Consider the following 72,089-nt stretch of genomic DNA (forward strand, 5'->3'; position numbering starts at 1 on the left):
TAGCGGAATTAAGAAGATGTACATGTAAATGATCCTTTGAATTGGGATTAGGCCTTGGGTATTTTTCACTAGAAAGGGGCAGTTTTTGCTGAATAAGATCTCGAGCATTCCCGTGCTCCATCTCTTTCTGGTTGTTAGAGCATCCTCACTCGTTGAAGGGGCACAACCCAAGAATGCTGGAGGGAATGGTGTACACGTTACCGACCTCCAGCTTCTGCTATGAATCATTAGACCGGTCATCAAATCCTCCGTCGTAGAACCGTAGATCAAACCAATCTATATAAGCATCACAATACACATACAATTTGTGAACACCACATACTAACCTTTTCCTAGAGATTCTTTATCTATAGGTGCTGCCACCTTAAACTTAGTTAGGGATTCATATGCCAAGGTGACGCTACGAGCCAAGCAGGTTGAATGTATTGCCCTTTGCCTATTAACAGATATGGCTAGATAATACAATACCGTGTGCATTAATCATTAATGATTCAAGAAACAATCTCGGAAGATAAGGTACCTCTTTGCCCCAGCTCGTCTCGTCTTCATAAGTGCAATCGATCAAGTCGATGGCCCCCTCTATCAAGGCATCTCGTTTTAGCAGAGGGGAGCTATACTTACTCGTGTTTGATGTTATGCTTTGAGCACATAAAATAAGGCTTCGGCAACGGCCCAATAGCTTTGTTTTGTGTCCTAAATCAACAACCCACACAATATCAGTTGTCATATTATAACTTTTCAGCTTATATAATGTATCCTGTAGCTATATTTCAGCAAGGTTTTACTCAGATGATAATGGAAACACTCAAATAGTAGGCAAGTGACACAGCTCCGTCCATAACAACCCCAATCCCATGCGTTCAAGCAATGTGCCAATTCTATGTACAAGGATTACTCTTGAGATAATTGGGTTTACTAGCACATAATTGAAGGCTAAAATCGAGTACCCCTCTTGAAACTCAGTAGTAACTACTCTCCCCAGGGCCCAAACCACCGAACACAAAAAAGAAAAAAAGAAAAAGAATTCACTCTGTCATGCCTTGGGTGGCAAGTGGACAGTGCAGACTTATTATAATTTTTCGCCGCTCCTTTGTGAACTGAGCCTTATCAAATGTAATGCTAAATGCCTGCACTTTTCGTCAATAGGAAGGGATGGAAAACTGCAAGATTTTCACAGTTTACGTGTATTTTACAAAGCTGAATTAGACTTATTTTTTCAAGTTTTTTAACGTCCAAAATTGTGCAGGACGCTCTTCATAAATCAAGCCTGCCTCTACATAGTCTACACTTCCTATGACCTAGTCTAACCTTTTGGGGACTAATATTTTACGGGGCTCCACACGACCACAGGCCTTATAATCATCAGGGATGCTTCTCTGTGGAGACGGGCTCTAAACCCAAATATTTACCGAGAGATCAAAGAATCCCAACAACCAGTGTTAAAAGCAGCCTTCACAATAGGGCATCATTTCCCTCCAAAATTTCACACTGAAAATCCACCTTTAAATTCTGGTTTCTAAAGGAAACCACCCAAAGTAAATTTTCCGGAGTAATGGGTTTCACATATGAAAGCCAAGGTACCTTATACTATATAGCCATTGAATTTTATAAATTTGGAAGTCAAGGCCCAGGGCAAGGTTAGAAAATTTAAGGCCTGCCAAGAGAGGTCAGGCCCAAAAGTTATAGTGGTTCAAGTTTTAACTTCAAAACCATGCTTTAAATACCAACGAGTGCTAGCTCATCTTGTAGAGCGTTGGTCTCTACTCCCAAGGTCTTGTGTTTAAGTCTTGGGGGCCTCGTTAGGTACCTATCCTTGATGGGTTGATTATAAGCATGTAAGATGGGTTCGCCAACCCTCATCCCGAGCCCTCATCCCGGCGGGGCCACCTCCACCTCACGGAAACTGGGTGCGCGTTTCTAAAATTTTCTGTACCTTCGAAAAAAAACTATGCTTTAAATTGGAGGAACGAGAACTTAATTTAACACGTTTGCTCAAGAGCCTAATAACTCACCATTAAGCATGACCTCAGGACTTTTCCCAGCAGCAGGAGGGTATGGTTTGTTGCCATACAAGGCTTCTCTCTTGTGAACGCACCCTGTCCCACAGTATGGCGGACCTTGGACGCCGTCCAATCCTTTCAAAAACATCTGGAGCGACACACAAACTCCATAAATCAAAGCAACATGTGTGCGATGAATGCGAAGGGAAGCGTGAACGCATGATCATGATCAGTTGCATGCATACTGTATACCTCTAAGGCTGCTGTCATGCGATTTCCGTAGATGTCATCTTCGTCTACGCCTTCAAAGCATTGAGGGAATTGCACAAAGCCCGTTTCGGCGCTTGTGCTTGGGTCCATGAAAAAGCACATGGCTCGCAGAATGGCTTTGGCGTCATTTACGTACATGTCGCAGTCTAGGTTCAGGATGAAAGGCGCGTTTGTAAAGACTCCGGAAACACGGATCTGGTGGAAAAGACGACGAATGGTTACAAAACATTGATTTTGCAGGTTAGTCAAATTAAACGTCTTGTAATTTTCCACTCGCGAAGTAACGTAATACGTACCAATGCGTTCATAGCACCAGCTTTGTAGTGATGCTTGCGTTCTGGACGCTTCTCACGGGAGATGTACACAAGGCACGGTAAATAATCGGCTTCGCTCTCAGGCTTTTCCACCAGTATCTGTGCCAGATCTCGTCAACAACATAATTAGTGTAAAGAGGGCCGCTACGGCGCATATTAATGCGGTGCTGGTAAATAGACAGTATTACTAATTACGTCTCAACTATGGTTTACTCAGTGCCTCGACCTCACAGTAGCCTGGATGATTGCGCGAGTCGTAGTTGGAAGCCCAGGATGAGTATCGGCGGTCATGACAATTAGAGCTCGTTAATTTGTCGAGCAAGAGCTTGAGCGCTTCATCCTTTGAATTACAGTACTTTGTGGTAATGGAGCTTACTCGGACTTGCAGCGCGTCATACTCTGCCTGATCAGCGTGAGAATGGAGATTAAAGAGTCTACATACCACATCACAATCACGTGTATTCAGAAAAAAGGCCTTACCTTCATGGCGTGCCACTCCTTTGAGAAGCCTCTGAGCTGGGCGTCAGCAGCAGCGGCTGCCTTGCGAGCGAAGTGAGGGCCAGGCGCCCGCGGCTCTGGAATGTGAAATCGCTTGCAAAAGGGAACCCATGCTCTCGCAAACGTGGCTGCCTCTTTGAGAGCCCAGAGGGTGAGCAGGGAGCCTCCGTCGTCCGACACATAGCAGGTGACCTTGTCGACCGGGTAATCTAGTGCCAGGACAGACAAGACGGTGTTGACGGTGATTAACGGTGGCTCTTTCGTCGGGTCTGCCGTCGTCACAAACACGTCTACCGCCGGGAGTTGTGGGCATTCTTCATGCAACTGGCCGGACCTGCACACAAACGCCACGTCTATATTGTGCTGGTGCTCACGATTTTATGTGCCAATGATTGTTCCTACGAAGCGAAGGCGAAGGTCGTGGGTTGAAGTGCTATAACCACTACCTTATCTTGTCCAACAACCTCTCCGGGTACGTTTCGCGTTCTACCAGGAACCACTTGGCGAACATGGAAAGATGGGTGGAGATCCCTAGCCATAGCTCGCACGCCAACGCTGCAATCACGAGGCCATCGAAGCAGGTGGTGTTACGCAGCCGGTAGCTCAGGAATAAAACATAGAGTCCGGTGCGGACAAGAAGGACAGCCTTGTGGTAGAGGTGATTCGTGACAATCCTGGAAATGACTACATACTCGTGAAGTGGGGGAAAAGGCTGTCCTCCTCCTCCTCCTCCTCCTCCTCCTTTCATATATTATAGACTAGTTATCATATCTAGCTTGTGATTAGTACTGCTACTATATTGTAGTTGCGCCACAAACAATCAAACTGTAGTATATCAGCGAAGCCTAAAGACGGAAGATAAGCTTTAGTGTCATTTGAAGACCCGGAGTGGAGTACAACTTACACGACTAGGTTGCTGGGAATTGGGCACCTTCTTCAACATACAACCCAACAACCTAGAATTTGAAGGGCACCCCTACTATTTTTTTTAAAGTTTTTTTTTAACTTGCTTTTTTTTAATGAAGAGATTGGAAAAGCATTAATTAAATTTCTCAAAACTTTTTCTCTTCTTAAGAGTAATTATATTTTCACCTTTCTTGTGAAAGTTTTGACCTTTTGAAAGGAAGGGTACTCCAACATTCAAATTCTAGCCATGCAACCCACCCATAAAGCTTCAACATTTGTACTAGAAATCAAAACATATATGTTTATGCGCTTTGAAATACGATTGGCTATTACAGGAGTGCCCAAACATGGGCATGGTGGTGATAAATGACTTACCAGTTGGGTACTCTTCGAGCACTCCTAGTTTGTTTGTTTTTTTTTTAAAATTTGGTTGTTTTCAAAAGAGTTTAGTAGAAGTACTAGCAGTTTTTCACCTATAAATTAAAACTTTTTTATTTTTTGTGAGCACTACTCAACTGCCCACAACTTGGGCAAGCAGGCGGTGCCAAAATCAAAATACTCAGCAATTTGTTCGCAAATAGCCCAAATACGATTAGATGATGAAGCGTCAAGCTCGTGGGAATTAAATGGCAATAACTAGGCCGAGACTTTTATATTTGAGAAGACTGGAATTATATTTAAAAATGAAAAAGATATAAGCGAAGAAGCCCGACTGCAACTAGGCTTCTGTAGCCATGGAAAGGCCAATGGGAAAAGACCTTAAGGCTTGGCATTGCATGGCATACAATGCAGTACCCTAGGGAAACGATAACAGAATGGACCCAGTCTTGCTCCCAGCCATAGACTCGCTCTCGCTCGAATGCTCTAATGATCCGCTAAAGAAGAAAGGTGTCTGTGTGTTTTTTTCTACGCGAATCGCCCCCACCTCCACAGAACAGCCCTACCATTGACAAAGGCAAGAAGCCATGCTTTTTGTTTTTCGCACCCTAGGGAAACGACAATGGAAAGGACCCGGTCTTGCTCCCAGCCACAGAGTCGCTCTCGCTCGAATGCTCTAATGATCCGCCAAAGAAGAAAGGTGTCTGTCTGTTTTTTTCTAGGCGAATCGCCCCCACCTCCACAGGCCAGCGGATTGACAAAGGCAAAAAGCCATGGTTTTTGGTTTGTGAGCCGGAGAAGCCATGCCCTTCACGCCTCGGCGGAATGAAAATTGCTGATTAATATTTTACAGTGTTCAAAAAAATGTTTTTTTAAAACCCTTAAAATAAAAGGGCAATGCTTAGGCTTAAAGGGGATTTAAACTTGAAAATGACGACAAACCATATAAATATAGAGATTTATGATTGAAATATATAAAAAAATTAAAGTTAAAGGTAACGTTGAATTCCAACTGAGATTTGTGAATTCCAATCGAAAAAATTACACTACAAACCAAATTACGTAAGCACTAGTCTTAGTAATCTCTTAGAAATCTTATCAAAGGGATATATTTTTATTCTCACAATAATAATAACATATTATTAGTATAAGAGTAAAAATATAGAATCATTTTACTATATGATAAGTAGTTGATGTATCATTAAGAGTAATATAATTTATTATATCTGATTATTAAAGTATTTATGTAATGAAGTAAATTTGGTATGCATATACATATGGGGATGGGACTTAGGCACTTTAGGCTTCACATGTTTACTTTTGGGGACCTTGCGCTATATTAAGCATAGGGCTCGTAGATAGTGTATCCTTTTGATGATATTTTACTTTATAGATATCTTGTCTTCTTGGAGCTTATGCCCAAGCTTTCATGGCTGATTCATGGTAGTCCCAATTATCTGAACACGGACTTTATTCATCCTGTGATGAACTAACTTTCTTTAATACGTCTCTCCAACAAATAAAGTTATCTACACCCTCATGCGAGGACTTTACTGAAAATTAAGGGTCAATTTGGAGTCCGAGCTCCGTTTCGGGCGCTCGTTGCAGTTATATTTACTATGTAAACTCCCATATGAGTTTTTCTTAGGCTAAACCACTCACTATGACCCTCTTATACATTATCTAACATGGTTAAGTATAGAATAGAAATCGCATACAAATAACACTACAAAACATGCATAAAAAGTCTCAAAATTGACCCAAAATCGATATATCTAAAGTACTAAATTTGTGACCAAACTTAATCTTTTATGTCCTCTAAGTATTTCCTACTTTTTAACATTAAATATAGATGTTAAAAATCGCCGAGTGAAATGGATGCAAAATATATATACATATGAGTACGTTACATTCTCTCCAGGTAAAAAAAAGAGTGATGGACATCCTCATCGCATGAACTAAGGATAGTGAGTCCTCATATGATCCTCAGACAACCAAGTAGCATCTTCAACTGGATATGTCTTCCATTTTTTTAAGAGATCGACTATGTCCCGATGTCTAATCTTCGTAACCGTGCGATCCAAAATTGTCGCTGGTTCTATCTCAAATTACTAACTTCTTTCACTCTTGTACTGTCACCCAATATGTGATTTGGATCAACCATGTACTTCTTCAATAAGCTAATGTGAAATACATTATGTGCTTTAACTCCTTCTGAAAGTTATAGGTGCTAAGCTTATGTTCCAATCTTCTTAAGTATCTTAAAAGATCCTACATATCTTATGTTATAGGTGATAAGCTTATGTTCCAATCTTCTTAAGTATCTTAAAAGGTCCTACATATCTAGGTGCTAATTTCTTAAACTTTCCAAGTCTTAAAGAACTCTTCTTTGGTTTCACCTTCATTGAATTCTCTTGGCTTTGTTCTCTTGTCTGCATAACTCTTTTGCGACTGTGAGCAACTCTTATGCATTCCCTTATGTCTCTTGTCTTGATCTCCATTTCATCAAGCATGTGTTTACTTATCTCAACCTTCCTAATAGGATCATACCATAATACAGGTGATATGCAATCTTTCCCATATAATGCTTTGAATGGAGACATTCCAATAGTAGACTCTGGACTACTATTGTATGCATATTCCACCATATGTAAGTATTCATCCCACTTTCCAGGTTTATCCATGCAATACATTCTTAACATATCCTCGAAGATTTGATTCACTCTTTCTGTTTGTCCATCACTTTGAGGATGATATGCAGTACGAATATCAAGTGATGTCCCAACAGCTTTAAAGAATGCATGCCAAAAATTTGAAGTGAATTGAGAATCTCGATCTGATACTTTACTTTTAGGCATACCATGTAACTTGAAGATATTCTTCATAAATACATTTGCCACATCCATAGTGGTATATGAACTCCTGATAGGAAAGAAATAAGAGGCTTTTGTAAGCCTATCTACCACCACAAAATGCTGTCATAACCTCCTTTAGTCCTTGGTAGCCCAATAATAAAGTCCTTTGATATACATTGCCATTTCATCTCTGGCACATCTAATGGTAATATAGAACCTGGTTTCTTTACATGCTCAGTTTTCACCTATTGGCACTTTAGACATTTCGCCATATAAGTTTTCATTCCTAGCCAAAAGAAACTCTTTCTAGAATTAGTATATGTCTTCCTTCAATTACTTTATACTTTGCAAATGCATCTATTTTCTTTTGTGACCTATATTTCTCTGTCAAACTCGCAAAATCTGTTCGAAGAAAGAATCTCTTGGAATTTCACTCTTTACTTGTTGTCCCAAACTATTATGTATGACAGTGATTGCATTCACTAAAGCAACTTCTAGTTTTCTGCTCAATGCATCAGCCACTTTATTTTCTCATCCTGGTCTATAAACAATTTTAAAATCATATTCTTGCAAAAATTATATCCATCTTCTTTGCTTTGTACACCCACACGCAATAATCCTTGTAAAAGCTCCTCTTCTTGCCCCGGTTGACTACTGAATTTGTTTGATGTGCACCCATTATGTGGCTGTACAGTAAAATTATAAAATAATTCTCAAGAGAGAAATTCCTAACTATATCACAAAAAATGAAAATATTTATCCACAATCGAGTGCGGATTGCCCAACCTAGGCTCTGATACCAACTGAAATGTACCCATATTATGTTCCATGATCTAACACAAAATTTCTCAAAACTTATAGAAAAATCACACATACTTCAGAAAACGAAGAGATTTTCAATAAACCATAATCATTTACAAATCCAAAGTAACAATAATATTCGTCAATACAAAATCTCGAAATCAGAGAGAGAATCACCAATAAAAGATCTAGCTAATAGGGCCTTTCTCCAACGCCCGTCTACCCAACCACCATGCTGGATGTACTCGCCGGCTATCTCCGGTATGCCTTTAGTAAATCTCGTCCACTCTAGGTTCTACCAAATGGCTCCTAGAGGGCATAAATCGCATTCTCTGTCTGGCGTTCCCTGTCTAAGGACGACCTACCCGAATCTCAAAATCTCTCTCTCTCTCTCTCTCTCTCTCTCTCTCTCTCTCTCTCTCTCTATCGTGCATAGAAAATCGTCAAGGCTTTAGAAGAAGCCAAAAAAAAACCACGAGAATTAGTAGATTATCATGCACGAAATCATCAAAGATAGAAAATCCGTTCTAAAAAATGTGAACTCGAACCAAATTAGAGAAGATACGTTTTTTTTTTAAAAAACAATGGAAAGGGGTGTTGGATTTGTTTCGCGAATATCGGCTACCCCATGTGGAATCTCCCAATTATGTGAACACGGACTTTATTCGTCCTATGATGAACTAACTTTCTTTATTACATCTCTCTGACAAATAAAGTTATCTACACCCTCATGCGAGGTCGTTACTCAAAATTAAAGGTCAATTTAGTGTTCGGACACCGTTTCAGGCGCTCGTTGCGGTTATATTTGCTATGTAAACCTCCATATGAGTTTCCTTTAGGCTAAACTACTCACTATGACCCTCTTATACATTATCTAACATGATTAGGTATAGAATAGAAATCGCGTACAAATGACACCATAAAACATGCATAAAAAATTTCAAAATCGACATATCTAAATTACTAAATTTGTGGCCAAACTTAATCTTTTATGTCCTCTAAGTATTTTTCACTTTTCAACATCAAATATAGATGCTAAAAATTACCGAGTCAAATGGACCCAAAATATACGTACATATGAGTACGTTACACATGTCTAGGTGCTACTCCCTAGGATGAGTGGGACATATGTGTACTCCATGCTAATGAGTTCTACCCCTAAGTCTCGTTCATTGCAATTTATAATAAAATGATATAATAGTTAATTTAAAATAGCAAATATAAATGATATCAATATTAATTACTTACAAATACCCATGGCATAATTCAGTCCTAGTTATCTCATACTTCACAAAGTGCTGCAGCTACTCAAGGGCCAGGACACACACGACTAGGTTTGCTAGGAATGTTGGACAGGGGTGCTTACCCGACTTTTTTCGGAACAATCAATCACCGACTTTAAAAAAAACAAACAAACTAGGAGGGCTTGAAGAGTACGTACCAAACTGGTAAGTCATTTACCACCACGAAAAACAAACAAACAAACTACGAGTGCTCAAAGAGTACCCAACTGGTAAGTCATTTACCACCACCATGGCCATGTTTGGGCACCCTTGTATGTAGCCAATCGCATTTCAAAGGGCATAAACATATATGTTTTGATTTCTAGTACAAATGTTCAAGCTTTATGGGTGGGTTGCATGGCTATAATTTGAAAGTTGGAGTACTTTCCCAAAAGAATCAAAACTTTCACAAGAAGGGTGAAAATACAATTACTCTTCAAAAGAAAGGAAAGGTTTTGGGAAATATTGTTATACGCCCTTCCAATCTTTTCATAAAGAAAAGCAAGTTAAAAGAAAAGCCCTTCAAAAGAAAAAGTAGGGGTGCACTCCAAATTCTGGGTTTGGTGGGTTGTATGTTGAAGAAGGTACCCAATTTGATGAGCTGTCCATGCTTGTCCTACTCGGTGTTCTAAAAAAAATTGGCTTGTCCTGGTCAATGCTCGAAAAAAACCTATTGTAGTGTAACTATACCTTCAAAATTCAAATGCTTGGTGCTCTGAAAAGTGGCTTGTCCTGGTCGGTGCTCGAAAAAAACCTGTTGTCCTGTAATTACACCTTCAAAATTAAAAAAATACCTTTAACTTTTAAGACTCATGGTGGTTAAAATTTTGGTTGTTTTTTTCAAAAGAGTTTAGTAGAAGTACTAGAAGTTTTTCACCTATAAATTAAAACTTTTTTACTTTTTGTGAGCACTAGCTCAACTGCGCACAACTTGGGTGCCAAAATCAAAATACTCAGCAATTTGGTCGCAAAAAGGCCAAATACGATTAGATGATGAAGCATCGAGCTCGTGGAAATTAAATGGCAATAACTAGGCCGGGACTTTTATATTTAAGAAGACTGGAATTATATATAAAAATGAAAAAGATATAAGCGAAGAAGCTCGACTGCAACTAGGCTTGGCACGGTGGAACCTCGTGCAATGTACTGCATTGCATGGCATACAATGCAGTACCCGGTCTTTCTACTCGCTCTCGCAATGATCGCCCCCACCTCCACAGGCCAGCGGATTGACAAGGGGAAAAAAGCCATGTTTTTGTTTTTCGAGCCGGGGTCAGAAGCCATGCTCTTCACGCCTCCCATCAGATACGTGCGCATCAGTATCACTTCTGCGCCGGAATGAAAATTGCTGAATAATATTTTACAGTGCTTAAAAAAATGTTTTTTTAAAATCCTTAGAATAAAAGGGCAATGCTTAGGCTAAAAGGGGATTTAAACTTGAAAATCACGACAAACCATAAAAATATAGAGATTTATAATTAAAATATATTAATTTTATTTTTTAAAGTTAAAGATAATGTCGAATTCGAACCGACCAATCGAATTCGAACCTAGATTTGTGAATTCCAAACGAGATTTGTGAATTCCAATCGAAAAAATTACACTACAAACCGAATTAAGTAAGCACTAGTCTTAGTAATGTGTTGAAATCTTATCAAAGGGATATATTTTTATTCTCTCACAATAATAATAACATATTATTAGTATAAGAGTAAAAATATAGAATCATTTTACTATATGATAAGTAGTTGATGTATCATTAAGAGTAATATAATTTATTGTATCCGATTATTAAAGTATTTATGTAATGAAGTAAATTTGGTATACACATACATATGGGGGATGGGACTTAGGCACTTTGGGCTTCACATGTGTACTTTTGGGGGCCTTGCACTATATTAAGCATAGGGCTCATAGACATTGTATCCTTTTGATGATATTTTACTTTATAGATATCTTGTCTTCTTGCAGCTTGTACTACCCAAGCTTTCATGGCTGATTCATGGTAGTCTTTCCATGTCTAGGTGGCATTCCCTAGGATGAGTGTGGGACATATGTGTACTCCATGCTAATGAGTGCAACCCCTAGGTCCCCTTCATTGCAATTTATAATACAATGATATAATAGTTGATTTAAAATAGCAAATATAAATGATATCAATATTGATTACTTACTAAAAATTCAATTGAAAACAAAGAAATAGTACTCCCTCAAATGTTTTAGAGAAAACCATTGTGCTAGAAGTGGTCTCGTTGCCTTTTATATTTGAGACAATGGAGGTGAAAAGAGAAAGAGGCCACTGTCATCCATCATGAACAAGCAAGTCACATGCATTGTCAAGTGGGAACAATCAATAATATTTCTTGCTTGCATTCTATTCATTGTCGATGATACAGATGATTTTTTTTCACAGGTCTTTCATTATAACAAAACAACTCATTTGGATTGCTTATTTATAATGCTTTATGGGGTTCTATTATAAGCATTCAAAAACCTTTGTTTTCTCAAGTGATATATAGTATTGCAAGTACTACCGTGTGCAATGCTTATATTAGGTCTTACGTTAGCATTGTGGGAAAAAAATTTAAAATCTCGCCGTGAAATTTTAGGGTTTCTTAATTCCTCTTTAGATAATGCCACATTTAAAACCAACATTGCTTCTCTTGTTAGCCACACACTATTCCATACATTCCTATAGGACTTGTCTTCCCTTCTTAGTTTCTTTTTATTCTATCTTGTTGGACTCTAATAATATTCTTGGATTCGCTTAATTTATTTTTGTATCCTCTATTATACTAACTTTTTTATATTTTTAACAAATTTTTATATGTTTTTTTAATTCTATATGGATTTGATCCACCAGTACTTTCAAAATTGTCAATTTGTAAGTTGATCATCTATTCTTGTTTACTTTTTTTAAATCAATGTTGAAACATTGATTTATTTATTTTTGAGAGAAAGTGAATATATATGATCCAAGAATTATTATTAGAACCTTCCCAAAACATGGAGAGTAATATTTACAAGGGAGTCTTGCATACTAGCTTTTGGATCCTTCCCCAGATCTGGAGAGGCCTAACAGGCCAACCATATCAAATCTACCAAACATTAGAAGGATATCAAAGTTTATATGCAACCATATCCTTCCCTAGAGGCTAGTCTTGAGAGGCCCAAGAGGCTAGCCATATCAAATCTACCTAGAAGGAGCTCAAAGTTTATATGCATGCATACCATTGATATGAAAGGCTTAGGGCTTTCTATAGCACCTAAAAATATAGCACAACCTCTTAGAAATGGTCAAGTCACAACGACATGGAAAAGAGGGGGAGTAGTTTAAATATAGCTATAATGGCCCCATCACGGTGGATCACTACAAGGCCCCCTAAACGTCACAAATAATGTCATTCGATAGGCATATTTTTGTGATGCTACTACAAGTGACATATAGAATCTATTTTCAAAACATCACTCATATTGTGCATTTGGAATATCATTGTGCATTCTAGCTTCACAGCTATCGTCATAAAAGTGATGCTATAAGATCTTGAATTTTTAAAACTAACCATTTAGAGTGACTTTAAATGTCACACTTTGTGAGTTTTAAAGTCACAATGTCAAGAGTGTCGCATTTAAAGTCACAAAATGGTGATGCTATAACATCTCTATCTCTAAATGTGTCACATCTATAAAGTTACTAGGATCACTAATATCTACGCTTTCAGTCTTATTTACGCCACTTTAATAGTCGTATTTGAAATTCCCTCCACATTCCATTTCTTTCAATCATTACTATTATTCGCCATGTTTCCTACCAACCTCTACAATAAGACTCTCTCTCTCTCTCTCTCTCTCTCTCTCTCTCTCTCTCTCTCTCCCTTTTTTCCAGTCTCTCTTCTCCTATTGCGAATACAATAGGTCTATCTTCCTCTCTCTCTCTCTCTCTCTATCTGTCTCTCTCCCTCTTCCATAAGCTCCCATTGTGATATAATAGGATAGCTCTATTGCGAATACAATAGGATAGCCCTATTGTGACTACAATAGGACAGTTATGAGTCACTGCAAAATAGTCTCTTCCATTTTTTGAATGGCAAAAATTTCGGATTCAACAAGTGTGCGGAAGGTGGACTTGCATATTCACATATTGAATGAATATGCACCAATCAAGAAAGAACATCTGAATGCACAGGAGAAGCATGCAAGAAGACAACATGGTCTCACTAATGTGGATCTTTGGGTTGATGGATATTTACATCCTAATGATCCTTCTTCGCATTGTCCTCCACCTTTCACTGATCTCCCTTCATTTATTCAGTTTGTTGGGAGAGGGTGATAATGGGCTGCGTGGGTACTTCAGAAGGTTAAGCATGAGTGATGCATGGAGAGTCCAATTCCTCCACTCACAAACACAAAGCTTACAAAAAAATTTTGAGTAGTGTGAAACATGCACTACTCAATGCACAAAATAACATTGTAGAGCTAGACAAAAGAGGCAAAGAAAAAAAGGCTCGCGTTATGAAGCTACAAGGAAAAATCTATCGCATGAAGAGCAACCCCGTGGGAGCGAGAGAGCAAAAGAGGACAATCAATAACATTCAAAAACTCATAGAGTTGGTGGTGGAGCTCGCAAGCGAAGAGCAAGGTCTGTTTTTTATTCTTTGTCTATTATTGTTGCAAGTAATTTTGATTAAGGTATTTTTGGTTATTGTGGTTGCTATAAGCAATAGATTAAGATTTTTTGGTAATCTTTATTGGTTTGTGACATGAATTTTTTGAAAGAAGCATGTGGTGGTAATGGTCCTCAAGATTTTAGAGAAATATTATGTAGTTGTGTGAGGAGGCATGACGTTCTTTCATCATTCAAGACCCACACCACAAGAAGATATGTAAGGTACTTACAAATGAGATAATGGATGACATTACCAATCTTCTAAGCATTGAGGAGGTTTAGAATGTATACGATGAGGTGGAAATCAGCACAAAAGGATATCAAGCCCTCTATCAATTGCCAAAAGATACACTCTGCAAACAAGGCATCACAACAAGGAATATCTTTCCTGTCCCCATAAAGATAAGATTAGAAAAGAGGACATGCAATGATGATGTGCAACGCAAAATTGGAGAATACTATTACATCAATGATACGTTAACCATTGGAGCTTGGTGAAAAAAGCGAGGCACAAATGGTAAGATCATGTATCCCTACAATGAGCTCAACAATATATTCGTTGATCTACAGTGTCTTCAGAGAGCTATGATCTTATTTTCACGGGTTGCCTAAACAATGTAAGTATTCTTTTACATTCCTTCTTGCGAGCTAATAGAAAATTGTTTTAAGTACTAAAACGTATCTACTTTTGTTTGTCATGCAAGGTGACAAGGTAAGTTTTGTGTTGAAAGTGCATGAGTGTCAGATTATGAAAGGTAAGAGATTAGAACGAATGAGTACCACACTTATGAAATGAGACAATGGCATATGTGAAGAGTGAGATCAACATGACTGAGGAGACTAGGTTACCTTTGGAAGGTTTTAATGAAAACCCAGACAATTAGATGAGCAATAGGGAGAGGGTTTGCAAGTTAAGTTTTTCCTCTTTTAGTGTCCAATTTGAGAGAGAGATATAGTGGCTTGGGACATTTGAAGTACCGAAGGAGACACATGAAGTGGAGGGTTTGCAAGTTGAGTTTTTCCTCTTTTAGTGCCCAATTTGAGAGAGAATTTGAGAGAGATATATAGTGGCTTGGGACATTTGAAGTACCGAAGGAGACACATGAAGTGTTGGCTTGGATGTTTGAATAGGATACCATGGATTACCAATGTCATTAAAGCACAGATTCAGGGGAAAAAATTAGAAGTGGAGGGTAAGGGAACTTATATAATAGACTGGCATTTAGGAGGTGACTTGAAGACAATAAAGTGCCTTCTTGAGTGTCCACAAGGTGCTAACACCCCAAATCCTTGTCCATGGTGCATGAGAATGGTGAGAGAAAAGAAACAGAAGAAGGCAAGAAGGAAGAGGAAGCTAGAGAATCAAGATGATGAGAATGACATAGTGGATGATGATGTTGGCAATTGGGTTTGTGGTGTCTTGTCTGCTAACATGCTAGCTGAGCCAAACATGCATTTGAGAGACCCCGAATGGAATCCTATTATTCCATTCAAACTCAAGAATATCCATTTTTGTACTTTGCATGCATTCATGTGTGTGTTTGATCTTCTGCTCAAGTGTCACATTGATTATGCATTTACTATGCAAGGCAAGGAAAGACAACATGAAGCTCTTAAAAAAGTAGAGGAGCGACTCAAATCAATTGGGTGCCATGGCAGCAATGTGTAGATTACTGTTAACAAGAAGATCTCTGGCATAAATCATAAAGTGGCCCAACATATGTCTATGAGTGGATATAAGGCAAGACATTTTCTAGAGAGGCCAAAAAAAGTAAAGAACTCAAAGTCCAACTCTGACATCCCAAACTACCTGGCTTGATGCCTTGTCCTCGAGAGCAACAAAATGCTCATCAAACTCCACCCGTACGCCAGTCTTGCAAATCTAATGCATTGACAACAAATGAAAACCTGATGCACTGATAATAGATGAAAACCAAGTGGCGGAACATACAGTTGGGAGATTTTCTTTTAAGGCCTGACCTCCTCTTCTCACTACCTTCGGCCCTGCTCGAACCACCACGTGCACTACGGTGGTGGTTCGGCCCTGCTCGAACCACCACGTGCACTACGGTGGTGGTTCGGCCCTGCTCGAACCACCACGTGCACTACGGTGCTTGATGTCATCAAATATCTGCGCATACTTAATTACCTCTGCTAAGTCTTTAGGCTGTAAGGGCTCTACGTACTCAAGGTAATCATCTTTGAGGCCTCTTTTAAAGCCTCGCAATGTCTGGAATGAAGTGATCCCCTTTAGCTTGATTACTATCTCCTTATAGTCTGAGATGTACTGAGTCAGGGATTTGTTCTCCATCGAGCACTTGTCCCATAACTCCCAGCTTCTCTGCGTCTCAGACTATCTCCCTATAGTCTGAGATATACTGAGTCAGGGATTTGTTCTCCATCGAGCACTTGTCCCATAACTCCCAGCTTCTCTGCGCCTCATTAACAAGCTAGAACTCTTTCAAAACATCATTTCAAACTCCATCCAAGTGGTAGGACAAGTTGTCAAACTCATCCACCACTTGTACGCTCTGCCGGTTAATGAGAGGCTAGCCTCTACGGGCTGCACTCGGTTAGGATGCTGTCGTAGCGCATGCAAGTCTGACCACTTCACTAGAAACATGTTGACCGAGTCCTTGTTTCTCTCCTTCTTCTCACCACCAAAACTAGGCAGCTTCAAGTCTTTCAATAACGATCTCTGCGGGGGACGGCCCCGCAGGTGCATCGGCCCAATACTCCTGCAACCACCACTGGCGAGGCTACGCTCACCCATACCACAGGAGCTCGTCTATCATGAGAGGAGTCGGAGTACTAGCCGAGGTGACTGTCAGTGCATCTAACCGTGTAGAGATGCTCTTTAGCATCATGACTAAGTCAACCTGGACTTTACCCATATTGTTCAGTTTTACATTAAGATATTTAAAAAGTCCACTAGAGAGCTCCGTCTTTGTCAGGACATTGGTAGGGTCCAATAGGTCATAATCGTCGTCGTCATATTCCAAGAGGTCCTCCTTGGTCCCCTCAGCGACGTCGTTGTTCATGTCATCTGGCTCATCGGCCAAAAAGGGGTCATCTGCTCTACTGCGACCGCTGTGGGCTCGTTGGGTCCTAAGGTGAGGCCAATAGACAAGGAGGGCGCTGGCGGATCACGCGTGATCGACGAGTGCACTCCGGACCGGAGCGAAGTGCAACGAGTTTGATGGCGCTCGACCCTTCATGCGATTAGGAAATTCCTCGGCAATGGTCCCGCGAGTTCGAAAAGTTACCACCGGAATGGCCAGCCCAATTGCGGATTCCGCAACTGCCACCGTTAACACTAGTGAAGCGAATGATTAACCCATCATATCATCCGAATAGACAAAAAATACCGGAAAGTTCAAATTGACAGCCAATGGCATTGACTGAATTAGCGTCGGCATAATAGTAATATTTCTTCTATTCGAGAGAATTCCCCGAATACCTGAAAGAGAGAGAATCATAGAAAATGTCAAATATTTGACCAGATCCGTAAGAAAAAGTCTTTCTTCGTTTCATAAAAATGCGCTGAGCATTGGTTCTTGGTAATCATGGCTGTTTAAGTGAAGGGAGGGCGAGTAACCCCATATACCACTATAGCGAAAAGTGACCGAAGCATGATGCAGGTTCGGTTGAAAGGAAGAACCCTAACGGGCATATACGGCTTGACAATTCGGTCAGGGTCAAACCCGCGACCAAGGAACCTGAAGACCCTAGAGAAGTAGAAGGCGGTGGGAACACACTATGCCTAGCAGACATTTTTTAATTCGTGCACAAATAAGAATGCGAGAACTCGAAAATTACAAAAAAAAAACGCTAATAAAATGAGCAGTGGAGAGAGAATAGTCACCCCCCTTATGGTCGCCTGCGCTGTAGTCGACTGCCGATTTGTGTTGCGCGGCGAGCCTCTACAAGCGTCGCTACTCCGAGATACTCTGATCCGAGAGAAAGGTGCCTGCAACTCATTAAAAAAAAATTTATTCCCCGCAGGAACCTTTGCCTGAACCACCCTGGATTATCCTGAACCACCCTGGATTATCTCTCCACTGCCGCCGCGGGATTATCCCTCCACTGCCGCGAGAGAGGTGTTCGTTGGATTTTTTTTAAAAAAAAAATAAAATAAAATAAAAATTCATTTTTGGCCTGACACACGGTCCCCCCACTACAAGGAAAGGCAGACCCTTCAACCTCCGATAAGGTGCATCCGGCCAGGCTGTTTGCGGCGCTGGCCTAGCCTGGCTAGCCGCTTGTGGGCTGGTTGGCGGGCGCTGGCCTAGCCTGGCTGGCCGCTTGTGGGCTGGCTGGCCGCCGGCACTAGCTTGGCTGGCCACCGGTTGGCGTGGCCTGGCTGGCCACCTGTGGGCTGGCCGCCGGTGCTGGCCTGGCTGGCCGCCTGTGGGCTTGCCGTCGGCAGCACCAAGCAGGCCACCCGCTGGGGGCAGGTCGCAATTCTTACAAGGTTCCCTCCACACAGTCGACAGCACCAGACAGCCGCCCTTACAAGGTTCCCTCCACACAGTCGACCTCTTCTCCCGTTTTGTGAATGCACAGTCGACTTCTTCTCTTACAAAGAATTAAACACAAATTGACAAGCTCCAAAGCAAAAAAACATAGAAATTGCTTACCTTTAATGGAGAGCTTGAGTGTGCGCAAGGGAGAGAGAGAGAGAGAGAGAGAAAATAGAGGAAACCTTCCTTCCAGCTATGGCCAACCTCTTCTTCTCCACGAATTCTTGCTGTAGGACCTTTGGGATAAGGTTATCCCCCCAAATTTGATTGAGAGCCAATCATTAAACAGCTAGGCCCGCTTCGCACGCCACTCGCGATCCTGATGCCAAGCTCTGATACCAATGTTAGATCACCGTAGCACCACTACGGGTGCCACCACAGGAGGGGACGGCCTCTGGCTCACCACCTAGCCACAGAGGAAGAATGAGGATTGCCCCTCATCCCCCAAGCTATATAGTGTGTGGCCTGCCGTCCACACTAGCTTGGCCGCCCATGACTCCGCATGGGCGTCCTCTCCCACTGAACCCCGGATGGCCACGTCCTCGACGCTCCAGCCGAGGTGTTGATGCTAAAGCCCTGTCTGGCCATCCGGTGTGCCGTCGGTCATAAGTGTTACAGCCTACGTGACAAGAACCATTTAAGAGACCACGCTCCCCTGCAAGATAGATCTTCGTCTTACCTAGTAGTTGTATCCTTATATCTCTACACGATTGAGGTGTCATTAGTGGTCTTGCCTCACAACAATAGAGGACCAGGTCAGTGGTCGTGCCTTGCAACAATAGAAGGGGAAAAAGGTGTTGCTTCTACTAGGAACCAAGGATAGAGGCGGCCCAAGATAGGTCGGTCACTCTATGGGTGACTCGATTTTGAGAACCATTTAGGAGACCACACTCTCCCTGCAAGATAGAGCTAGGTCTTACCTAGTAGTTGTATCCTCATATCTCTACATGGTCGAGGTGTCGATGACTAAGAAATTATGTTCTAGAGGACTAAGACCATGCCTCACAACATTAGATGGGGGGAAAAGGCGTTCCAGGAATCAAGGATAGAGGTGGCCCAAGATAGGTCAGTCACTCTATGGGTGATTCGATTTTGAGAACCATTTAGGAGACCACGCTCCCTTTGTGAGATAGAGCTAGGTCTTACCTAGTAGCTGTATCCTGATATCTCTACACGGTCGAGGTGTAGATGACTAGGAAATTCTTTCAAAGGCTTAGTATACTATCTTAAGGATTTCCCTTTTTAGATTTGGGACCTTACAATTTGTATTAAATCATAGTTTTAGTTCCTAGGATTTGTTGTTTAGGTTTGTTTTGAAGTATATGTTTTACCTCAATTAGATGTTGCTTGATAAAATACCTTACTAGTATAACTTGATTTAGTGAATGAATGATTGTAGGAGAAGGAAGACACTTACTCCAGATTCCGAGTCTTCCAATGCATCTTTGAGACAGCTTGTCGTTCCTCGAATTTAGAATTCCGTGACACGATGATGCAAATACTAGACAAGTTGTCCCTCCCTCATCCTTCTTGTATCCAAAGAGGGTGGAGTAGAGAACACTTTTGGAATCATGGGTCGAGGTACTTCATCATCCGATCAAACCAAATTGGGAATCTCACCATCGATTTGAAGCGGGTTCATTGGATTGAGAAGTTGAAGATGGTCCGCTTATTCTAGTTCATGGGTATCCCTAGGCCAGACAATTATGTGACCATAGAAAGGTGGAAACATAAATATGTGTACAAAAAAGCTGTCCTAGACAATGCTATTTGGGTAGTGAAGTAGCTCTTTGAAAGGTGTAAAGCTAGATTTCAAGAAATCCATTTTACTCTACGAAAAAGATCTCACAATTCAAACCTCCATGATTCCCTTCACCCACATCGCGAGCTAGAGTTTCTTTATGTTTCTCTCTCTCTCTCTCTCACGCTCGTGTGTCCACACACAAACAAAGCATGCATTTCTCTCTCTTTCTCTCTCTCCTCCTCCCACATACACACATAGATGGCTAAATACTCTCTCTCTCTCTCTCTCTCTCTCTCTCTCTCTCTCTCTCTCTCTCTCTCTCTCTCTCTCCCCCACACACACACAGAGATGGTTGAATACTCTCTTTCTCTATCTTACCTTTGTGATGATGAATTTCGGTCCGAGCAACACATGTGCCCAACCTAGGATCTCTCTCTCTCTCTCTCTCTCCCTCTCCCTCTATCTTTCGCTAGCCGATTGAATACACAAAAGAAAAACATGGTGGAACTACAAGACTTGGAAGAGGTTGAACTTTGTAGGTCTGAGCAGTGATCTCTCTATCTCTCTCTCTCTTTCTATGCAATGAAAAAGTGGGGATTTAACATAAGTTTATATGTTACAGGTTAATGCACTCCCATCGGAACGTAAGTTCATTAGGGAATATGAAGCACAACGCAAAAGAAAACAAAGAGCCAGAAACCAAAGAAAAGAAGAGGAAGCTAGAAACTGGGACCATGTAGAGACTGTTGATGGCAAAAGAAGAGCATAAATTTTCAAAGAGATTGTGCGGTATTTTTATCAGCAAACAAATGGAATGGACATGGCCACTAAAGAAGACATCTTCAATCAACTAAGAAAATAAGAGTAAGTAAGAAACTGGGACCATGTAGAGACTGTTGATGGCAAAAGAAGAGCATAAATTTCCAAAGAGATTGTGTGGTATTTTTATCAGCAAACAAATGGAATGGACATGGCTACTAAGGAAGACATCTTCAATCAGCTAATCCTTCATCCGTCATTAAAAGATTTGCAAGACAGAGCTCCAAGGCACTAGAACAATGTTCAAACAGCACTTATAGCAAATATTCGCAACACGCTCCAAAGTTTGAAGAAGCCACGGTCTAGGGATGAATTATTTCTCAAAAGGTCTACCATGATGATGCTCTTAAACTCAAAAGAATCAAAGGAGTCATGAGGCCTCAAATGCACTAGCTAAGCCCTTTATTGCCTTAGAGAGAAAAAAAATAATGTTGCTCAGGCCAGAAACATGTGCTATGTGCTATAGGTTGACAGAATTCAAAAGAATCAAGGGAGTCATGAGGCCTCAAATGCACTAGCTAAGCCCTTTATTCCTCAAAAGAATCAAAGGAGTCATGAGGCCTCAAATGCACTAGCTAAGCCCTTTATTGCCTTAGAGAGAAAAAAAATAATGTTGCTCAGGCCAGAAACATGTGCTATGTGCTATAGGTTGACAGAATTCAAAAGTAATTCAAAGAGATTATAGAGAATGTTTGATTCGAACCCACTTAGTCTTAATGGTAAGAAAATCGTACTACAGTCAATTGGCCTGTTGAACTTACAATGAATACAAACGTATACCTTCTACTTTCGTTCATATCAATCGCAAAAAAGAAATTTCCACGATATAAACAAGTATTTGAATTAGCAAATTGGAAGAACTAAACTTGAGATTTCAGGATTCGTCAATTGTGTGTCAAGTTACTTGTTTGTTAGTGTACAAAAGAGACGACTGCGACAAAAAACACCACCAGAGCCACAAGGGAAGAGCGGAGAACGGTGGAGGAACAAAGAGCCAGAGGCGCTTTCCGACCCTGGCACCATAAGTACAACCCTCTCACAAAAGGCTGCAAAACAAACAACACCCACAAGGCACACGCAGCCTCCGCAGCGATGGGCGAAGAAATGCCGTAAAAACCCGAGTTATCACTGCCCAAAAGATTTAAGTAGGTGCGGGCAAATGCGACCACTAGGCCTGCTGCGTTCAGCAGCACCAATGCTGTGGGAGGGATGAATAGGGGCGAGGTGCTGTTCACCACGAAGCCTTGCTGCTGCTCCTTATTATGATCACAAAAACTAGTAGTACTATCATCGCGGGGTATGCTGCTGCTCTTGCTTACTAGGTTTTGGTTTTTGGGCGTCACCACGAACGTGGTTTCGGATAGGCCTAGAATCTTTTTAAGCACCTCGAATGCCGCGAAGGCGGACGAGGACACCGTCACGATGGAGTCCATCCTCTCGTTGTTCCACCACTCCCTCGACCCCATGCCCACCAACATGACGTTCTCATAATAGCTGGTCGAATACACACACACAAATAGGCTGATTGGTATCACAATCGCAAGATCATCCACCTGCAGAAGCAAATCCGCGTCATCATATTATGCAGAATATCAAGAGTTTAATGCACGTCTAGGGTTAAGAAAGAGTTCGATGATATTATCATAAGAGCTTCCACTAATATTGGCGCACACCTTTGGGAATAATGGCGTTCCAGTGAGTAATGACAATGCCGGCAGCACCGCATACGTGAACAATGGAAAGCACAAGAGCGGCATTGAAAAGAAATATATGTAAATGATCCGTTGAACTGGGGTTAGGCCGGGGGTATTTTTTACTAAAAGGGGAGAGTTAGAGCCGAACAAGATCTCGAGCATTCCCATGTTCCATCTCTTTCTCGTTGCTAGAGCATCCTCACTCGTTGTAGGGGCACAGCCCAGGAACGCTGGAGTAGATGTTGTACAAGACTGCACTGACCTCCAGCCTCTGCTCTGAATTTTCACACCCGTCATTACGTCCTCGGTCGTAGACCCGTAGATCAAGCCAATCTATAAAAGCAGGCTTCACATTATTGCTTGAGCACTGAATTCTCATGATACTCAAAATGGTAGCTTTGTTTTGAAAGATTAATTATCTATAGGGCTTGAACCTTCAACCCACTAAGCTCATTTGTAGGCTAAGGTGTTACTATTTTAATGTTGCTTTTCTACTTGGCAAAAATAAGGGTACATGACAAAATGCGGTGTGCATCAATCACTACAGATCAAATGCTTATGGAAGATGTCTTATGAGGTACCTCTTTGCCCCAACTTGTCTTTTCTTCATAATTGCAATCGATCAGTTTCATGGCCTCCTCTATCAAGGCATCTCTTTTCAGGAGATAGCTACAATTCCGCATCTTTGATGTTAATATGCTTTCAGCACACAAAGCAAGACTTCGGCATTGGCCGAATAGCTTTGCTTCATGTACTCCTACATCAACCCACACATTATCACCTATCATTTTACAACCTGCGAGCTTACATAGTGCCAGCTTACTATTACAATTCCCTGCATTCAATAAAATCCCAAACACCTTCTACGCATAAGTTTTTTAATTTTTTGATAGAAAATTAAAAAATCAAAATCTTTTCAATATAGTAAGAAACTATGCTGGAGAGAGAATAGATACAACATTTACAAGGTTACAAGTTCGAGGAACAGTTAAGCAATCAAATGTCAAATAAGGTCAATGTAGCAAAGAAAGGTATTTTGGCCTTATCTTTTAAAAAAACTTCTTTAGTATTCTTAACAAAACTTGTTACATACAAAAACTCATTTATTGTAAGATAATATATTCATGAGTAACAGACCTCAAGGAATAGTAGATCTATGAAAAGCACCAAGAAAACCTCAACGAGTAGTAGATCTATGAGAAGCAACATGAAAAACTCTCCTACTGCTTGCCAAGTACTAGGGGTTACATCACACTAACTAATCTCCATGCCTTATGGCTACGACTTTGTTTTATAAACATAGTCATACGAGTACTATTGATCGGGTGTGGTTTGGGGTCTGGGCATTTGGCACTACTGCAGGTGACTGGCCAATGTGCAAGTGGACACCCTCGATAAGTAGGCAGTCTTTAGACTTGGAATCGTAAATACATATATAATATAGTATTCTAATAAATTTTTGGAGCTCAAAATTTTCAAAGTTAGTAAGAAAAACCAAAACTTTAAGTTTTTTTTAATATAAAAACAAGCATTTGCAACTAGTTTACGTACCAAATGCTCCAAAACGTGCACTATTACTTAGTGCTAAGTTCACTAAACTCTTACGTACTGCTAAGACACTATTACTTAGTGCTAAGTGCACTAGAATACAAAACTCACCATTAATCATGACATGATTTCTCCCAACAAGATTGTGTGCTTTCTGGCCATACAAGGCTTCTCTCTTGTGAACACACCCTGTCCCACAGTACGGCGGACCTTGGACGCCGTCCATTCCTTTTATATACATCTGGAGTGACACATATATAAGCACCATGTAAAGCAACATGCGCGCGAAGGATGCATCGTGATATGCATGTATACCTCCATGGCTGCCTTCAAGCCATTTCCGTAGATGTCGTCTTCGTCGACGCCTTCAAAGCATTGAGGAAATTGCACAAAGCCCGTTTCTTCGCTTGTGCTTGGATCCATGAAGAAGCACATGGCTCGCAGAATGGATTCGGCGTCATTCACGTACATGTCGCAGTCTAGGTTCAGGATGAAAGGAGCGTTTGTAAAGACCCCAGAAACGCGAATCTGGTGGAAAAGACGAGTAGTTAGAATTTACAAAACACTGATTCAGTAGTTTAGTGTCTTGTAATTTTTCACTTGCGAATTAAGTCTAGGTAGAAGTAAAGTACCAATGCGTTCATAGCACCAGCTTTGTAGTGATGCTTGCGTTCTGGACGCTTCTCACGGGAGATGTACACAAGGCACGGTAAGAAGTCGGCTTCGCTCTCAGGCTTCTCCACCAGTATCTGTGCGAGACCTCGTCAACAACAATATTAGTGTAAGGGGGGGCGCTCACTCTGGTGGTAGAGAGTATCAGAAATTACATCTTAAAATCCTTAATTGATCGGGTCCTAACCTCACAGTAGCTTGGATGATTGCGAGAATTGTAATTGTTAGCGGCCCAGTACGAGTATCGACCATGACCATCAGAGCTATTTAATTTGTCGAGCAAGAGTTTGTCGGTTTCCTGCTTTGATTCACAGTATTTTGCGGTAATACAGCTTAATCGGCTTTCCAGCGCGTCGTACTCTGCCTGGAGGCAAGGATATGGTGATTCAGGGTGTACATAAGATGATGAGCAAGAAAGTATATCTCATAGAGGTCCAACCTTGATGTCGTGCCACTCCTTTGAGAAGCCTCTGAGCTGGGCGTCAGCAGCAGCGGCCTTGCGAGCGAAGTGGGGGCCAGGCGCCAGCGGCTCTATGATGTGAAATCGCTTGCAAAAGGGCACCCACGATCTCGCAAACGTGGCGGCCTCCTTGAGAGCCCAAAGGGTGAGGAAGGAGCCTCCGTCGTCCGACACATAGCAGGCAAGCCTGTCGACCGGATAGTCTAAAGCCAGGACAGACAAGACGGTGTTGACGATGATTAACGGTGGTTCTTTCAGCGGGTCAGCCGTGGTCACAAACACGTCTACTGGTGGAAGTTGCGGACATTCTTCATGCAACTGGCTCGCGGACCTGCGCACAAACCTCGTTGAATTTTTTTGAAATCAAAACGTTACATTCATGCGGTGGTGCTGACTATTTTCCAATATCTAGTGATTTCACCCGTGAAGGAAGGGTATGGGCAGCTACCTCATCATGGCCATCAGCTTTTCAGGGTGCGATTCGCGTTCTACCAGGAACCACTTGGCGAACATGGAGAGCTGGGCAGAGACCCCTAGCCACAGCTCGCAGGCCAACGCTGCAATCACGAGGCCATCCAAGCAGGTACTGGTGCTTACGCGGTAGCACATAAAAAGAACATACACCCCCATGCGAACAAGGAGGACAGCCTTGTGGTAGAGGTGATTCTTGACAATCTTAGAAGTGACAACATATTCGTGGAGTGGGAGACTAGGAGACTGTCGCCCTCCTCCTCCTTCCATATGGTATAGGCGGGTTTCTATTAAGTCGTAGCTGCGCTGTGAGTGATAATCAAACTCTACGCTGTGAGTGATAATCAAACTCTACTGTGTGAGTGAAGCCCGAAGGGCAAGGTTTAGCTTCTGTCATATAAGGTTTAGCTTGGTTGGAGCTATAAGACTACAAGGCTATGAGCTTAATCATTTACCTCTGATTGTGGCAGCTGCCATATATGCACGCGTGATTTATCGGGAAAAAAAAAGAAATAATATATATATATAATACTATTATATATATTTTTACAAAAACAGTATAATACTATATTTTGGTAAAAAAAGGGTGGCGAGGCCTAGGCTAGCATTCTAAAAAAAAAAAGGAAATCATAGTGTACTTTTACCGGGCAGAATTAAGAGAAACCGAAGCGCTTAGCGTTATTTTAATTCAGAATTTTGTTCTAAGCTATGACGCGGGAGTCCACGGTCAACGATTGATATATCAGAATTATCAAATAGCAATATTGAAAAGTTGAAATAGTCATATTGCTGGCTGCCTGGCTGAGGCATCGGAGGCAGTGAGTGAGGGGACGGCTCGGCTCCTTCCAACAACAGTCCAAGACACGAGGCTTAGGCTGACTTCTAATCGTCCTTCTGGAAAGGAGAGAGTGCCCTTCACGTCTCTCATGCGATAGATACGTACCGTGCACGCAACATGTTCTCGACTTTCAGTGGATCTTTTAACTCACGCCATATCTATGCTGTATAGCACAACCAGTGAATCGTATAATTGAATGCTTTCTATTGTTATACGATTCACTTAAAAAGACAAAAAGTTTGTTCGTATCACCTATTGTTCTAGGATCGTATAAACTTTTTGACTTCTTAAGTGAATCGTATAACATTGCTTGAGTCTCATGCCTAATGCATAAACCTAAGCCACATAAGCTTAACCTCGTGCATTGGCCTAAGCCACATGCATTAGGTTAATACATGAGTTGTCATGCATGAGACTAAGCTTCTTGCATAAGCCCTAAAACATATAAAAATCTTAAATGCAAAAAAAAAGATAAAGAGAGAGATCTCTTCCCTTATGAGGCTTGTAAGTCTTCACTTGAAGATGTAGAAGGAGACCCTATAAAATCAAACCGAGATGAAAAAAAGTGAGTATACAACATCTCTAGCCTTAACCCTAATAAAAAGCTAAATAGAAACCCCAATAGAGAATCTTCCAAACAAAGCTCTCTATTAGAGCTTTCATGCAAAAAGAGTTTCATGTACTGAAGCTCTTTGCATCATGCAAAATATACAAAAAACAAAGGCATACATCCAAAACCGTAAAAGCATAAGAGAAAGTTATGAGTTCCTACCTCATATGTGTACGTATTTTTTAACATGGTGATTTTTAGCATCTACATTTAATGTTGAAAAGTAGAAATTACTTGGAGGACATAAAAGATTAATTTTATTCACAAATTGAGTAATTTTTGAGATGTCAATTTTTGGTCAATTTTGGAGCTTTTTAAGCCTGTTTTGTTGTTATTTGTAAGTGATTTCTATTCTATACCTAACCATGTTAGATAATGTATAAGAGATTCACAGTAAGTAGTTTAGACTAAAGGAAACTCATATGGGGATTTACATAGTAAATATAGCCGCACGAGTGTTCGAAAAGACAAGACCCAGACACCAAATGGACCCTTAATTTTCAGTAATGGCTTTGTATGGGAGGGTTTATAACTTTATTTGTTAAAGAGAAGTATTAAAGAAAGTTAGATCATCACAAGAGAAACAAAATTTATGTTCAGACCATTCGAAGATTCTGCATGATTTCGCCAGTATTCACGAAACGAATCCGACATCACTTCCAAGTTTGGTTTAGGGTTTAGGGTTAAAGATCAAACCATCTCTATTTTGGTTTGCTATCATATTTATGTTGGTTAGAGATCATGTTTTTAGAAAGGAATTCTATCTTTATCGTTTTCGTGCATGATAATCTGCTAATTCTTGTGGGCTGTTTTTCTTTGCTATTATTCCATAGCGTTGAGGTGATTTCTTTGTAGGAGAGAGAGAGAGAGAGAGAGAGAGAGAGAGAGAGAGAGAGAGAGAGATTGAGATTCGGTTTGACCGTCCTTAGACAGGGAACACCGAACAGAGAATAAGATTCATGTCTTCTGGGAGCCATGTGGTCGACGAATCCAGAGAGGACGAGATTCAGAAAGAGGCATACCCGGGATAGCTACCATGTCCAGTGCAGAGGTTGGGTGGATGGGCGTTGGAGAAAAGCCCTAGATTGGCTAGATCGTTTTGTTGGTGATTCTCTCTCTGATTTTGAGTATTTGTATTGGCGATTATTATGTGGTTTCGGATTGTCTGACTTAGAAAAAAAACGATTATGCTTTATTGAAAATCTATTCTTTCTCTGAAGTGTAATGTGATTTTTCTATAAAGTTGAGAAATTTGGTGCATATATCATGGAATAGAATATGGGTACATTATGTAGAAGGAGAGCCTACAAAATCAAACCAAAATAAAACAAATTAGTAATTAATATTTTAACTATACTGAAACAAAAACAAAAAACAAAAAACGATACTATGCATTTTATTATATATGAGAAAGGAAGAGAGAAGAGTAGGAGAAGTGGAAGAGGAGAAGAACAAAGTGGGTCTCCCTAATCCTGGCCCTAGTAGAAAGCTTATGGTTTATGCAACCCTAACCCTAACTTCTAAATAAAAATCCTAATAGAGAGCTTTGATGGAGAGCTTTGATGGAGAGCTTTGATGGAGAGCTCTCCATCAAAGCTTTATATTTGGATTTCTGTGTAGAAACTAAGGTTAGGGTAACACTACAAGAGAAGGTATCATTAGTGATGCTTATTTGCGACATTTTAGTAGCATTTTATGTTACGCCACTATAAGAGCCATTATTAGCGTTGTCAGAGCGATGCTAGATAAACACCGCTATTAGCGACGTTATTAGTACTGCTCAGCAACACTATAAAAACATCGCTATAAGCACTGGTATAAATGACTCGCACTCAATGACGCAAGGAAAAAACGAAGTGGAAATAAAAACTTAAAATATATTAAAATCCAAAAAGCTTCACATACATTGAAATATTTTTGAAATAAAACAACGAAATCACCAAATCGTTGTACAAACCGATCAATGTGTACATATGTTATGATGATATATATTTAATTAGTACCATCATCAAATCCATCTTGTAATAAATCCATGCATGCCAATTGGTCTATCTCTAAATCCATCGTTTTGATGGCTCCTATATCAATACAAAGTCCTATTCCAATACTTGAAGAAGATGTAGAGGTATTATCCTCATGGTCCTCATGGTTGTCATATTGATTATTAGTTGCATCCTCCATTGATTGTCCACCGTGCATTTCTTCTTCAACATATTGATGTTGAAATATATGTTTAGATCAAGGAGCGGCTTGTATTACATACCACCAATTAGGATCTCTTTGGTCCGGATGAAACATAACCTAAAAGAAAGAACCACATAATTTTTACAAGAAAATATATACAATTCTTTCCTTCTATCTATAGATTAGTCAAAATTTAAAATCAAGTGTAAATCTGTTCACAATATTGTGGTAGAACGTATGCATCTCTTGAATCTTGCCATAATTTAGTTGAATCAATTGCAAAAACTCTGCTTGGATGCTTCTTAACGGTTGCTTGAGTACCTCTATATACCACTTTAAACCACTTAACATCAAACATGAACACTTTGAAAGCTCTAAATCCAATCTCCAAGATGTCTTGAACTGTTCCGTAATATTCAAGTTTCTATGCTATAATATTATTATCTCTTCTACTAGCTCGACTTTCTTGGTCAAAAATTGCTATTACACCACAATCATATGTGATTCTGTTGAAGTCCACACGTTGAGTGCGAAAATGTTGACCTTCTGACCACATTGCATTATGCACTTTATACCACAACCCAATCAAAAATCTTTAATATAGCTTATATGTAAGCAATTTAGTATTCAACATTATTTATATTTAAGTTAGCAAAATATAACATATGTTACTTAAATATTAAAACATATTTACTTACACGTCGCATCTGCTTCTTCTCTTGTAATCTCCTCTCCCATCCTTTCGGTTTGCTTTAGGGCATCTCTAAGCCATTCAATATTGCAATCCTTTGGAAGAGCCTTTAGGTTGGGTGGGTATGCCATGTGCCTTTGTGTTGATATCTTAAATGTTCTTCTCTCCTCTATCCTTGTCTTTCTTTCATCTTCATATTTCATAATCCACTTCTCCATCATATAAGTATTAAGAAGACAAAATGTAATGACCTTTTTGTGCATGGACTCATCCATCTTTTGAATGCGTCCTTTTCCATGTGGCACATGTGACAATATCATTCATTCATCCTCATCATTATGCATGAATATAGGCATAGATGGATCAATTTGTTTCAAATATTCAAAGATATATTCGAGGGCGATTCGCTCACCAACCATATCCTTGTCATGCTTTCTTTTGGCCTTACCCTTTGCCTCACAAATCCCTTCAAGGTTTTCATGAATCGTTCAAGAACATCCACCTGCTATATGAACAATGCCACATATAGCCACCTCAGGTGCGATTGAATTGCGAGTATGCTTCTTGGAAAGATTTCTTCAATCATACACTACAAGAGAATGAGAACATAGACGCACAAACTAGAGAGAGATGGAAGTGAGAGAGGAGCCATGGGTGAATTTATGATTTTGTGGGGTTTACGCAGCTATTTACGTGGCTATATGCACGTCTATAGGAGGCAGGTCTATAGGCGCATCTATAAGCGTGTCTATACTGATATATACGCGCTTATAAACACATCTATAGACGTGCAAATAGACACGAGTATAGACGCTCTGGTTAAAAAAAATTCGAATAATCCCACCTGCATTCCACGCCACAACTATTTTCGCTTCCCTCCCCTCTGCTCCTCCCTGTGTTGTACCGCTTCCTCATGATGGCTGCTCCTCACCCTTTGTCCTCTCCTCACCTCTGCTTCTCCCTGTGTTTTACCTCTTCCTCATGATGGCTGCACCTCACCCTTTGTCCTCTCCTCACAAAGTCCTATCTCAAGTCTCCTCCCAAGGACGATTTCTCCACAAGGTAATCTCTATCCCACTTATCTCTCCCACCTCTTCATATATTCATGGTTTTTGAATGGTATGTTTAGAATTAGGGTTTTTGATTGGTATTATCTTCACTGTCTCTCTCTCATGCATAAGCGTCTTATGTTTAAAAATTTTGAATGGTATTATCTTCTCTATCTCTCTCTCTCTCTCTCTCTCTCTCTCTCTCTCTCTTTCTTATGCATAAGCCTAAGAGGCTTATGCATAAGAGGCTTATACTTAAACCTCCTTATGCATAAGGCTTAAACCTCCTTGTGTATCCATGCTATTCACACTTTTAGGGTTTTGTATTACTAATTCTTTTCTCAACTTTTGTTTTATTTTATAGGTCTTATAATCCTCTCTTTCAACTTTATCAAAAAGAGGTAAATGCTTTTATGATCTCTTTCCTCTCTTTTGGATTTTGTATGTATTCATTAGGTTCTTAAGGCTTTTGTATGTATGCATTACTAATCCTTTCCTCACCCTTTTGTTGGTTTTGTAGGTCTTCTAATATTCTCTTTCAACATCACCAAAAAGAGGTAAGTGCTTTCCTTATTTTCCTCTCTTTCCCATCTTTTTATCCTCTCTTTTCTCTATTTTTATCTACCAAAAAGAAGGGTTTTATTTTGTAGGTCCTCTATGCATAGAGCTTAATCTATGAATAGAGCTCTAATCATAACGCTTAATCTATGCATTAAGCTCTATTCTAGAGCTCAATGCATAGATTAAGCTCTATGCATACATTTATAATGCATAGATTAAGCTCTATGCATACATTTATGAAAAGATGCAGGTTGAGCTCTTGCAAGCACGCACACACACACTCACAAAACCCTAATAGAGAACACACAAGGTGAGAGGCTGAAAATCTTCTTCTTCTCTACTCAACACTCAATACACCATATACAAGAATAAGAGTACACACAATATGAAAGGTACTCAACCAATACATACACGGGTTCTCTATAGTGTGAACCCGACTAAATGAGCTGGCGCTATAACTATGCCAGTCTCTAGAATGGCTGTCACACAGCCTGTCATCCCACTGGCCGCATATCTCCCATGATCTCACCAACCATGCCAGTGGTGTAAGTGTGGGGCCTATCCCCCAGGCGGGTCATTAGTGGCCACTGCCTCACTAAACGAGCTCGATATCTCAACACTCCCCCTCGAGCTCAACTCCATCTCATGTACACCAAGCGAAGCCCTGAATCTGCGGAGCTTCTCTGTACCCAATGCTTTGGTGAAGATGTCAGCTACTTGATCCTCTGTGCTGACATAAACAAGGTCAAGATCTCCTGCCAAGACCTTCTCTCTGACGAAGTGGTAGTGGACCTCTATGTGCTTCGTACGAGCATGAAAGACTGGGTTCCTGGCCAACTGTATAATACTGCTAATGTTGTCACAGAAAATGACAACTTGTCTATCCACTGATAGACCCAAATCTAGCTTTCTCAACCAAGCTACCTCACATGCTGCCATAGCAGCTCCTCTATACTCGGCCTCTGTACTGGATAGAGCAACCGTAGGCTGCTTCTTGCTGCTCCAAGTAACAATAGCACTCCCCAAAGAAAACATGAATCCACTGGTAGATCTTCTGTCTGAGATACTACCAACCCAATCAGCATCTGTGTACCCATGTACACATATCTCTATCCCAGTCTCATAGAATAGTCCACAATGCAAAGTAGACTTCACATACCTCAGTATGCATCTCACTGCATCCAAATGCGGTTTCTGTGGAACCTGCATAAACTGACTCACTAACCCAACAGCATAGCTCAAATCTGGTCTGGTGATCGTCATGTAGATCAAACTTCCTACTATGCTTCTATACATAGTAGGATCCTCCAAGATCTCTCCTGAATCTGCACTCAACTTGCCATTCTGATCCAATGGCACAGAAATAGGCTTACAGCCTCTCATACCATACTTGGATAACATGTCCAAGCCATACTGTCTCTGCAGTAATCCAATACCATGTGGTGACCTAATCACCTCAATGCCCAAGAAATATCTGAGCTCCCCCAGATCCTTCATCTCAAACTTTTGTCTAAGCAAGATCTTTACATCAAAGATCTCTGCATCATGGTCCCCCGTAATGATCAAGTCATCTACATAGATGACAACAAGCACAACTCCTCTATCACCATGTCTCACATACAATGAGAAATCTGCATTGGCTACATGAAAGCCAATAGTGACAAGATATTCAGAAATCTTGTCAGACCATGCTCTTGGTGCTTGCTTTAAGCCATACAAGGCTTTCTTCAACCTGCAAACATGCTCGGGGTGACCCACATCCTCATAACCAGGTGGCTGCAACATATACACCTCTTCTTGCAAATCCCCATGCAAGAATGCATTCTTTACATCCATCTGATGTAAAGACCATTGCTTTGACGCCATCTTGGCAACTGGGCTGAAAGTTTCTTCATAATCAATGCCATATGTCTGCGCATACCCTTTGGCTACCAATCTAGCCTTGTACCTGTTTATGCTTCCATCACTGTTATGTTTAACTTTGTACACCCACTTGCATCCACCAATGGCTTTCTTGCCTTCAGGCAATTGCACTAAGTCCCAAGTTTCATTTCCATATAGTGCATCCATCTCCTCATCCATAGCTCACATTTCCAATAGCCTCATCAATGCATGTGGGCTCAACAACCTGCACAACCTTTGCCATATATGCATAGTGATGTGCCACATAACCATCATATGTAAATCTCTGCACAGGGTTCTTCACTCTCCCTGATCTTCGCAGCTTTTCATTCATGGCTTCCATAGCCTTCTTTACACCAGGTGTTCTCATAGCTGGGATCCCAAGCTCCTCATCAAGGCTCATATCTGAGCCACTAGACTCTCCATCAACATGAGAATGCCCTGCAGAAATGTCAGGCATACCAAGGGGCTCAACCACTTTCTCTTTTCCTTTACGTGATGTAGTAATCACATTTGCAGGACTGGTATTATGACGCAACCTGCCACTCCATGGTCTATCAACAGACCCACTAGATGAGGACTCTCCTGGTCCACTCAAAGACTGTGATTGCTGACCTGCATTCTGTGCAACCACACTTCCACTCACATCAGCCCCAACAGTTTCTTTTTCAGCAGCATACCAGCTGCTCATCTCATCAAACACAACATCCCTGCTTACCCTCAGCTCACGTGTAGCAGGGTTATAACACCTGTATCCCTTTTGCTCAAGGGAATATCCAATAAACACACATTTTTCAGCTTTCGGGTCCAGCTTAGTTCTCAGCTTATCTGGCACATGCACATATGCAATGCATCCAAAGACTTTCAGATGAGACAAATCTGGTTTTCTGCCAGTAAACCTCTCCTCTGGAGTTACATCATGTATGGCTGCAGTTGAGTCCTGTTCATGATGTATACTGCTGTAGAAACAGCCTCAGCCCAATAGCAATGCGGTATATTCTTCTCTTCCATCAATGCTCGCGCAATCTCAGCAATGTGCCTGTTTTTCCGCTCAGCAACTCCATTTTGCTGCAGAGTGTATCTGCATGTAAACTGTCTCCGAATACCATTCTTCTTCAAAAATTCAGAGAACTCATTGGAGAAGTACTCTCCCCCTCCATCTGACCTTAGGCACTTTACATATTTCCCTGTTTGTTTTTCAACCAAAACTCTGAAATTCTGAAAGTGAGTGAACACCTCACTCTTCTCTTTCATGAAATATACCCACACTTTCCTTGTGTGGTCATCAATGAAAGTGACATAGTATCTGCAGCCTCCCATAGACACGGTCTTCGTAGGACCCCATACATCTGAATGCACAACATCTAGTGCATTTCTGCTCACATATCTGTTACGTGGAAACACATGCTTTGTTTGCTTCCCAAATTGGCATGCTTCACATATTTTCTGCATACCTTCCACTTTAAATTTTGGCAGTCCTGTCACAATTCCTTTTGTCTGCATAGACTTCAATCTCTGCACATTTACATGTCCAATTCTTTTATGCCATATGTCTGTGTCTGCAACAACTCCTGAACCATTTGCAAACATCGCAGCACTCATTTCAGGCATGTCTACATTCAACGTAAACATTCTTCCCACTCTGTTGCCTTTTGCAACCAACCTGCACTTGTCTTTGAAATATTCAACATAACACCCATCAGGGTTAAACCGAACCTGCAAACCCTGCTCAATCATCTGGCCAACTGAAACCAGATTCTTTGTTATGTTCGGTACATGAAGTACATCTGCAAGGTACTTCACTTTGCCATCCTGCATAGACAATGGCACATCTCCAATGTGGGCAATTGGATGAGCAGTGTCATCCCCTGTTTCCACAAAACCTGGTCTTTCTGGGTTTTTCATCTCCTTGAACCACTCCCCATGACTCGTCATGTGGTTCGAAGCGCCTGAATCCACATACCATACATTATCCTTTTGTGCTGCATCAACATTTTCAGACATGGCATTCACAACATGCTGCATAACAAACAACCTTTCATTATCCTCATTATTTCTGCTTGAGGATGCATAGTTGTTTTGCTGCACTTTCCCATTTTGCATGTCAACCTGCTTCTTATAACATTCTGACTGCACATGTCCAGGCTTACCACAATAATAACATTCACGTGCATCATTATACTGCCTTTGCCAATTTCCACGGCCTCTTTGACTCCCCCTGCCTCTGAATTTGCCTCTTCCACCTGCGTGTTGTTGTTGTTGTTGGTTCTGGGACTGTTGTTGCTGCTGCTGCTGCTGGCCATAATTCTGATTACTTGTTCGGCCACCTCCTTGACCGCGTCCACGGCCTCCTCTACCTCGTCCTCTTCCTGAACTCGTGTAGAAGGCCTGTTGCTCTGAACTGTTTTTACTTTGTGAAGACTGTTGGTCTTCACCCAAGTTCTTCTCTTTGATAATCAGCATAGACACCAAATCTGTAAAGTTGGGAATGTTTTTCCGAGTCTGGATAGACGTCTTGAACGCCTTGTATTGTGGCCCGAGACCACGTAGACAGATTTCCACCTTATCATCATCATCTACTGACACACCAATAGATGCAAGGGATTCCACAATACCCTTTATCTTCAGCGCATAGTCATTCACAGACATACTCTTTTTCTCCACAGTATGAAGTTCATTCTTCAACTGTATCTTACGAGCCTTGGTATTTGTTTCATAAAGCTTTACCAAGGTGTCCCACGCCTCCTTGGGGGACTTGGCATCCTGAATGTGCCCAATCATGGTGTCCTGTATACTAATGGAAAGCCAATACATAACCTTCATGGCTCCTTGGTTCCAGTCTTTAAACTCTTTCACATCTGCAGAGCAGTCGGATTTATATCCGGTATCTCCGGTGCCTCTTCATGCTCACCTTCTATGTAGTCCCAATAGCCTTTTTCCATTAGGAAATTTGTCAACCTGAACCTCCAAGCATGGAAGTTATTCTTATCCAGCTTCTCAGCCACAATCTGTGTTATGCCATCATTAGACATCTTGCCAAACACACAATTTTACCAGAAACTGCACTCTGGTTTTTCCTGCACAACTGCTGTATTTTCTGCACAGCGGTACTGCAGTCCACTCAAATGTCACAACCAGTGACCTCAATGTGCATACATACACCCAATGGCAACTGTAGACCTCTTTGCAGCACCCACAGTGTCTGCACAGTCAATCTGTCTTCCTGCAGTTCTTAAAACAGAGTTCTGCAGAGAATCGATGACTTACCCGCAGTGCTCGAAATCGCCTGCTTTCTGAAAAACGGAGGTCCTGACGCGCCCGAAACGCGTTTTCGGCCCGAAAATGTCAGTCCAAAGGACTCTATTGTTTCCCTATAGCTTTACTCCCGCGAAGAAAGCTCTTCAATCAGAGACCGTTTGCCGGTGCCTCCCGTAGAGCTCCCGACAAGGGTGTAGTCACCAACACAAATAGGGAAGAGTAGTTGAAGCTCTTACCCTCGTACCGCTTCCTGTGGTTCTCTTGCTTGCAGCTCAGCCCTTAGCACGAACCAGGCTCTGATACCATGAAAAGATGCAGGGGGGAAGAGAGCTTGAGCTCTTGCAAGCACACACACACACTCACAAAACCCTAATAGAGAACACACAAGGTGAGAGGCTGAAAATCTTCTTCTTCTCTACTCAACACTCAACACACCATATACAAGAATAAGAGTACACACAATATGAAAGGTACTCAACCAATACATACACGGGTTCTCTATAGTGTGAACCCGACTAAATGAGCTGGCGCTATAACTATGCCAGTCTCTAGAATGGCTGTCACACAGCCTGTCATCCCACTGGCCGCATATCTCCCATGATCTCACCAACCATGCCAGTGGTGTAAGTGTGGGGCCTATCCCCCAGGCGGGTCATCAGTGGCCACTGCCTCACTAGACGAGCTCGATATCTCAACAATTTATAATGCATAGAGATCTATACATAGATTAAGATCTATGCATGCATTAAGCTCTATGCATAGAGCTTAATCTTTTTGATTTTGTATGTATGCATTAGGTTCTTAGGGATTTTATATGTATGGATTACTAATCCTTTCCTCACCCTTTTGTTGGTTTTGTAGGTCTTCTAATCTTCTCTTTCAACATCACCAAAAAGAGATAAGTGCTTTTTTCTCTTTCCTATCTTTTTATCCTCTCTTTCCTATCTTTTTATCCTCTCTTACCTCTATTTTTATCTACCAAAAAGAGGGGTTTTGTTTTGTAGGTCCTCTATATGCATAGAGCTTAATCTATGAATAGATCTCTAATCATAGAGCAGGATCTATGCATTAAGCTCTATTCGTAGAGCTTAATGCATAGATTAAGCTCTATGCATGCATTCATAATGCATAGAGATCTATCCATAGATTAAGCTCTATGCATAGACCTCTATGCATGCATTAAGCTCTATGCATGCATGCTTAATGCATAGTGCCAGGGTACGGTTTAGTTAAGGCTAAAATGGCTTGCTTAGTGCTTTATGTTGAGATATCAAATTCATCTAGTGAGGTGGTGCACACTTATGACCCGCCTAGGGGATAGGTCCCACAGTTATACCACTGGCATGGTTGGTGAGATCATGGGTGATATGCAGCCAGTGGGATGACAGGCTGCTATGTGACAGCCATTCTAGAGACTCTGGCTTAGTTATAGCGCCAGCTCATTTAGTTGGGTTCACACTATAGAGAACCCTAGTACGTATTTGGTTGAGTACCTCTTTATACTGTGTGTACTCTTATCTTGTATATGGTGTGTTGAGTGTTGTGTAAAGAAGAAGAAGATTTTCAGCCTCTCACCTTATGTGTTTTCTATTAGGGTTTTGTGAGTGTGTGTGTGTGCTTGCAAGAGCTCAAGCTCTCTTTCCCCCTGCATCTTTTCATGGTATCAGAGCCTGGTTCGTGCTAAGGGCTGAGCTGCAAGCAAGAGAACCACAGGAAGCGGTACGAGGGTAAGAGCTTCAACTACTCTTCCCTATTTGTGTTGGTGACTACACCCTTGTCGCGGGAGCTCACGGGAGGCACCGGCAAACGATCTCTGATAGAGGAGCTTTCTTCGTGGGAGTAAAGCTATACGGCAACTATATAGTCCCATCAGACAACATTTTCGGGCTGAAAATGCATTTCGGGCGCGTTAGGACCTCCGTTTTTCAAAAAGCAGGCGATTTCGAGCACTACAAATAAGTCATCGATTCTATGCAGAACTCTGTTTTAAGAACTGCAAGAAGACAGGTTGGTTGTGCAGACATTGTGTGTGTTGCAAGGAGGTCAAAGAGTTGCCATTGGGTGTATGTATGCACATTGAGGTCACTGGTTGTGACATTTGAGTGTAGTACAGTAGGTTATGGAGCTGTCCGGTCCATTTTGCTGCTAAAAAAGCTACTATTTTTGTTTTAATAGGAATGCTGCTCAGCAACAAAAATATCACGATATTCTATTGTGCAGCATTGAAATATCACTGCTATATGCGTTGTTGAGAGCAATGAATGTACTGCATAGTAAAAAAAAGCTGGGTAGACTCGAGAGTCTGTACAGAACTCCCTAGTTTGCCCTACGTCTTTTTTTTCTAATGTAAACTAACACAACTTCATGTCCTACTTATCGTCATAGACAAGTGTAATGTAAAACTTAACAAATACAAAAAAATGACAATTACAATTCATGGTTTTAGGAATGTCAAAATTCAATTACAATACTTGGTGGAATTACATAAGGTGTATAATTCCAAAAAGCTCATATGCAAGATAAAGCATAATGAAAATCTATGGAGCTAGGGACTGTATTGAGGAGATCTATATCTCATGCATTGCTATTATTATTGTTCCTTGCGCTCCACCCTCTTCGCTTCTCACATTTCCATTGCTTCTTGCTTGGACATTTGCACTACCGTTTCCAGTAAAAACAAGAGGTTTAGGGTTTAGGAATGTACTTACTTGCCATGCTTGCCAAGCATGTCCTCTAGCAATAACAATATATCCTTCATCTTACACCCTTTCAAATAGAGCTTCCAAACCCTATTGTAATGCAAATTCATATTCATCTTATGTAGGGAGCGATCCACTCTTCTAGCTATAGACATACAAACAAATGAACATTACAATTATATTGTTATTCAAGATAACCTTCTTTAATTAAAAGATAATATACAATTTGAGGCTAATATATACTTACAAATATTGTTGGGATATCGACTCCTCCTTCATGTGCAACATCACGCTATGCAAGTTATTTGCCATCTATCGAAGAAAAAACATAAATACTTAAAACTCTTATGCATACTCCAATGCATGAGTCTTTTGCATATGGCCTTATGCATATGGCTAATTCATATGGATTATTAATGCATAAGGCTACATGTATGCATTGGAAGCTACCAACATACATTAGAAGCTACTGGCAATGCATGCCTAGGTAGTTACCTTTGTGCATTGGAAGTACCAACATGCCTAGGTAGCTACCACCAACATGCATTGGAAGCTACCGCCATGCATTGGTAGCTACATGCATTGGAAGCTACCGGCATAAAGCTTATGCATATGGCTAATACATAAGTGTCATGCATTGTAAGCTACCGGCATGCATTGGAAGCTATCGGCATAAAGCTTATGCATATGGCTAATACATAAGTGTCATGCATGAGGCTATGGCATATGGACATGTCTTGAGAGAAGAATAGCTCTCTAAAGGCTATCCATAGAGCATGCCTAGGTAGCTACCGGCATACATAGGTAGCTACTACTAGCATGCCGAGGTAGCTACCGACATGCATTGGAAGCTACTGGCATTCCTAGGTAGCTATCGGCATGCATTGGAAGATACTGGCATGCCTAGGTAGCTACCGGCATACATTGGAAGCTACTGCCTTGCATTGGTAGCTACCAGCACGCATTGGAAGCTACCGACATGCATTGAAAGCTATAGGCATAAAGCTTATACATATGGCCTTATGCATATGGGTAATGCATAATCCTCATGCATGAGGCTAAGTCATATGGCCATCTCTTGAGAGAAGAATAGCTCTCTAAAGGCTATCCATAGAGCATGGAAAAAATAACAAACCCTAAACTTACAAACCCTATAACATGTAAAAGCGTAAGAGAATAAACATACAAGAAAGAGATCTCTTACCTTGTGAGGCTTGTATGTGTTGAAAACCTATAAAATCAAACCAAATTAAGAAAAAGAAGTGTTAATAACAAACCCTAATCTTAAAAGCCCTAAAACTTACAAACCCTCTAAATATGTAAAAGCATGAAAGAAGAAACATACAAGAAAGAGTTCTCTTGTGAGGCTTGTATGTGTTAAAAACCTACAAAATTAAACCAAGTTAAGAAAAAAAGTATTAAGAAAAATCAAGATCTCTTACCATATGAAGCTTTAATGGAGAGATCTTAATTAGGGAAAAAGAAGAAGGGAAAATACTCGTAATGGTTAAGGTTCAATACTCGTATAAAAATGGTTAAGCTTCAATAAGAAGGGAAAAAGAAGAAAAGTGTTTACTGGAGAAGAGGAGAGAGATTAGAGACTCTAAACATATCTCCCAAAAGCATGTGGAAAGTAGTACACTAAGGTTAGGTATATGTAGGTGAGACCTAGAGTTAGGTTGAACATGCTATATATATAGCTCCAACACCTCGAGTGTGATTTTTGAGGGAGCTTGGTGGAGCGAGCTTTTCTTGCATGTCCTCTCTCTCTACTTGGACTACCATCTCCACCCACCAAGCCCACTCTCCCTCTCTCTCTTCTCCACCCTCTTCCCTCTCTCTATCTCTCCTTGTTGCACCATTGCCCATCCCCTACTACCCTCTCTATCCTTCTCCACCCCCTCTTCCCTCCCTTTCACTATCCCACCCTCTCCCTCCATCCTTCTCTCACACTCCCTCTCTCTCCTCTCTCTTTCTTCCTTTCTCTCTCCCACCCTCCCTCCCTCTCTCTCCTATCTCTCCCTCCCTTTTGCTCTCCTACCCTTCTCTCCCTCCTCTCCTTCTCCCACCCTCTCTCCTCTCCCTCCCTCCCTTTCTCTCTCCCACCCTCCCTTTCTCTCCTCTCTATCCCTTCCTTTCTCTCTCCCACCCTCCCTCTCTCTCCTTCTCCCACCCTCCCTCTCTCTCCTGTCTCTCCCTCCCTTTCGCTCTCCCACCCTTCCCTCCCTCCTCTCCTTATCCCACCCTCTTCCCTCTCTCGTCTCCTCTCCCTCCCTTTCTCTCTCCCACCCTTCCTCTCTCTCCTTCTCCTACACTCCGTCTCTCACCTCTCTCTCCCTTCCTTTATCTCTCCCACCCTTCCTCTCTCATATCTCCCACCCTCACCTCAGGAAGAGATTCTGTCCTCCAGGCTTCCCAGAAACAAAGATGAATGAGTTCTTGGAACTAACCCAGGGAAGCTCTCTTCCATCTCTCTCCCACCCTCCCTCCCTCCCTCCCTTTCTCTCTCCCACTCTCTCCTTCTCCCGCCCTCCCTCTCTCACCTCGCTCTCCCTTCTTTCTCTCTCCCACCCTCCCTCTCTCTTTGTCTCCCACCCTCCTTCTCTCTCCCTCCCTTTTTCCCTTCCTTCTCCCTCCCTCTTCCTTCTCTCTCTCTCTCCTTGTCCCACTAGGCCACACTACCCTCTCTCTCCTTCTCCCACCCTCTTCCCTCCCCCCTCTCCCTTCCCTCCCTTTCACTCTCCCGCCCTCTCTCTCTCTCTCTCTTCTCACCCTCCCTCCCTCCTCCCTCTCCTCGTCCCACCCTCCCTATACATAATGTCTCATCCAAGTTATTATATGTGGATGTTATTGCATCTAGATGTTATTATATGTGCTTGTGATTTCATGGTACTCCATTCCCTTTGCATGTGATTTCATAGCATTTAAAGACTTTACATGTGACGGCATATCATTGCATGTGAGTACAATTAACAAGGTTAATAATTTCAAGATTTATACATACAAGCTATCTACTATGCCTTGCGTAAGAAGAAATGAAGAATGTAAATTTATTAAGGTCAATAAATTTTAAATTATAATTGAGATCATGGACGAATTATTTTAGAGAAAGAGGGAGTGAGAGAGAGACGGAGTGAGAGAAAAAATTATGTTGCTATTCAAAACATATAATAAACCAAGAATTTGATATAATTAATCATAACAACAACAAATCCACAATTAATACAGAAGACATGGCAATCTATAGTTGAAACCACTTTATTCCAAAAAAAGGTTATTACATGGGCTACTACAATCTAACATTGTTTAAAATTGAAAACATACCATAACTACTTATGGATCCTACACCTGTACACTCTTTTCGGCTACTTTATTCTTTAACTCCTCCCGTAAAGGGCTCCTCCGTCTCTGCAGCAATATATCCGAAACTTCACCAAGTACTGATGGCGCTTCCAATCTTCATGTTCCACACGAACAAATCTCTAGAATCAATAGGCTCATCTGCTATTTGTATAAAGATTGTGGGCCCCTGCTGTGATTCTAAGATGTTATGTTGCATCTCCACCTATTTTGTTGCATAAATCTTTGCAAATCCATTCCAAGGTTTCTTTCAGAGTATAGCTAGGGCCATTAGAAGAAGCCATTAGAGATGAACAAAGGTAGTTGATGGCCCCGTGAGGGTTGTAAGGAAGAGAACGATAGAGAGGGAGAGAAATACAGTGAGAGGGCAAGGGAGACAACAAGAGGGAGAGGGAGGTAACAAGATCTGGAAGTGAGGATTAGGTTAAGAGGCAAGGGTCAAATTTATAAATACACAAAGCAAAAAGTAAAAAGCTAATTTGCATGGTTATCCACTAAATTTTAAAAAGTAGATGCATGGATTTTCCCTAAATTTAGAAAAGTACATGCATGGCTTTTCCCTAAATTTAGAAAAGTAGATGCATGTCTATCCACTTTTTTAAAAAAAACAGTAGATGAATGGAATGAACATATTCAAGGCATTGACATATAACCATATTAATTTTCTTGCTAAAATATTAAAAAAAAACAAAAAGTAAATAGTCCTTACTAGAGAATCGAGACATTGGACATTTTATTATTGCAACATGAAGGATCTTTTCAAAACTACAGTGCAATGTCATCAACAATACTAGGTCCTTTTCATATTGTTCTCCTGCTGTTGAACATTCTCATTAGATCCTCCTTTTTTAGAGTGGGTTGATGTATAGAAATATTATGGTTTGCATCTAACCCAAAGATATGTAAATATACAAAGTAAAGGTGCTTGCATGCACAATACGGTCGTCTAGTACCTACCCTGATTTGAAAATTGGGACATGTGCATGATGGATTCTTTCCCATAGTCACCCGGTATTTTTCATTGCACACCTAGTGATTCCTTAGTCTCAATTATAAACACTTCCATCTGCCTAACCTTAATAACCAAATGCTCAAAGATCGTAGCTATACTTGAAATTGCCAAATCTATTCTCTTGGCTACCATATCTGACATGCCACTTCTGTACCTTGTTAACCTTTGCCCTACATCATTTTCTTCCTGACATTATCTCTTTTGCAACACAAACCCACCAACCTCCAATTCTTAAACCTCATCCATAGGCAGGTTTATACCTCATCCCACTGGCCAAACAACCAGGGGTCTAGCAAGTGGCTGACAGATGGTGTTACATTCTCTCCAAGTATGATCCATGCTATTGTTACAAAACCACATGAACTGATGCCTTTTCCTCCCAGGCCATTCTCTCATACCATATAAAGAAGGAGTTGGAACACCTTGTGCGTAGTTCTTGATGCTCTTTTCACACTTGCCATCTTGGCCACCTAACCATCCTTGGTAAGTTACCTCGCTGTGAAGAGATGTTCGACGTATAGCCCACATTGAATCATGTATGTCACTCTCCACAATGTCCTGCACCTCTGCTTCAGTTGTCTTTCCCTTTGTATTTTTTTGACCACCTGTAGTTAAAGGATAGTGGATGGAAAGCTTAATCTCCTACCTTGATTCTTGCGTGGTGGCAGGTTTTCTTTGGCATACTTTGGATGATGTGATGAGTTATCTTCCTCAAGATTTATAACTCTCGGTTTTTTACACTGGCTACTAACAGTAATGTTATTACCAAAAACATTTGTTCCACGTGCATTGGTGTGTCACTCATCACTGCTTCCCCCACCAATCTACTAGTGCTGCTTGACGGACTTGGAGCTTTTGATGTTTTGGCCTTCTCCATTAACTTTGTTATTGTAGGGCCTACTCCATGATATTTGCCTTGCATGAATGCATGCTTCTTTGTGGATTGCAAGACGGCATTAGCGAGGTCTGAAATAGCTACATCATATAAAAAGATGGTTCCCATGAAACCCTCTCCTGCTAACCAACTTGCATGCTCCATTTCTTCTAGATTGGTGGTCAACATGTGCGGCACACAAGCATCATCAACATCCTACAACACAGGAAATTGAGTTAATTGCATCCTCCAACCGTATTCTATAAACAGATAGTGAAGTTGATAATTTAGATTCAAAATACAAGCTATTCTTTTCGAGAACCAAGAAAACAATAATAATCCCTACAAGATGATTCCTCCAATGGGGATATCTAGTATGCCATCAACTAGCCAACAATCCATGGCTGGTAAGTTTTCATTAGCAGCTTTACCATTTATCCACCACGATCTAATGTGTCTCTATTTTAAAAGTGCATCTTCCTCACTCAATGCATAATGCCATGGACGACATAGTCACTTGTGCCCTTCCTGAAAATTCATAACTACATATTGTACTGTATGGATGTTCAAGCTTTGTACCCAATAAAAAATACACAAATTCTCACAACCTTCCAATATATTCTCTGGTCAATTATTATAGACAATCCTTATTTCCCTCCAATTGGCTCCAGCCTCATCATCCCATGAAGCCAAAATAATCTAGCTTGGAGAAGAATTTTTGGACCACAACATTGTTAATCATCTCCCAAAAAAGCACTTGTGCCGCTATGACCTCTTTCATTTCATAAGTTGCAATTTTCATGAGCTCTTTCAGGTTACATGCCATCATACGAAAATTGAAAAAGTGCTAAAAACAAGATCAATTTTTTTCAAGAACTTAATCAGACCAAACTCTACCTTCATATACATGTGTAGCCATTCTTGTCCATCCTTGCACATGCCTGATGTGATAAAAACAAACCCAAGCCTTCCTCAAATCATGTCTCCTATTTGGCGCATATGGTTCACCAATGCAGGCCCTATGGTTGACATTTTAAACACATAACATCGGTCTGACTCATCCAAAACTTTCCCAGGAAAACGAATACCATGGAAGAACTCAAAAGTGCATTATCTATTCAATTCTAGGATACTTGACTCTGCTCCTTGCACTGAACTATTGATCCGAGAATCATGCACCATCCTCCTGAATCTGCAAACAAGAGAATTGGACAACTTAACAAACTATATAAACATTCATTCACAAGAATTACCAAACAATTAAAATCAATATGGAAAGAAAATTACCTTTGACATTGAATTAAGGGATGCATGTGCTCCAATAATAGTGACAACTCCATGTTGCTAATATTTGCTTTATTCTTCATATGCTTCCTGAGACAACTGCATCCCCAATAGGGTGTGAATAGGGAGCGAGCACAAGTGAGAGAGTAGCGAGCATCATTTTTTTTGGGTATGGTCTATGGGGAGCAAAAATGTACTTATTGGCTAGTTGATGATAGGAAAGTTCAAAAATCTATGAATATGCCCAAAATTTGACGACAATGCGAAACATAATTAGACAAAAGCTGTGTACAATGTGAAACAAAAAGGGTGTTAGGAAGAGGCAACATAATTAGACTTGTGAAACATAACTTGGAAAGGTTGTGTACATGTGGAACATAACTTGGCAAAGGCTATATAAAACATGGAGACAAAAGTCATAGTCACTAATTACTGGGTTGCTGATTGATAGACCACACAACATTCGTAAGCATGTCTTTCAAAATTATGTTGAGCTATTCTAGGTTGGTGGATGTGCATGCTATTGCTCACACCTTGCCCAAGAACCATCAAAAAGACATAGTATATATACTTGAATGGTAGATACTTGTTCTTGTTACTTGTTCTTTCCATAAACTCAAGGCAAGAACATGATGGTTGTCCTTGGATGAATACATCAAAAGGTGGAACCTATTTCTCCTCATTTGCCAGTTAGAAGAGTTCTTTAGCACCTTATTTGTACACATGTTGGCAGGGACAACTCTTGCCCTAAACTCCAGTGCTACTTGTATTTGTTCATATGTTGCATTTGAAATACCCCTGCGATAAGGTTATTTCAGGTCTATGGCTACAATTTGCAGCATTCTCTATGTTCCCCTCATTGAGAGGCCTCTTTTCTCTCATTGTCTTCTTCTCTCCTTTGAACTTCATTCAATCAACAAACGTGGGCTTTCCCATAATAGAATCACTGACCACCCGAGAGGTTGCACCAGGGAAAGGTGTTGTTTTTTGACATGACATGGTCCTATCCATGAGCACTTGTTGCAAATTGGGGCCGCTTCCAATGTACCTGCCCTCCATGAATGCAAGTCACTGACGCATGCATCATATAAGGTTATTAGGTTAGTGGCACATGCAGGTCAGTGATTGCATTTATCAGGTCAATGATGCATGCATCATATAAGGATATCTTGTGCTTATATCCCTCTCCAGCAAGCCAGCTCTCGTGTTTGGATTCAGCCAGGTTTGTTCGTGGCACCATCACATTTTCCTTTGGGTCCCCACCTTGAATGATAAAGTGTCCCAAGTGCCCTACACGGTAGTGCCACCATCTTAGCCAACTATCAAACTTCAGAAGGCTGCAATCTGCCACCTTACTAGTGGCCCACCAAGCATGGATTTTTCTAAATTGAACCAATGCATCTTTAGCAGTAGCACATGTTCTCCATTCTTCACACATTTTTTATGTGGCTTTCACGATGACGTGAGAAAATATACTTCTCTATGTGACTATTGAGGCTATCTCACCAATGAGAAAAAGGCACGACCTCTCCCTATCTGACATTGCATCTCTCTACGGAAGGTTATGGATACTTACTTTGGGTCATACACATGTGCAGCCGTCGTGTGCCATCCATCTATTCGATGAACATGATAAAAAAACACCCATGCATCCTTGAGGACTCCATTCTTATCAGCATCCATGCCATTGAACAATATCAACTCCTGAACTAGGCCATGTGGTGGACATTTTAAAAATGTAGCTACCTTTCGACTCAGACTGCGCTTGGAGAGGAAAACGGCTCTCATGGAAGAACTCAAATGGGACTTCCAATTTAAATCTAAGATAGCTTCAAGCCCACTCCCAGCAAGTCAGTTTCCATTCCTAGCTTGCATTACCATTTTCTTCAACCTAAAACGTTACATCAAATTAAAAGTGTGTGCAGCAGGGGCATTTATAATAGCATGGTATGAATCCTTACTTGTCCACCGAGAAAGCCTCCCAATTCATCTGCCATATCTACAAACTCCAGCTCGGACATATGCTCTCTTTGTAATCTGTTTTCATCAGTGAATACCTTCAAAATGAGCTCCCTTGCAACAATCATTTTTACTTTTCGTGGGCCTGCATTATGGTCCATCTGTATAACTTTTTGCACAAGGATCTTGGTGTTACGAAGGGCCGCTCTTCACATGTCCCATTGAACCTGGTGTGAGTGGGATCCTCGATGTGTATAAACAAGTGTGTATGTGTTGATTGTCTTGGCATGAAATAGTGAGCACTTGCAGAGCTTGTATCCGTGCATATAGGTACATGCTTGCAGAAAAAACATTTTATCTCTGCATAACTACCCATTGCTAGAGATCCTTGAGGTGGTGCCTTTATCAATTGTCCTTTTTCTAGTAAAGCTTATTCGACCTAGAGGAGCATAGAAAGAACACACACATGAAAAGTGCCACCACAAACTAACTTTCTCAATACAAAGGACTTGCTTGACCTGGTCTGTGTTTGGAGCTTTGTCCAAACAATTCCTTCATATTTTTCTCCATCCCCATATACTTTATTCCATTCGTAAGCTCAAAAATACAATTTCCATTATATTATTTGGGTTGGAACTCTAGCTTGTCTTTGTATTCACAGTCTCTCACACGAAAGTGTGTAGCACATCATTGGGTGGAAGGACCCTTGTGATTTGGAATGTAGACACCGGTTCTAGAAATGATGGATCTATGTCCATATCAATGACATCTTGGTCAAAGAACTTGCAAGGAGTCTACATCTCTTCGTCTTCTACTGCACTATTTAGTACCCCATCCCATAGCATAGGACCATAGGATAGCGATTGCACACACTTGCAAATAATAGCATGGTTAGCAACAGCATAGAATTGAAATAATAACATAATTTAAAAAACAACAGCATAGAATTGAAATAATAACATAATTTAAAAAACATACATGGGTGATGCTGCACTCACCGGAGCCTTTGACGTTGACCCTATAACAACCTCGTCACCATGTGCCAAGTAGAAGTTGAAAAGACTGTTCAAGAACAAAGTACTTGTCCCCCTCGATTTCGGGTAGCGTGGTTGTGGGACCTAGTATCTCAAAATCATCTTGTGTTTTCAAAAGAGCTTCCACAGTGATGTTTGAGAAGACCCCTAATATATGTTGCAATGACTTCTACTGGCAAAGCCCCTGCACGCCTCCCTAGGAAAGGAACCTCCAAGGAAGCACCTCTAGTCTCACCGAGAAAAATGGTTACATTAATCACGTCCCTATGCAAAAAAGTTGGTTTAAATTAATATACCTTAACATTTGAGATGTTTCAATAGAAATTAAATATAGAATAAATTAAACTAACATAAGAGCTGACAACTCTTGGAATGCAATGCAATTTAATTTTTTAATCTATATCACTCATTCTCGTTGGGAATAAAAAGAAAAAATGCACAAAGTCAATGTTCAAGGAATCATCACTCGTCGTCCTCTTCAAATCTAAAAAGGACAACTTATCTGCCCACCCATTTTCAAGGGCTCATTGATCTTATTAAAATCTAGATGAATATTTAAAAACCAACACATTAATAAAGTCCTTCTTATTCTTACATCTGTTTATCCTAAAAATTTCACAAGAAGAACGTGGACTGATTTCTACATAAAGCACCTATTGTCTTAAACATTGCCCTCTCTCTCTCACACTCGTGTGCTCACACACAAACAAAGCTTGCATTTCTCTCTCTCTTTCTCTCCCTCTCTCTCTCTTTCTCTCTCTACTCCTCCCACACACACACACAGATGACTAAATACTCTCTCTCTCTCTCTCTCTCTCTCTCTCTCTCTCTCTCTCTCTCTCTCTCTCTCTCTCTCTCTCTATCTATCTATCTATCTATCTATCTGTCTGTCTGTCTGTCTGTCTGTCTGTCTGTCTGTCTGTCTGTCTGTCTGTCTGTCTTTCTTTCTCTCCCTCTCCCTCTCCCTCTCCCTCTCCCTATCTCTCTCTCTCTCTCTCTCTCTCCCCCTCCCACACACACACACACAAACGGTTGAATACTCTCTTTCTCTATCTTACCTTTGTGACGAATTCCGATCCGAGCAACACATGTGCCTAACCTAGGATCTCTCTCTCTCTCTCTCTCTCTCTCTCTCTCTATATATATATATATATATATATATCTACCTATCTATCTTTCTCTATCTGGTTGAATACACAAAAGAGAAACATGGTGGAACTACAAGATTTGGAAGAGGTTGAAACTTTGTAGGTCTGAACACTGATCTCTCTATCTCTCTCTCTCTTTCTATGCAATGAAAAAGTGGTGATTTAACATACGTTTATATGTTACAAGTTAATGCACTTCCATCGCAGGCCCCGTAAGTTCATTAGTAGGGAATATGAAGCACAACGCAAAAGAAAACAAAGAGCCAGAAACCAAAGAAAAGAAGAGGAAGCAAAAAACTGGGACCATGTAGAGACTCTTGATGGCAAAAGAAGAGCATAAATTTCCAAAGATATTGTGCGGTATTTTCATCAGCAAACAAATAGAATGGACATGGCCACTAAGGAAGACATCTTCAATCAACTAATCCTTCATCCGTCATTAAAAGATTTGCAAGACACAGCTTCAAGGCAACAGAACGATGTTCAAACAATGCTCATAGCAAATATTCGCTACCAATCCAAAGTTTGAAGAAGCCATGGTCTAGGGATGAATTATTCCTCAAAAGTTCTACCATGATGATGCTCTTAAACTCAAAAGAATCAAAGGAGTCATGAGGCGATGTCTCTAAGCTACTATCTGTTGATAGAAGGAACTTTTATGTGGAAAAATCTCATCTGGAACTTGAAAATGACAACTCCATGTTGTCTTTCTCCACGTCATAGGAAACAACTAAGAAGCCGCATACCTGATGAGGTAAAGGAGCTAGTGGTCACTTTTTAGACAACTGAGACTCGTGTGTCCCCTAACAAAAAGGACATATGTCGAAAAAGAATTGGTCGAAAGAACTACATTGAGCACCCAATTCATCTACTAGATGTATCGTAGGTATGCCTATTGTATAATACTGATGAACGTTAGAAAATTTCCCACTAGCTAAATAGTTATGGCACCCAAATATAGATATATGCCTAATAGCTGTATACATAATAGTTGTTTAATAATTGTGCATAACAAAATGGCTCCGCATTTGCATATAGAGAACTGTCTTGTCACTATAGTGCATACATACACGATCAATGGAGAAGATGTAATCACAAAACACACGTCACAAATTGGAGCTGCAATAAGATAACTCCAACTAATGGTGCAAACAATGATGAAGAATTTGACGAGCCTACACATGAAGGGCATTATGAAGCACTAAGAGAAGCACTCCAAGTAGGAGATAACTTTATTTTCAATGCTGAGGAGGGCAATGAAGAAGGTGTGGACTTCTACTTGATCAAGTGCACAAGTACAAAGGCACAACTTAGAGTAGATGAGGAGGACAGTTGGGGTAGTAAAATTGAAGCAGGGTCCCATATTTTAAAGGGAATCTTTTATAATAAGCTAGATGAATCCTATTTTACCACCCTCACCATAGCAGCAGGCCCTTAATGGCCCGCCCACAGATGCGGCTCCGCAGGCTGCCTCCGGGACACTTGCTCAGGCCACAGAGACCTCGGAGTGGTAGCCTGGACAGGGGTGCCGCCGAAGGGAGACAGCCACAGCAGCATGCCCAGAGACCGCTGCAGCAGGCAGCAGCCACAGTCTCAGCCTCACTGGGTTCCCGTGAGGAACAGCTTTGCTCCCCTCCAGGAGGAGACCCCTGCGGCGACAACTAAGGACCAGGAGATGCCAACACCCCCTCCTTCACCCCCCACCCCCGTCCTCTCCCACCACCTCGCTTCCACCTTGGCCTCCTCCCGTCCCCGCTCCGGTTTCGGCAACGGCTCCCTCTCCACCCCCCTCGCCCCCCCTCCTCCCCCCCCCACCCGCCTCACCTTCCCGGGAGGCCCTAGCAGTCCCCTGGCGTTCGCCTGCAGTCCGGAGGGCGCTGAGCACCGACCTCGCTCGAGCACCACAGAGGAGACCTACCATGCCGATTCGGGCTTCACGGATATCATCTATCCGCAGTCGGCTGAGTCGCCTCGGTATTAGACAGTGCTTGGAGGCTTTTGATTACGCCTTCACATGGCTTTTTGAAGCAGAGGCCCCCCATGAGCCAGCACCCATCCGAGTTCATGTAGTGATACCTCCGGCCCGCGGGGAGGAGGCACTTGATTCAGCAGTGGCCTTCTCGTTCCCTCTATGTGGGCCTTGCGATTGGGAGTGGACTCTAGAGCTCGCTCTTAGCACTTTGAAGACTCAGGTAGTTGAGTTTTCTCATCATGTGAGCGATGTGGAGGTGACAGATGTGATAAGCTATGGGAGTTGGCTCATTTTTTCTTGGATCTCGAGAGTGTGGATGCCTCAGGGATTCGTCATTTGTTCGTGCGCATAGTGGCAGACTTAGCACGCGACCCTGGATATGTATGTATACATGAGGTTGCTCTGTCAGAGTGGGAGGCAGTCGCCATGGGCCACAGCCCCACTAGCGCCTAATCCGTGATTCTTGCAGTACACCGGGTGGGCAGATTCGCAGCCGCTCGGATGGGGACTACTCTCCATCCAAGCCGCTTGCGAAGGCCCGCCGTACGGCTGAGACAGCATCCACCTCAGTAGGTCATCCATGAGGATCATCTCATGGAATGTACAGGGCCTTGGCGGAGCACATTTTATACGCTATCGTGGTTGCTTGAGGCAAGAGCTTCAGAGATGCCTGGTTGGTGGCAGCATTGATATTTTGATGATGCAAGAGCACCACTTGGGTGAGAGCAGGATCCGGAGATATGGTTCGGTGATGCCTGGTAGATGGGACACCTTTTGGTCTGCAGGGTTTGGTCCTTTTGGTGGACAGGGAGGAGTATGCATGGTCATTGCAGATGTATGGTAGCAGGCCATTGTGGATCGAGGGATCATTGTGCCTGGTAGAGCACAGTATGTCATTCTGAGGATGCATGATGAGCTATTGGGCGTGCTCAACGTCTATGCGCCTAATCATGCTAGTGTCTGAGCAGAGTTCTGGACCCAGGTTACGGATGCATTTCCAGAGGTTGCACATTGGTGTGTCGGGGGAGACTTCAACATGCTTGAGGACCCGTCCGATAGGGTGGGAGGCAGTCATGTTACTATGCACGGCACGGAGCTTGCAGCTTGGGACCGGTTTTGCATGTCACTGAGGATCACTGATGCATGGCAGCATGGGGCCTTCTCCCGCTCTCAGGACAGTCTTAGTTTCTCTCAGTCGGATTGGCGGCAGGGAGGGACTAATCTATCATGAATTGATCACTTTTATGTGGGCGACTAGTTAGGGGAGTGAGGGGGCTCTGTCGGCATTCTCGCTAGCACCTCATTTTCAGATCATGCGCCAGTTATCTTGACATTGGAGGAGAGGACACGGGAGCCCAGCTTGCAGTTGAAGATCCTAGAGAGGGTACTTACAGATCCCAGTCTCGCTGAGGACATTGAGAGGATCTGGCATGATAGTCAGTGCTCTGACCAGGATGCAGCAGGCCAGTGTGCCCAGGGACTCATCGAGCTTAGCTCTTTTCTGCACGCTGCAGCTTTGACACGGCTGGGAGAGATTCGCGAGCGGGAGCATCGGCTAAGACACAGCCTTGCTTCGCTATAGTGCCTTCAGGAGCAGCAACCTGCATGTGAGTGGGTGGCGTCACAGCTGAGCCAGGCACGCCAGGAGGTTAGAGAGGCAGAGGAGCAGAGGAGCAGAGACATGAGTTTTACTATCGTCGTCAGGCCTCTCAGTAGACGCAGCTTGGTGATTGATAGAGTGATTGGGGAGTTTTTTGAGATCACTGGACCCCGCCATGCTCGAGCAGGATTCCGTCAGCTTGGTAGACCGGATGGATCGGTAGCTACTGAGCCCGAGGAGATCAGAGCCATTGCCACTGCATTCTATAGAGACCTACTTTCAGCGGAGCCAGCCACTGAGGATCGAGATGCTTGCAGACAGACTGTGTGGGCCCATGTGCAAAGGAGGGTCACAGATCGTATGCGTACAATTCTTGGTGTGCCTCTTTCAGAGACTGAGCTTGCCGAGGCCTTGAGGGTCCTGCCGCGACATAGTTGCCCAGGGGAGGACGGACTGACGCCGGCCTTTTTTATGCGCTATTGGGACCTTTTGGGGCCAGGCCTCCGGCAGGGGCTTTCAGTATGTTTTGGACACTAGGGTGATGCCACAGAGCTTTTCAGAGGACTTGATCTTTCTTATCCCCAAGGGGGAGGGAGTATCAGATGATATTCGGCATTGGAGGCCTATTACGATTCTCAATATTGTCTACAAGGTCTTAGCAAAGGCCTTGAGTTTGAGGATCCAGCCCTTCCTGGGGGAGTTGATTCATGCTACCTAGACAGGATTTGTCAAGGAGCGTAGTATCCTTGACAACATCTTTACTTTCTGGGAGGCGACGGCCTGAGCTAGATTTCTTGGCGAGGACTTGGTCGTGATGCTTCTCGATTTTGAGAAGGCATACGATAGAGTTGATTGGGGTTTCTTAGAGGGCACTATGCTTCGCCTGGGCTTTGAGCCAGGATGGATCAGAGGGGTGGCGGCTCTGTATTCCACAGCTCATAGCCAGGTGTTGATTCAGGAGGACAGGGGTCGATTTTTGAGCTGACCAGATCAGTCCGTCAGGGGTGTCCCCTCGCCCCTTTTCTTTTTCTCTTCTTTGCGGAGGCTATGAGCATGTATTTGATGGCAGAGGAGGTTGGTTTGAGAGGAGCTCCCAGTCCGGGGGGGACCTGCTCGATTCTGAGTTTGCAGGCGACACAGGCTTATTTTTGCATGGCCAAGAGGCCAATCTTCTTCGGGCAGAGCAGTCGCTCCAGGTTTTTAGTGCAGCTTTGGGAGCATTGATCAATTGGTGCGAGATAGTGGCCTTTTGGATCAGTAGTGCTCCCACTCCGGCATGGATCCCGGACCCCGGTTTTAGATGGATTCCTCCTGGCGGCACAGCAGTGCGGTATTTGGGATGCCAGATTGGACTAGATTTGTCACCTGAGCAGTAGATTGCTCCACTTCTTTTAAGCATTCGGAAGAAGCTTTTGTATTGGAGTACAACTCGACTATCCTTGGCTGGGAGGGTGGTGGTGGCAAATCAGGTGCTGTTAGCGACCATGTGGTACATTACGTCTTGCTGGATCTTCTCGAGCTCTTGCATCAGCCAGGTACAGAGGCTGATCAGAAACTTTCTTTGGTCTAGGCGGGACGGTCAGCCAGCCCGGGCAAAGGTTGCATGGGCAGTTATTACACTTTCGCTGGCTCAGGGAGGCTTGGGCATTATCGATCCAGTCGATCAGAGTAGAGCCTTATTGGGGAAGCTTATTGTTCGGGGGCTGCTTCCAGGCAGCACTGAGCCTTGGAAAGAGCTTCTCTTGGAGCGGCTCTGCAGGCTCGGGCTCTCCCAGCAGGGGGCACTTGGGCACCAGAGATTCGCTGGATCTTCATAGAGATGAGGAGGACAGGCCTCAGTAGAGGATGGGAGGACAGATTTGCTTTGAGCATCCTGAGAGCTTGAGAGCTGCTGAGACCGGGGCTCTCTCAGTGACCTCCTTCTTGTGTTGAGGAGCGAGCCAGACAGCCGCTCATCTGGAGCCCAACGGTTCGCACAGAGCAGGGTCATATGCTAGGTTCTCTGCCTCATCTAGCTTGGGGACCTTTAGCGGCAGGCCCAACACAAAGTTTTGGAGACTGGCAGGCCTTCTGCAGTCTCCCAGAGGAGATCCAGGTGGAGAGGCTGAGTCACTTCAGAGGGGGGTTGATTATGAGGGATGATATTCAGGAGGCACTCACAGAGAAGTGGTTCACGCCTTTCGAGCCCCAGTGGCCCCACGGTGGATGGGAGCCTTTACACAGTTGGAGATCCTGATTGCTGTCAGAGCTTGCACTGAGGATGGCAGATGCCTCTACTATGAGATTCAGGATGAGGGCAGACTTCAGAGAGTGGAGGTGGAGTCGCCTTTGGTTGCAGAGTGCATCTTTCAGAGGACACGGGTAGTGGCCGCTGCATAATAATCCTTTTGAAAGAATGGCCCAAGGGCCCATGCACAATGCACATTGTGCTTGGTAGAATGGCCCTTGGGCCATTCTATGCTCCCCTATGCTACATTAAAACATCAATATGCTTGGTAGAATTTTCCTAGGACCATGATGTATCCCCTTGTGCTGCCAACTATTGGTGCATGGTGGAGATATTCTGGGAAGAGGTGGAGAGAAATCAAACAAAAGAGGTGGAGTGAATCAAGGAGAAATCAGTGGGATTAGATGCTTGGATGTAAACTCTATAAATTGAGGCATTGACCTAATGAGAATTTGCGGGTTTTTGATTATCCATGCCTACATTAAGCTATTAGTTAATTGCTCACTAATCATGTCTTAATTATCATCTAATCTCTTTTCTAATGATGTAGCATTTGATCCACCATAGCTCATCACATTGCTACAAATTTAACACCATTCTGTACCCCATTGTGCCAGCTTGGTGCATGGTAGAATGGTCCAAGGACCATTCTATACCCCCTCCATGCATAATATATCAAGAATGTGCATGGTGTAATGGTTCCAGGGTAATTATATACTCCATTTTTTATGGTAGAATGGCCCAAGTGCCATTCCTCTCCAAACACAAAGTGCTTTAGAATGGCCCTAGGACCATTCTACCATGCATAATGTGCTTGAAATAATGACCCAAGGGCCATCATATAATGCACATTGTGCTTGGTAGAATGGCCTTTGTCCTATATCAAAACATCAATCTAGCTGATAGAATGGCCCTTAGGAAATTCTATGTCCCCGTGTGCTACATCAAAACATCAATCAAGCTGATAGAATGGCCCTTGGGAAATTCTTTGTCCCCTTAATGCTACATGAAAACATCAATCTTCATGGTATAATGGCATTAGTCTCATTCTGTACGCCCTTGTGCCAACTATCCATGCATAGTAGAATGGTACTAGGGTCGTTCTTCCATACACAATGTGCTCTATAATAGCCCTAGGGCCATTCTACTATGAATAATAAGCCTGAAAGAATGACCCAAGGGCCATTCTATGCCCCCTTTGTGCTACATTAAAACATTGATCGTTTTGGTAGTAGAGAATGGCCTTCGACCATTCTATACCCCCTTGTGCCTACTATTGGTACATGGTAGAATAGCATTCTCTACCCTATGCAAGAATGATCCTAAGGCTACATCAAAACATAAATCTTTCCTAGTAGAATGGCCTTAGGGCCATTATATGCTCCCTTGTGCTACATCAAAACATCAATCTGCTTGATAGAATGATTCTGGGGCCATTCTTTACCCCCTTGTGTCAACCATTAGTGCATGGTAGAATGGTCCCTAGTGTCATTCTTCCATGCACAATATGCCTTAGAATAGCCCTAAGGCCATTTATTACCCCCTTGTGCCAACTATAAGAATGGGGTACATCAAAACATTAATCTACCTGGTAGAATGGCCCTTGGGACATTTTGTACCCCCTTGTGCCAATAATTAGTGCATGGTAGAATGGTTCGAGGGCCATTATCTACCCCCTACATGCATAATATATCAAGAATGTGCAAGATGGAATGGCCCTAGGGCCTTTCTATACCCCCTTGTTCTTGGTCGAATGGCCCTAGGACCATTCTTCCATGCACAATGTGCTTTAGGAATGGCCATACTAGGTTCATACCATGCACAATGTGCTTTAGGAATGGCCATACTAGGTTCATTCTACCATGCACAATGTGCTTAAAAGAAAGGCCATTCTATAATGCACATTGTGCTTGATAAATTTTTCCTTGGGCCATTCAATGCCCCCTTCTTATGCTACATCAAAACATCAATTTCCCTAGTCGTAGAATGCCCTAAGGGCCATTTTATACCCCCTTTTGCCAACTAATGGTGCATGGTAGAATAGTCATAGGGCTATTCTCTACCCCTTGCTTGTATAATATATCAAGAATGTGCATGGTAGAATGACCTTAGGGCCATTCTATACCCCCTTGTTCATGGTGGAATTAACATAGGGCCGTTCTTCCATACACAATGTGCTTTAGAATGTCCCTAAGGCCATTCTACCATGTCCCTTAGGGGCAATTCTGTGCCCCCTTGTGCTACATCAAAACATCAATCTGCCTAGTAGAATGGCCTTAGAGCCAGTCTAGACCCACTTGTGCTAACTATTGGTGCATGGTAGAATGGTCCAAGGGCCATGCTTCCATGTACAATGTGTTTGAAAGAATGGCCTAAGAAGGGCCATTCTAGAATACACATTGTACTTGGTAGAATGGCCCTTGGACCATTATGTGCCCCCTTTTGTTATATCAAAACATCAATCTTCCTAGTAGAATGGCCGTAGGCCCATTCTTCACTCCTTGTGCCAACTATTTGTCAATGGTAAAATTGTCCTAGGGCTATTCTCTGCCCCCTACATGCATAATATATCACAAAAGGGCGTGGTAGAATGTCTATAGGGCCATTCTTCACCCCTTGTGCCAACTTTTGGTGCATGGTAAAATGGTCCTAGGTCCATTCTCTGCCCCCTACATACATTCTATATCACAAAAGTGTGTCGTAGAATGTCTCAAGGGCCGTTCTACCATGCACAATGTGCTTTAGAATAGCCCTAGGGCCTTTATGCCATGCATAGTGTGCTTGCTTAGAATGGGCCTAGGGCCATTTATGCCATGCATAGTGTGCTTTCTTAGAATTTAGAATGGGCATAGGGCCATTTTGTACCCCCTTGTGCCAACTAATGATGCATAGTAGAATGGCATAGGGCCATTATCTACTCCTTGCATATATAATATATCAAGAATGTGCATAGTAGAATGACCCTAGAGCCATTCTATATCCCCTTATTCATGGTAGAATAACCATAGATCCATTCTTCTATGCATAATGTGCTTTAGAATGGCCCTAGGGTCATTCTATCATGCACAATGTATTTGAATAAATGGCCTTATTGCCATTTTCCAATGCACATTGTGCTTGGTAAAATGGCCCTTGGGACATTTTTTCCCCCATTGTGCTACATCAAAACATCAATATGTGTGGTAGAATGGCCTTATGGGCATTATGTACCCCTTTGTGCTAATTATTGGTGCATGGTAGAATGGTCCCAAGGCCATTCTTCCATGCATAATGTTCTTTAGAGTGGCCTTAGGGACATTTTACCATGCACAATGTGCTTGAAATAATGGCCCAAGAAAGGCTATCCTACAATGCATTTTGTGATTAGTAGAGTGGCCCTTGGGCAATTCTATATCCTCTTGTGTTACATCAAAGCATCAACCTAAGACGTAGAATGGCCCTAGTGCCATTCTCTACCCCCCTTGTGCCAACTATAAGTGCATGGAAGAATGGTCCCTAGTACCATTCTTCTATGCACAATGTACTTTAAAAAATGTACTTTAAAACGGCCCTAGGGCTATATCAAAATATCAATTTACTCGGTAGAATGGCCCTATGGCTACGTCACAAATAAATGTCACTAGTAGAATGGACCATTCTGTATCCACGTTTGTCAACTATTGGTACATGATAGAATGGTATGTTCACCAAACTGAACATGCTACCTTTCATAAAGAGAGGGTGAGCAGAAGTGAACAAAAACCATGCAAGGGTTGGTTCAGGAACTAGCAATTAGAAAACCCTAATGAGGGTTAACTCCCCTAAGTGAGGCCGCTAGGGGATCACTCCAACACCACTTGTGTCACTGAAGTGGTGCGTCCACTATCTAGGTAAAGAGCAAATGGAAAGGGAGCTATGGAGAGCTCAACCCTTACTCCATGCCTTCGTGTGTGCATGAGTGAAGATGAGGGAGAAGACAAGAAGAGAGGGAAGAAGAAGCAAGACAAGAGGCCATCACCTACATGCACCCACCAACAATCAAGTAAGCAAGAATAAACCTACACAAGCCTACCACCATAGCCACAAGAGTGATAGAGAGAGAGAGAGAGAGAGAGAGAGAAGGAAAACGCAAATGTGATAATGGGATTTTCCCTTTTCATATTTCGTAAGTCACTTATATACATGAGCTCTATTTTTTTTTCAGAAAGGAGACTTCTATTAAGTATGAAAAATTCTACAAAATGGAGATTTCACACCAAGAAAGGTGGAGATCTCAACCAATCAAGAGCCCTGTGCTGCCAATAGGGTCCCGAATAAGAGGATGTGAAAAAGATACCAATGTCCCACTCTCTCATAAACTAGCCGCACTTCCTCTCCGTAGCCCTCGAAGATCCTTGGTGGATTCTCGCCCAAGTAGCCATGATGGTGTGAATAATATCACTCCAAATCCTGCAAAGACACTGAGAAACAAGAACGAGAGTACCCTCAATGGCCTCGGTGCATCTAGCCTTCCAAATATTCTAGGCTAAGATGCTAGCAATAATCTCCCAAGAACTGTCTAACCTCTGTGCCGCAGGGACAAAGTGTGAAAGTGGCAAAGCCTGGATGAAGACAACACTGCTGAGCAACTCCTTGCCTAACCATAATGGCCAAGCTCCTATTAGTCCTCTCGAATATGAGCACTATTTTTACAATGGCCGGCCACCCATTTAACAATTGGGGGCCCAAAACTGATAGCCTAGCTCTATGTATACCTAAGCTTATTCTTACGGTCGACGTTACACATCATAAGCTCGATCATCCCTTACATGTTTTACATGAAGTACTTAGAGTGGTTACATAAAAATGAGTTACATGAAGCGTAACCACGCTTAAAAATAATGTTAACCAGTGTGGTCAACATACCCCCTTCCTAATTCAGATCTATCCTCAAAGCTGGTAAGGATAATTAGCGATAGTAGATGGAATATGTTCGGATGAAGTCATAGCACGATTTGAGATTCGAGGGGGATTGGTGGAAGACTTTGTGGTTGATCCAGAATGCTGACTCCATCTTATCCTCGAAGGTCTACAGTCGCGCCAAACAGGCATCCATTTGATGTGCTCATAATAGCCAAACAATTGCTTCAAGGTAGGGCCTTTGTTGAGGTCGAAGGCAAGGCCTTGATTGTCCTCCTCGTAGTGGTCCCATTCTGGAAAGGCTATGACGAGGTTGAAAAATTGGATTGTTGCATCATGGCGGGATTGGGAACCTGATCATAGCAGCCAATGAAAGCATGCATCTTCATCAGCATGGTGGCCTCAGTGCATGGGCTCTGGGACATCGCGGTGGGGCAAACCAAGGGAAGCTATATTGTAATTTAGGGTTTGTTTTTTGCTCTTGCCAGAACAAGTCCCAATCCTAGTGTCTAACGACGGATAGGCATGTATGTCGGATTGATCCAATGGTCATGAGGTGCCTTGTAGTATTCCTCCCACAAATATGAGGCTTCAGTAAAAAGGGTCGATGCCACATGGGTTGCTCGCCTGTGAGCTTGAAGGTGATGGGCCAAGCATTGGAGGGGGGCCGCCGCGTTGCTGATGTGGATGTTGGCACTTCCATACATTATGTTTGGCATCGAGATAAGGCTGGAGGACATGGATGTCCAAAGAGTCAGTGAGCTTTGGTGTGATAGAGGTGCTTGTTGGAGTTGTCGACCGAGCAAGATATCGATGGCCTGCTTGAACTCCATGCCATCCAGTGGGTCATGCCAGTTAAGGTGGTTGAGTGGCGGGTCCACCTTTTCGTGTTCTTGTTGCGAGGGTGGCAGGGGTGGCGAGGGAATCTCACCTTCCTCTAAGGGTGTGGGGAAAGGGAGGTGAGGGGAGTTGTGTGACAGGGGTGGAGGAGCATTTAAAGTAGAGGTAGTAGTGGTGAGGGTGGGGTTGAGGAAAGCTGGGGGCCTTGCTGATGTAGAGGGTATATCTATGAAGTGCTTGGGGAGGCCCAAGTGAAGATAGAGGGTGGGAGAAGGTGGAGGTGTTGGTGATGGAGGTTGAGAGAGAGAGAGGGAATGGGAGGGGGTGTAGAGGATGGTGAGGGGAAAAGGGGTAGGGTTGCGGTGGAAGAGGTGGGGGGTGTCGAGGTACGATGATGGGTACCTGGGGGGGGTGTCGAGGTACGATGATGGATACCTGGGTGGGGTGGGGGGGCTCGGGGTTAGGAGCTTGGTCTAGGGTAGGATTGGTGAGGGGGTGGATGGTGTTGAGGAGGGAAGTGGGGGGGCGGGGCGACCACTAACGGGCCTTCCCTGCCATTGTTGTTGTCATTTTCATCATCATCGCGGTTGGGCCGTTTGGAGTAGAAGAAGGTGCAGGCTTCTTTCAGCTCCTCAGGGGAGATGTCTAGGGGGTATTTCACATGGCAATCATCAAGTTGTATGATCCCAATGGTGAGGATGACCTATTAGCTAGAGGTGACGGGTAAAGGACAAGAAGCCCATAGGGGGAAGAGGGTGGGAGCTCCCAGAGCAAAGGAGGGGTTTGTAGGCCCAATAAACCATCTCCCACACCTGGTGCTCAAGGAGATGGAGGGTTGCTATAGATTTGGAGGATGGGTATGGGTATGGGCAGAGGTCATGTGGGGAACAGCAAGATCGATGGGGGTGGCATCATTCATGGGATGCCCATAGTGGATAATATTGGCCCAGTTGAGGAGGCTTGAGGTGAGAGGGTGGATGGGAAGTGTAAAGAGGGATGCGGATTTAAAGAAGGAGATTCGGGTTTGGAAGAAAAGGGTGACGAGAGAATGGATATGGAATCGGAGGGAATTTTGGTGAGTATATAAGAGAGGGTGGTGAAGGAGAGGGGGTCGTCGAGGAAAATGTCGTGTTGTAGGAGATTGAGGTGAAGGGCTCAATGTTGGAGGTTGAGGAGTTGGTTGGGGTTTTGTGGGGAGGTGGCGAGGTGTGGCAACTCTGTGGTGAGTCCATGAGGGCATCGACTTTTCTCTCGACAGTGCTAGGTACCAACTCGGAGAGTGGGGATTGAGGCCGGATTGCATAGGCTTCCTCGGCTTAGAGTTGGGCATCCTTTTGGCATAGGGTTTCTTCCACCACCTATTTGGTGTTGCCTGAAAGAAAGCCAAAGGCGGTTGCCTTCATCCGCATCCTATGTGCAATTCTCCTCTTAAGCTCTTGGGCTTCGTTGTGGGGGAGGGAAAGGGCTTGGGTGGCCTACTATGCAACCTCTTCAGTAGCTTTTAGTTGTTTTTGCTAGAGCTCTATGTGAAAAGATGCAGGGGAGAAGAGAGCTTGAGCTCTTGCACACACACACTCACAAAACCCTAAAAGAGAACACACAAGGTGAGAGTCTGAAAATCTTCTTCTTCTCCTTCACAACACTCAACACACCATATACAACGATAAGAGTACACACCATATGAAAGGTACTCAACCAAATACATACTAGGGTTCTCTATAGTGTGAACCCAACTAAATGAGCTGGCGCTATAACTATTCCAATCTCTAGAATAGCTGTCACACAGCCTGTCATCCCACTAGCCGCATATCACCCATGATCTCACCAACCATGCCAGTGGTGTAAGTGTGGAGCCTATCCCCCAAGCGGGTCATCAGTGTCCCCGCCTCACTAGATGAGCTCGATATCTCAACACTCCCCGCCCTCGAGCTCAACTCCATCTCATGTACACCAAGCGAAGCCCTGAATCTGCGGAGCTTCTCTGTACCCAATGCTTTGGTGAAGATGTCAGCTACACCTGATCTTGTGTGCTGACATTAACAAGGTCAACGTCACTCCTAAACCTTCTCTCTGACAAAATGGTATAGTGGACCTCTATATGCTTCGTGCGAGCATGAAAAACTAGGTTCTTGGCCAACTATATACTGTTAATGTTGTCACTAAAAATGACAACTTGTCTATCCACTGATAGACCCAAATCTCCAAGTAGCTTTCTCAACCAAGCTACCTCACATGCTGCCATAGCAGCACCTCTGTACTCAGCCCCTGTACTCGATAGAGCAACCTTAGGCTGCTTCTTGCTGCTTCAATTCACAGCAGCACTCCTCAAAGAAAACACATGAAGCCACTAGTAGATCTTCTATCTGAGATACTACCAGCCCAATCAGCATCTGTGTACCCATGCTCGGGGGGGTCACTATATATAAAATATCCCTATCGCGTGCGTTCAAGGCCTATATTTTAAATCCCTTATTTGTGAATTTTTTAATCTATATAATATACCCTTTTCTTTATGAGTCTGTAAATTTTTTTGAAAATTTTTTAAATCATACCCTTATGTAAATATATTTCTGTAAGTTTCATAAATTAAAATTATGCTTCTGTTGAACGCACGTGATATTCACATTTTTTTGTGAGTGACCCCCCCGAGTACCCATGTACCCAGAGATATGTGTACCCATGTACACATATCTCTGTCCCAGTTTCATAAAATAGTCCACAATGCAAAGTAGACCTCACATGTCTCAGTATGCGTCTCAATGCATCCAAATGTGACTTCTGAGGAACTTGCATAAACTGACTCACCAACCCAACAGCATAGCTCAAATATGGCCCGGTGATGATTGTCATGTAGATCAAGCTTCCTACTATGCGCCTATACATAGTAGGATCCTCCAAAATCTCTCTTGAATCTACACTCAACTTGCCATTCTGATCTAATGGCACTGAGATAGGCTTAAAAAATATCATACCATACTTGGACAACATGTCCAAGCTCTCTGTAGTAATTCAATACCATGTGGTGACCTAATCACCTCAATGCCCAAGAAATATCTGAGCCCCCCTAGATCCTTCATCTCAAACTTCTGTCTAAGCAAAATCTTTACATCAAAGATCTCTACATCATGGTCCCCTGTAATGATCAAGTCATCTACATAGATGACAACAAGCACAACCCCTCTATCACTGTGTCTCACATACAGCAAGAAATCTTCATTGGCTACATGAAAACAACCCAACAGCATAGCTCAAACATGGCCCGGTGATGATCGTCATGTAGATCAAGCTTCCTACTATGCGCCTATACATAGTAGGATCCTCTAAAATCTCTCTTGAATCTACACTCAACTTGCCATTCTGATCTAATGGCACTGAGATAGGCTTAAAAAATATCATACCATACTTGGACAACATGTCCAAGCTCTCTGTAGTAATTCAATACCATGTGGTGACCTAATCACCTCAATGCCCAAGAAATATCTGAGCCCCCCTAGATCCTTCATCTCAAACTTCTGTCTAAGCAAAATCTTTACATCAAAGATCTCTACATCATGGTCCCCTGCTGTAATGATCAAGTCATCTACATAGATGACAACAAGCACAACCCCTCTATCACTGTGTCTCACATACAGCAAGAAATCTTCATTGGCTACATGAAAGCCAATAGTGACAAGATATTTGAAAATCTTGTCAGACCATGCTCTTGGTGCTTGTTTTAAGCCATACAAGGCTTTCTTCAACCTGCAAACATGCTTGGGGTGACTCACATCCTCATAACCAGGTGGCTGTAACATATACACCTCTTCCTGCAAATCCCCATGCAAGAATGCATTCTTTACATCCATCTGATGTAAAGACCATTGCTTTCACGCAGCCACTGCTATCACAACTCTCACTGTTGCCATCTTGGCAACTGGGCTAAAAGTTTCCTCATAATCAATGCCATATGTCTACGCATATCCTTTGGCTACCAATCTAGCCTTGTACCTGCTAATGCTTCCATCACTGTTATGTTTTACTTTGTACACCCACTTGCATCCAATGGCTTTCTTGCCTTCAGGCAATTGCACTAAATCCCAAGTCTCATTTCCATATAGTGCATCCATCTCCTCATCCATAGCTTTCTTCCAACACACATTTCCAACAACCTCGTCAATGCATGTGGGCTCTACAACCTGTACAACTTTTGCCATGTATGCATAGTGATGTGCCACATAACCATCATAGGTAAACCTCTTGCATGCACAAGATTCTTCACTCTCCCAGATCTTCACAGCTTTGCATTCATGGCTTCCATAGTCTTCTTTACACCAGGTGTTCTCATAGTTGGGATCCCAAGCTCCATCAAGGCTCATCTCTGAGCCACTAGACTCTCCATCAACATGAGAATGCCCTGCAGAAATGTTAGGCATACTAAGGGGCTCAACCACTTTTTCTTTGCCTTTATGTGATGTACTAATCACATTTGCAAGACTGGTATTATGATGCACTCCATGGTCTATCAACTTAACCACTAGATTGAGGACTCTCCTGGTCCACTCAAAGACTGTGATTGCTGGCTTGCATTTTGTGCAACCACATTTCCACTCACATCAGCCCCAATAGCTTCTTTTTCAGCAGCATACCAGCAACTGCTCATCTCATCAAAAACATCCCTGCTTACCCTCAACTCACGTGTAGCAAGGTTATAACACTTGTATCCCTTTTGCTCAAGGGAATACCCAATAAACACACATTTTTCAACTTTTGGATCCAGCTTAGTTCTCATCTCATCTGGCACATGCACATATGCAATGCATCCAAAGACTTTCAGATGAGACAAATCAGGTTTTCTACCAGTAAACCTCTCCTTTGGAGTTACATCATGTATGGCTGCAATTGGAGTCATGTTCATGATGTAAACTGCTGTAGAAATAGCCTCAGCCCATAATAGCTATGCGGCATATTCTTCTCTCCTATCAATGCTCGTGTAATCTCAGCAATGTGCTTGTTTTTCCGCTCAGCAACTCCATTTTACTGTGGAGTATATGTGCATGTAAACTATCTCCGAATACCATTCTTCTTCAAAAATTCAGAGAACTCATTGGAGAAGTACTCTCCCCCTCCATCTGACCTTAGGCACTTTACATATTTCCCTGTTTGCTTTTCAACCATATCTCTGAAATTTTGAAAAGCCGCTTCAACTCGAACAAGCCGAGCAAGACTCGCAAGCCATTTCAAGGATTTTTATTTTCCTGATGACCTACCGGAGAGACAACAACATAAGTGGTTTGTAGGGCAGTATGTCCATGCCTCTTGTGATCGGCATGCAATGTTAAGGTAGAACCTCTCATTGGCAATGATTCTGTTAAAGCTGAAAATGGTACATGGTGTCATTCTATATCATTCAACGGCTCGGAATTTCAAACTTTCATGCCAAGTCTACAGACTCCTTAGTTGCTTTATTCCTAAGGAGAAGATAATAGCTCCCTTGTCAGTAAGTGAACGTTTGTATCAAGGCATGGCTATGGCCCAGTACCGTCGTCTTATACGTCTCCCGAGGAGATTTTGAATTCTGGAGCCGAGCTGCTCTATTACATATTGCAACTTTTATATAAATAAAGAAATGTTTTTTGGAGAAAAATTCCCTGTTGTATAAGTGATTGTTTATGGACGATCTGATAAAGAAAAAAAATTATTATCAGATATATGTCATAGATCTCCAATAAGATCATTGTCTTGTTTAAGAAATTGTTTTCTGAACCTCTTAAGTCTTAGGATCTTGTGGATGATATCAAAATAAAAATTTAAATAATATATAAATTTTTAGCAGAATCATGAGATGAGAAAACCGTGGTGGCCATCAGCCAGACCCTCTCTCTGAAGATGAGACGAGCTTGACCCTGATGTTCGGAAGGCTCTTCATAGGACTCAGCCAGGACCCTTCAAAGGAGAAGGGGAGAACCTGGGCGCGAGGCTGTGGAGAAATGAAGCTATGGAAGAATATTTTGACGTCACAGGCTACAATGAGCGGAGAAAAATGGCTCTTGCCAGGCTGAAAATAGTGAAAACAGCCAGGGTAGCATGGAGGAACCACTATGACACCAACCGTCTCAACAGAAATACTCAGTCCTAAAACGACCTAAAAACCTATTTGAGAAAGAGATTTTGTCCCCCTAGATTTTTGAAAATCAAAATGAATGAATTCTTAGAGCTAAAGCAGGGGAGAAAAACCATCGAGCAATATCACCAGGCCTTTTGCTCTTCTACTCAAATATTCACCACCTCTAGATGAAGAGCAACTCATGGCCAGGTTCATTCGGGGAATGAACGAACCCTTGGATACACTAGTCAAAAATGACAAGCCAGTGACCATGGCAGAAGCTGTCAGAATGGCGAAGGGCTTTGCCAAAGCCTTCATCGTAAAAGTCCTGCCAAAGACAGCTCCCTCATCCTTCAAGAGATTTCAGACACCGGGAAGTTCTTCCTTCCGCCTCCAAAGAGACACCAAGGTTCTAGCCAGAATGTGGAGATGGGAAGCTTCAGAAATGAAGGAAGATCTTTCCCCCGAAGTACATTCTCCGGAACTCCGGCTCTCTCCAGAATGCAAAGAGAAGACCTTCGAAGCGCGAACAGGTGCTTCGGATGTCAAGGACTTGTGCACCAGCTCAAGGATTGCCCCTCTCCTTCTGTGGGCCAAGGAAATCAGGGTCCTAGAGCCCCGAGACAGACTCCTTCTTATCAATCCAATCAGGGTCCCCCACACCAGAATCAGGGAAATCCCAGGAGAACTCCAGCTCAGCCGTCTGCCTCTATCTAGAGTAGCCTCAGAACTCCTTCCCAGAATCGGAATAACCAAAGAGAAAGAGTTCCGCCTCAGACTGCAGCAGCTAGAGCAATCACAATTACAGAAGTAGTGGAAGAGGAAAGAGGACAGATTTATGCTCTAATTGAAAACCAAGGACCAAATCGTCAATTCTCCATCATCAATACTCCAGCTAAGTATCAGGGTAAGCCTTTTAAGCTTTTGATTGATTCATGTAGTACTCATTCTTTCATTTCCCCTGGATGCTTGCGTAAGTTAGTCTTAGATCATAAATCAGGGAAACCTATGTAAGTTGAATTGGCAAGTGGGAAGATTCTTTTCACTCACCTTGAAATAGATTATATTCAGTTCAATCTAGACGAAAATTTAACTGACTGTCAGTTCAGAGTTATACCTTTGGGAGTTCTTGACGGGATCCTTGGAATGGATTGGCTCCACAAAATCAAGCTGACATTCACTATCATAATGGAACCATTTCCTTCCCCCTTATATTACTCATCTTTTGCATTTTAAGCACAATTTTTCTCGATGCTTATTGTTTAACCTCCAAAGTCATTCTATTTTCAGGCAAAATTGGACTCCTTAATGATGATGTGACTTACAACCATCTATCTATCTATTAAACTATGGACAACCAGGACACAAGGAGAGGAGAGAAAAAAGAAATCCTGGATTTCTAAAAACTAAGAGGAAAAAATCACTTCTATTGATCCTTTGTATTCCAATTGACCCTTGTGTCCAAAAAAGAAATCCTAGATTTCTAAAAAATATGAGGAAAAAATCCGGTCCATTGACCCTTTTATACTAGTCAACCATGCAAAAAATATATTAGTGATTCACAATCACTAATACTAGTCAACCATGCTAAATAATATTTCATTAAGAATATATTAGTGATTCACAACCTTTGGTTTCATCCACCGAATCATGAGAAAGAATAACTAGACTCCTCCATTTCACTAGATTTGAATTAATAATTAGCAAGGATATTGAACCACCCGTTTATATCTGTGAACCATTGTTATAAATTGACTACATTTTGAGAACCATATATGGATTTCTTAGTTAAAAGAGTTATGTACCTTGTTATAGTTGACTAAGTTTATAAATTTTGATGTGATCGATGCTTATACTGAGACCTATAACTTTTCCCCCAGGTTCCATCAAAATTAGACTAAGGAAATATCCTCTGTGTTAGACCAACCTCTTGTAGTGTTGCGTATAAAAATCTCACCAAAAACCTCCCCCCATTATAACTAAGCATGAAATATCAACCTCTTATAGGGCCAGCTCTACAAATCTTGCCTCAAAAAGTTACCAAAATCCTCCCCCATTACAACTAAGCATAAATTTTCACATTAAAGAACATCATACTTTTCATGTACTGAAGCCTGAGTAGACCTCTCTTCTCAAAAGATATCAACTACCAAAAAGTTTAAAATCACACCCATAACAATTTGCCATGTCTTCTTTTGACATCGTCAAAATAAAAAAAAGCGAAAAAAATAGAAAGAAGTAACAATAATTGAATCTTGTTACATACAAACTTTAAAGAATCATATTCTTAAAACCATTAGCTATCCTCTCAAGAAAAGCCTTTCGTAAACGAAAAATATGCATCAAAATAGGATGGGTCTCAACAAGGGTAGATATACTATTTTAGCTAGTGAGTCTAGAGAATATGCAAGCTCTCTTTCAACTTTATTCATTGACACTAGAGAATATTTTAGCCTATATGAATAGAGAATACACAAGCTCTCAACTTAAATACACAAGGAATAAGTTTACCTAGGGTTGAGACTTGAGCTACAAGGAAGTATTTTGTCTATAGCCTCTCGAATATCTTAATAGCCTTTATAGTATTTCTTAGGATTGAAGCTTGGGTTGATAACATTAGATCTTTTACATGTTGCATGAAGCTTAATGTTCAAATGCAAAACATGGGTTTTCCATGGCGACTCTAGTTGGCTTCTAGGCTCCATGTCTAGGCAATAATTAAACTAGATGTCTTTCTTTGTTACCATCAACTAGAACCACTTTTGACAAGTTTTAGCATTAATTCACCAAAGTAATATTGATTATCGTGCCTTCGCAAACACTTGCACGAAAGGGGATCCAATCACAGCCAAAACTCGTTGGTTGATGTCCAATAAGGTTATCATGTGTGAACATGCCTATATAAGATCGAGAATTACATATGTTGGTAACATGAACAAGATGTAGGGGTTTTTGCATTAAGACTCCTAGAGAGTTCTTTGTTGATACTTGTCTTCTCGCCCACTACTACAATTTGAAGGTTGGGATACTCTTCAAATGGTGGTTTATTATACTTCACAAGAAAGCAAGAGAAAATATCCTTCCAAAGAAAATCGGGACTTTGAAAAAGATAATAGTACCTATTAACAAAGAAATGCAAAGTGAAAATGACTAAGAGTTGTACCATGTGGACTACGTGTGTTGCTTATATTACTTGTCTTTTGCATCTTAAGCACAATTATCTCGATTCTTATTGATTAACCTCCAAAGTTATTCTATTTTCGGCCGAACTTGGACTACTTGATGTGACTTACAACCATCCATCTATCTATTAACCATGGACAACCAAGATATAAGGAGAGGAGAGAAAAAAGATATCTTGGATTTCTAAAGAATAGGAGGACAAAATCACTTCCATTGACCCTTTGTATTCAAAAAAGAAATCCTAGATTTCTAAACAAATAAAAGTCTTCCATTGATCCTTTGTATTCGATTGACCCTTTGTATTTCATTCCTGCATTTCGCTTCTTAATGTTAAAAGCAAAGAGAATCTCATGATAGATGGATGCAAATGCCTAACTTAAGCAAGAGGGATTACAAGGATTTTGCATAGTTCTTTGGATCTTATGTGCAAATAAAAAGGTACAAGCCCTCTGATCATCATGAAAATGGAGACATATTTTCAGCTATATCGAAAGAATGAGTGGGACAAAGTGCAGTTTGCATCCTTACACTTGGACTATTATGCCCACCAATGGTGGAGACATGTGCTCAAAGAAGGAACTATGCCTCATACTTGGGAAGAATTGAAGAGAGATGAATTTAGCATTTGTTTCACCCTTGGTTCTTGACCGATACCATGAAGAATGGTATGAACTCTCACAAAAGAGAACATTGGTTAGAGAGTACATCAAAAGGTTTAAGAAGCTCTCTATGTTTGTGAATGGACTCAATAAGTCATGTGAAGATGAAGAAGTTTTTGCATGGTCTAGATTCCTACATCAAGCAGATGTATCGGCACAAAGACCTAGCACCATCAAAGAGACTATGAGGTTGGCGGAGCTCTATGAGCCAAAGTACAAAAACTCTCAACCCATTGTACCCTCTCAAAAACCATCCCAATAGTTCTTCAAATGTTGGAAATAG

The 72,089-nt window shown here is 42.1% G+C and overlaps 2 protein-coding genes and 1 pseudogene across 4 annotated transcripts in view; 1 reads left to right on the forward strand and 2 right to left on the reverse strand.

Moving 5' to 3' along the window:
* The window catches only part of LOC147622700 (cellulose synthase A catalytic subunit 3 [UDP-forming]-like), a 4,912-nt gene extending 857 nt beyond the window's left edge, over nt 1-4,055 (reverse strand). The window contains exons 1-8 of one of the 2 annotated variants that reach the window (XM_086822304.1): nt 3,529-4,055; nt 3,065-3,416; nt 2,811-2,987; nt 2,567-2,683; nt 2,253-2,465; nt 2,013-2,148; nt 521-693; nt 1-276 (exon numbers count right to left, since the gene is read on the reverse strand). The exon at nt 1-276 is cut by the window's left edge and continues 75 nt beyond it. In XM_086822304.1, coding sequence (XP_086678430.1) covers nt 1-276; nt 521-693; nt 2,013-2,148; nt 2,253-2,465; nt 2,567-2,683; nt 2,811-2,987; nt 3,065-3,416; nt 3,529-3,830 — 1,746 coding nt within the window. In that variant the 5' untranslated portion in view covers nt 3,831-4,055. The remainder of the gene's footprint in view (nt 277-520; nt 694-2,012; nt 2,149-2,252; nt 2,466-2,566; nt 2,684-2,810; nt 2,988-3,064; nt 3,417-3,528) is intronic. The other variant, XM_086822305.1, reaches the window with a different exon arrangement.
* Nucleotides 4,056-21,202: 17,147 nt separating this feature from the next.
* On the forward strand, nt 21,203-51,251 carry LOC147622701 (uncharacterized; annotated as a pseudogene).
* LOC147622702 (cellulose synthase A catalytic subunit 4 [UDP-forming]-like) lies at nt 21,940-26,362 on the reverse strand. 2 transcript variants are annotated; one of them, XM_086822303.1, is made up of 9 exons: nt 25,880-26,362; nt 25,411-25,762; nt 25,159-25,335; nt 24,932-25,048; nt 24,615-24,827; nt 24,411-24,540; nt 23,333-23,508; nt 22,731-23,084; nt 21,940-22,610 (listed from the first exon to the last, which is right to left on the reverse strand). In XM_086822303.1, the coding sequence occupies exons 1-9, from the start codon at nt 26,170-26,172 to the stop codon at nt 21,969-21,971; spliced, it is 2,454 nt and encodes an 817-aa protein (XP_086678429.1). In that variant the 5' UTR covers nt 26,173-26,362; the 3' UTR covers nt 21,940-21,968. The 2 variants fall into 2 exon arrangements, with proteins under 2 accessions (XP_086678429.1, XP_086678428.1); XM_086822302.1 differs by having other exon boundaries at nt 23,333-23,586; nt 25,880-26,356.
* Nucleotides 51,252-72,089: the final 20,838 nt, after the last annotated feature.

This window comes from Cibotium barometz, chromosome 28 (assembly GCF_041138505.1).
Source record: "Cibotium barometz isolate CiBa-2024 chromosome 28, ASM4113850v1, whole genome shotgun sequence".
Lineage (NCBI taxonomy): Eukaryota > Viridiplantae > Streptophyta > Polypodiopsida > Cyatheales > Cibotiaceae > Cibotium > Cibotium barometz.

Coding starts and splice junctions, on each gene's coding strand:
- LOC147622702 (XM_086822302.1), bottom strand. CDS start 26,172: ATGGAAGGAGGAGGAGGGCGACAGTCTCCTAGTCTCCCACTCCACGAA. Junction 25,336..25,410: donor AGGAGTGGCACGACATCAAG/GTTGGACCTCTA, acceptor CCTTGCCTCCAG/GCAGAGTACGACGCGCTGGA. Junction 24,828..24,931: donor CTGGTGCTATGAACGCATTG/GTACTTTACTTC, acceptor CTTTTCCACCAG/ATTCGCGTTTCTGGGGTCTT.